Source organism: Calliphora vicina, chromosome 5 (genome assembly GCF_958450345.1).
Source record: "Calliphora vicina chromosome 5, idCalVici1.1, whole genome shotgun sequence".
Lineage (NCBI taxonomy): Eukaryota > Metazoa > Arthropoda > Insecta > Diptera > Calliphoridae > Calliphora > Calliphora vicina.
The window spans coordinates 102,531,475-102,586,051 of NC_088784.1; the positions used below are offsets into that span (position 1 = coordinate 102,531,475).

The 54,577-nt window shown below is 30.6% G+C and overlaps 2 protein-coding genes across 2 annotated transcripts; one reads left to right on the forward strand and one right to left on the reverse strand.

The window, feature by feature from the left end:
* Positions 1-29,734: 29,734 nt before the first annotated feature.
* LOC135961069 (F-box/LRR-repeat protein 20) lies at positions 29,735-53,286 on the reverse strand. Its single transcript, XM_065512538.1, has 9 exons — positions 52,468-53,286; positions 47,242-47,358; positions 47,094-47,177; positions 46,929-47,023; positions 46,693-46,870; positions 33,569-33,757; positions 33,202-33,495; positions 32,922-33,134; positions 29,735-30,494 (listed from the first exon to the last, which is right to left on the reverse strand). Exons 1-9 carry the CDS (start codon positions 53,269-53,271, stop codon positions 30,387-30,389), a joined length of 2,082 nt encoding a protein of 693 aa, XP_065368610.1. The 5' UTR covers positions 53,272-53,286; the 3' UTR covers positions 29,735-30,386.
* On the forward strand, positions 35,667-38,050 carry LOC135961624 (uncharacterized). Its single transcript, XM_065513151.1, has 2 exons — positions 35,667-37,814; positions 37,879-38,050. The coding sequence occupies exon 1, from the start codon at positions 36,154-36,156 to the stop codon at positions 37,672-37,674; it is 1,521 nt and encodes a 506-aa protein (XP_065369223.1). The 5' UTR covers positions 35,667-36,153; the 3' UTR covers positions 37,675-37,814; positions 37,879-38,050.
* Positions 53,287-54,577: the final 1,291 nt, after the last annotated feature.

A 54,577-nucleotide genomic window follows, 5' to 3' on the forward strand; every position in this document is an offset into this window, starting at 1 on the left:
GTCATAAATGTTTAATTTATATATGTATCTCCACAAATTCAGCTCCAAATAAGTTTTATATATACAAAATTCATGTCACCAAATTTTGTTACGATCGGTCCATAATTAGTCATAGCTCCCATATAGACCCGCTTTCGAAAATCACATTAACGTGCATAAATCGCTTAAAAATGTTGGTATACACACAAAATTCAACATAGTTAACTTTCATATAGACATAAAACACGACCTAATTTCATGGTGATCGGACCATAATTGGTCATAGCTCCCATATAAGGCCCACTTCCGAAAATCACTCAAAAATATAAATTATTGAAATTTTAAAAGAAACATATTTTTGCTCTTTTACTTAATGTAGGGTATTATATGTTCGGGCATGACCGCCCATACTTTCTTACTTTTTTTCTTCTAATTTTCTTAATAATGTATTCATTATTTTAAAGCTCAAGCAACATTTCACTGCATTGTATTTTTTTAGTTTTTTTGCGTGTTTAAAAACAATCTTTTGGATATTGTTTTTTGCTGCTACGTTTCTTTTTTAAGATACTAAATACAAAACCAACAAATACAAGACAAATATACAAATAAATATGTTTATTTGTATGGACATTAAGGTACCTAACAACTTTTAACTTCTTTCTTGTCAAAAATCTTTGTCTATATGAAGGTACATACATACTATGTATCTGTTGGATATAGTTTGTTGTTGTAAATAATACGCAATATTGTAGTGGATACATTTCTACATAGTATGGTTGTTTTATATAAATAATAAAAGTTACAACGAAACAAAATGAAAAGAAAAGCAAGAAATACAAGAAAAAAATTAAAACCGTTTATTTCTTTTATTTTGAGGGTTTCGAGCGAGAATGTAAACAAACTTTCAAAGTTAATACGTAGTTGTTATTATTGTAGCAACGAGTATTGTTGTTGCTGTTGTTGTTACAGTATTTAATCGCAAAAGTCAATGTCTTACCAACAATGAACGAGCTGAAAAGACCAGCAGCAAGTTCATAAACCCAACTGCTGTTTATTTTTTTTCTTTAAATTTTCTATTCTTTTTGTTTACATTTATGTACTCAATAAAAGTTAGTTGACACCACTCGCACCACTTTATTATTGCTATAAATTATGAGTATTTCTCCGTATGTTGTCAATTATTTTAATAATTAAATTGAATTTTAAATTTAGACATTTAAATGCTCAAGAATAAACAAAATTTCAGTGACAGACAGTACTAAAAGCAGGAAGATGAAATTGCATATCTGTCGTCTAGATTATTGAGGTGTTTTAATACATAGTTTGTCTTAATAGTTATTAAAATCATAATATAAAAGTTTGAAATACATCAAATGCAACGTATGGGTTATAAAGTAGAATTTGGAGGCAAGTACTTTCCTGAAAGTATAACAACTCATTGATTGTAAGGACTTATCGAACGGAAGCGGGAAATACTCCCTATTCTTTGGAAAAAATAAAATACGTAAAATATTTTTAACTAAATGAGAATTATATTGATTCTGTGTTGGATTCTATAAGTCGATTGTTCGAACAATCGATTACGTTATCTCGAAAATGTGGAAAAGTCGATTAACTAAAAAAAAGTCGAATAGTTGATAAAAGTCGAAAAAATATTTAACTTTAACAGTATACTAAATAACAGAAATATTGGGGGTATGACTTAAAACTGGGGATTTTTTCAAATGTGTAGCCTTTATTATGAAACATTTGTACAATATAAATTTATTAAAAGTATTGGTCCCATCTTTCTGGCAACATATGGATTTCGAGTCAAAAGAACAGCTCATATTTTTAGGCCAAGAACGAATCAAACCAATATTGGATACTCTGTCCCAGAGAGACCGTTCTACATCGATCGAAACAAATATTAGTCGGACGGGGCACGGTCTGGACTATAAGGCGGGAGAGGCAAAACTTTCAATTACTTATTTATAAATAGTTTTTAACAGGCATTGCAATATGTGGCTGAGCGTTGTCATGATGGAATATTACGGTTTCAGGTCTGAGAGTTTTTCGATCAATGCTGGCTTCAAACGAATCAGTTGCGCTCGTTACAGGTTTCCTCTGATGGTCTGGTCAGATTTCATCAGCTCATAATAGATAGGAACCTTTTGGTCCCACCAAATACAGCCAGCGCATTAACTTAGAGCCATGGATATATGACATTGGTATCGATTCCGCGGGTTGATCCATTTTTCATCCCAAGTAATGATTCAGTGCAAAAATGATTTTCTTTTATAGCGTTCAAACATCATTTCGGACATGCAAAATCGTCTTTCAATTTCCTTGCTTTTGAATGAATCCTGTTGCTTGCAAACGTTTTACAATTTCAGCTTGAATTGCTCCCAATGGTTTTGCTAGCTCTTGTTGAGTTTGACAACAATCTTCATGGAGTAATGCTTCCAATTCTAGGTATTCAAACTGGCCTGGGCGATATTTGTCTTTTGTGTCAAAACCACCACTTCTGAAGCATCATTTCGTGCATTCAAAATCGTCTTTCAAGGTCTCACGGTTTCAATTCGTATGGTACCCAATTTATCAGCTTTTTAATGAATCCTGCTTCTCCCAAACATTTCGAAATTGCTGCTCGTGTAGCTCCCAATGGTTTTGCAAGCTCTTGTTGAATTTGACAACAATCTTCATGGAGTAATGACTTCAATTCTTGATCTTCAAAGTTTTTTGGCTGGCCTGGGCGATCTTCTGAACCTAACACACCATTTTTTGAACGTTGAAAGCATTGGTGAGCAATCGGTACCTTTTTCAAATTAAAGAAGTAACGAAAAACTTTCTGCATACGGACTGGGCGATCTTTGTTTTTCTTGTCAATATCACCACTTCTAAACCGCATGGAACACATTCACCATAAGCTTTGGTGAGCAGTCAGTCGGTGTGTTTCAGCGCCACTTTTTTTTCAAATTAAAGAAGTAAAGCGAAACTTCCCGCATATGACGAAGCAATGTTGTTTACACTATAATGTCCAATATCTAAGTGAGAATAAATGATAGATATGTACTCTTCAAAATCACATACATATATGTAAGTTATTAAAAACAAAAACCGCCTTTAAAAGACATCCAATATAACATTCTACTTATTACAATTCGCTGTCGCTTTAATTGTAATTTACATTGCCTTTGCTCTCATTATTACTTATCTTTCTGTTGGCTCTACTGTTTGCATATTAAATTCGTTATAATGATCAATTATTGTAACAAAATGATTTGTTAAAAGAAATATTCGAGTCGACTCGACTTGACTGCTTTTCATATTCATAGACTGACTCTGTAATCTGTTATATTGTAAATTAGGGTTGGTTGTGTTCGATTACTTAGTTGTAGTAGTAGTTGTATTTGTTGTTGTCTGTCTTTGTTGTTATTATCACTGTTATTTTAATGTTATTGTTTTTTATTGTTGTTGGTGGATATACAAAACAGCTGATTGCGTTGTTTGAAAATAATAATAATATTGTTGTAGTTGCTGCTGTTGCTGTATGACTGACGTACCATATATGGGATGGTTGATTTTCCTTAGTTGTGTACATATGTTTTTTTTTTCTTCTTAGTATAAATTAGGATAGACCCACAAAAACAATAACCATACAAGAGATTATCTTATTCATCTTATTCATTGCTAATGCCTTTTCCCATCGTTCTGGCAACATATGGATTCTGAGCCATCTGCTCATCTTTTGAGGCCAAGAACGAATCAAGCCAATTTCGGATACTCTGTTCTAAAGTGAAGCATCCCTGGTCTAAACTAATAGTAGTCGGACGGTGCAAGGTCTGGACTATAAGGTGGGTAAGGCAAAACTTTCCAATCACTTATTTATAAATAGTTTTTAACAAGTATTGCAACGTGTGACCGAGCGTTGACATGATGGAATATTACGGTTTCATGTCTGGCAGCATATTCTGTATGTTTTTCGGCCAATGATCGCTTTAAATGAATCAGTTGTGTTCGGCACAGGTTCCCTGTGATGGTCTGGCCCTTTTGCTCCCACCAAATACAGAGAATTACCTTAGAGCCTTGATATTTGGCTTTGGTGTCGATTCGGCTGGTTAGCCGGGCTTCACATACGTTCTCTTACACTTTTTGTTATCGTAATGGATCCATTTTCCATCGCAAGTAATGATTCGGTGTAAAAATTATTATAGCCCTCAAACAGCATTTGAGACATACAAAAACGTCTTTCAAGGTTTTTCAGCTTTAATTCGTATGGTACCCAATTTCCCTGATTTTGAATGAATCGTAAACGTTTTGAAATTGCTGATTGAGTAGCACCCAATGATTTTGCAAACTCATGTTGACTTTTACAACAATCTTTAGGCTGGCATGGGCGATCTTTGTCCACCGTGTAAAAATCACCACTTCTGAACCGCATAAACAATTTCACGCACATTGAAACCGATGGAATACATCCACCATAAGATTTGGTTAGCAAACGTTGTGCCTCAGCGGCAATTTCCTTCAATTTTTTTTTTGCTTGGACCAGCCCTCTGGGGATGACTCCTACTCATGCAATACATTGTGTTGGAACTAGGAAAATAGGTTATGGGAAGGAGGATAGAAGGAGTAGTGTTGTTTCCTATATTGAAAGGGACAGGAAATACTTCGAGAGGAAGCTTATTATATAAACGTACGTTACGGCTAAAGAACGAATTTCCTCTGTAGTGTGTTGTGTGATGCACTGACCAATCGACCACAATGATGAACGCGTATTTCGTAAGAAACTACGGGTATCGGGAACAAGTTCCCTAATTTCATCAGAACACATTCCATTGTAGTGTCGATAGAACAGTGAAACACAATCCACATTGCGGCGATGCTCCAGAGAATCAATAGCTCTGGATACCCTACTGTCACCAATAATCAACTTCGACCTCTCCACGGTCGAGAAGCTCCAAAATAGACTTTGAAGCAGACTTTGGTCGGATATAGGTGGTGTAAATAGTGAGGGGATCAGATGGAGTGAAGTAATTCCTACACCGAGTCAGAAATCCGAGACACTTGAATGCCTCTTTCGACACATAAAAAATTCATGTTCTATTTTCATGCCCAGAACAGCAAGAGCGTCTGATTCCACAATATTTACACCATCCATAAATACAGATGAAGCGACATGGTCTGTTGTTCGTTTATGTGTCAACATAAACGAAGCTTTCAACTGAGTCTTGCGAGCGTTGAAAGCGACCCTATTCGCACGACCCATTCAAAGATTGTCAGAAGGTCCCGATTAAATGAATAATTCAATGGCAAATGTTGCTGTCGTCTGCAAAAAAAATGGTTGGAAGTTTGACGTAGAAGGTCATTTAGAAAATTAAGGAATAGAGTAGGAGAAAGAACGGAACCTTGCATTTTTAAGTCACACACCTAAAAATTTCGTTAGAATTATGGTTCCACAAAAGTGGTGCCTGCCTATTATACATACCTTCAAATACAGAAGAGTGCAAATATATGTATTTCGATGTTAGTATATCTGTCTAAAACTATTTCTGCTAAGTTACACACTGTCATACATACAGACACATGTAAGTCTTTGTAATATTTTGATAATTTTTTTTTCTTCTGTTTTTTTTTGCCTTGGAGAATCGAATCGAATAGAGTAGAGTGAGTATAGAACTGCGCAATATGAACAAACGTGTGTTTCTTCGGGGTGTATCTATGTTTGGGTAAATGTGTGTGGGTCTGTCTAAACGTGTATGTTTACATTATCAATATAGTTTTGGTTAGTTTTTGTTATTTATTTATTATTATATCATGTTAGAATACGTAGTTTTAACCCATTATTACAAGTAGTAATTTGATCACTTAGAAACGAATTTAATGTTGAACTGGATTTAGCTTTTGAATTTTATTAGATCAAGGCTAGATTTTTAATTAGACAGAACAAAAAAGCAGCTGATTGTAACATTAATTAATCTTTGCTATATATTTAGACTTACAATATTGATCGAAATCCAAGCAACTTTGGCTTATGAAATAATCAATGTCGTATGTATTAGATTTAAATCGATTTATTAAATATAAAACATTTAATTTACTTACATTCTAATAATAAGTAATAACAAAAGTTTAATTCCATTTCAAGGAAAGCAATATTAAACAAAAACTAAATTAACTCAATATATTACTGTTCGAAACTTAAGCAACTTTCAGTACCCTTTGGTTCTTATGACCTCAGCACATCGTTTTGGCTTAGATTCTATAAGATTTGTTAGTACTGTGGTTGTTATTGATTCCCACTCTGATTTTAAGCAATTAATAAGCCCCTGCTTATTACTAAAACGACAAGTTCCGATTATGCGCTTTAAGTCTGGCGATTGACCTGGCTAATCCAAGACTTTAATCTCAGTAGCTGATAACCAATCTTTGGCCAACTTTGACGAGTGTTTGGGGTCATTATCATGCTGAAAAAGCCATCGAAGTGGCATTTCCCATTCACCATATTGAAGCATGTGGTTCACTCGACGAAAAGCAAGTCCATACCATTACATTTCTGCCCCCCATGCTTTATTGAGCCTTTACAATAACGTGATTGTAATTGCTTTACCTTCGGTCTACGGACGTGGCTTACTCCATCTGTTTTCAATTTCGCCACAGTCCCATTTGCGTAAGGTTTTGCAAAATCCAACATAAACTTTCATAAAAGTAATGAAAATGAACGAATATGTTGCAATCATTTAGACAAACATGTTTTTTTTTGTCAGCATGGTTTTCTTAGACGACATGAAGCTTCTCAAGTTATTTTCCAATTATCGTTTTCTCACAGTGAAATTTTTTCAATTAATCGGACCATTTTCCTATCTGTTCGCAGTGAAGTTTTTTGAGGACGACCGTCGGTATTGGCTCTATTGTTCCAGTAGATTTATAGTTTTTATTGGAAGAATCCAATACAAACTATAAGAACATTTGTAAGATGACCGAGCGTTGTCATGATCTGTCACCAAATATAGAGCATTACCGTAGCGCCATGGATATTTGGCTTTGGTGTCGATTCGGCTGATTGGCCGTGCTTCACGTACTACCTCTTTCGCTTCGGGTTATTGTAATACATCCATTTTTCATCGCAATTAGTGTTTCGATACAAAAATTATTTTCTTTTATAGCGTACAAGCATCATTTCCGACATGCAAAATATTCTTTCAATGGATATCGGCTTCAATTCGTATGGTACACAATTTTAATGCTTTTGGATTAATCCTGCTGCGCGTAAACGTTTTGAAATTACTGCTTGAGTAGCTCCCAATGATTTTGCAAGGTCTTGTTGAGGTTTACAACAATCTTAATGGAGTAATTCCTCCAATTCTTGTTCTTCAAACTTCTTTGGCTGGCCTGGGAGAAATTAGATCACCATAAGTAGTATTTCTACTACTATTTTAAAAAAAGGTATTATGTATTTCTAAAAAATTTAACCTTTTTAAAAAAGTAGTATTCTACTACTATTTTAAAAAGGTAGTATTTCTACTACTATTTTAAAACAAATAGTATTTCTACTCCTTTTTCAAAAAAGGTAGTATTTATACTACTTTTTAAAAATGATAGTATTTATTTTTTATAAAAAGATACCTCTTCTACTACTATTTAAAAAAAGTAGAATTTCTTTTTTAAAATAGAAAAAGTAGTATTTCTACTACATACTATTTTAAAAAAGGTAGTATTTCTAAAAAAAGTAGTAGAAATACTACTTTTTATAAAAGTAGTATTTCTACTACTATTTTAAAAAATGTATTATTTCTACTAGTATTTTAAAATAGAAAATGTAGTATTTCTACTACTTTCTTAAAAAAAGGTAGTATTTCTATTTTAAAAAAAAACTAGTATATACTACCTTTTTTAAAATACTACTTTTTTTTAAATAGTAGTAGAAATTCTACTTTTTAAAAAGTAGTATTTCTACTACTTTTTTTAGAAATACTACCTTTTTTAAAATAGTAGTAGAAATACTACTTTTTCTATTTTAAAAAAGATGTAGAAAACCACCGTTTTTTAAAATAGTAGAAGAAATTCTACTTTTTTTAAATAGTAGTAGGAAAAGTATATTTTTATAAAAAATAAATATTATCATTTTTAAAAAAGTAGTATAAATACTACCTTTTTAAAAAAAGGAGTAGAAATACTATTTTTTTAAAATAGTTGTAGAAATAGAACTTTTTTTTAAAAAAAAGTAGTAGAAATACTACCTTTTTTCAAATTAAAGAAGTAAAGCTAGCTTTTTTGGTACAAAATTCAACATTTTCGAAGCAAAAAAACTTTGTTATTTACACTATAATGTTCAATAACTAAGTGAGAATAAATGACAGATATGTACCCTTCAAAATGACATATACGTTATTAAAACCTTAAACCGCGTTCAGAAGATACGCCAGCTATTTGGAAATGTTTCCATAATATACTGCAAAGATAACACAGATATGAATCAGCTGGTTGGTTCCAAGGCGAATTTATACAAGGTGCTATCAGTTCTACAAATACAACAATTGGTCTTAACAAATGTCAAAAAACAAAAATGAAAAAATAAACAAATATGTATTAAAACTTAATGTAGTGTAGATAATTGTATAGTGAGGGCTTTACTTATTTATGTAAAAAATAAATATTTTGTTAATACGATTAGAATATGTAGATATTTAAATATAAAAACAAGCTTTGACAACTGTTAAAACCAAAAAGCGAAAAAAAAATTATCAGCTGTTTGACTGACTCCACCTTGTATAAATTCGCCTTGGTTGGTTCCAGTAATATGGCAATAGAAAACAAACAAAAGAAAATGTCAAAATGGTTGTGGTTTGGAAAGAGGAGCAATTATAGATCACACTCGTTGCCTATTGACAAATGTATTTTTTCTCTCGCTCTGCAAAACACAACCATTGAAAAGTGGTTGTAGAATGTCAAAAGAACTGTCATTTTTTTCATCTCTAATAATCTGTGATATAATATAGGTTTCTTCTTATTCATATTTGTTTTATCAATATTATTAATTTATTTAATGCTGCTTTACGAGTATTTTATTTATTTATTGTTTTATTATTTAGCATTTGGTTGATAAGTGAGTGACTAAATAGTTTTTTTGTGTTGTATTTTAGGTTGCCGTTGATTTATTTAATTTTATCATATTTTGTATTTTTATTTCAAGTAATAAATGTAAATCACAAAGTAGAATTTATAGAATAAAATAGTAGGAACTGATAACTCAATTTAATAACCTTTACCGCAAGTGATAAGCGTTAAATTATTATAAATAACTCAAATACTCAATTTTGGAACTATTTTCAAACAAGTGGTAGGCATTCATAGCCACCGGGGCCGAACGCAATCGTCTATTCAGTTGCACACAACACAAAGCTGAGCAAAACTCGTCAAGATTATTAAAAGGGAAACAAATTAGTTTGATTGTGATGAAAAACTCAATCAAAAAAGTTGTCGGTTGGCATTCATAGTCACCAGGGGCCGAACGCAATCGTCTATTGGGTTGCACCCAACACAAATGTGAGCAAAACTAGTTAAGATTATTAAGAGTGAAACAAATTGATTGGATTGTGATGAAAACCCCAATTTGAATTTTTTTTAAGCAACATTACAATATATTTCCCAAATGTGGCCTGTTCTGTTGGTGCCGACCACTGCTCTAATCATTATAATTTCAAAAAAGAATTTTTTTTTCATAGCATCCCAACAGTGCTAGGAGTCTGTCCAGAACTAATGATTTTAACTATAATTTAGGGTGAAAACTAGTTACATAACTAGTTACGTGACTAGCCCACGTGCATGTCCTAAGCAGGGGGTCAATTAACCCCTTTTTGATTACAATGAGACTGTCAGATAGCTGGTCCAAAGTAGTCAATGCATTGGATTCTCATACTAGTTAAATATATCATGTTACCTTTGCTTGTAAACAAACCATCCTCTAGGTTACTTAGAGACACTAAAGTGGCAATTGACTTTTCGCTAGATTACATGGGATGTCAGTATACTTAAACGGAAATAAATTGTATGAGAATGTATTCAACACAATTTGTATAAAACCATATTGTACGAATTACTCACAAAAGTTGCAGAACTACACTCTAGATTACTTAGAGACACTTAAGGGACAAATGACTTCATGCTAGACTACCTGGGATGTATAAAGTAACCACTACAAAGAGCACATACGTGTTAAATCATCCAAAATATATCAATTGGACTTAGCCAAGTGATCATACAATATTTAGTTTGTTTTCAAAATGAGGATATGAAGGCAAAACTAGGATTAATATCTTGTAACAAACACCTTTACGTTTTAGGGATTAGAAAACAAGACACATTAAGGATTTCTAATTCAATTTGCACAAGAATGATAAGTACGTCATAGGTTTTGGAAGATTATACATTGAAAAGTATTTAATATTTGATTTAAAAGTAAACCTCATGTTTTTTCCTTTAGCTATTGTATGGCCACAACATATGGATGGATGTTATGGATGTTTGGAAGCAGGGAAGGAAGTATATATTTATTTATTTTTACCCTGCCTTTTAGCGCAGTATGTGTATGTATGTATTTTTGAATTTAGTCTATATTTGCACATTTTTTGTTGTTCAATTTTGTTAATGTTTTACTTTTTTTACTCTCGCTTATCATCCGCCGTAGTCTGTCTACACGTTGCAATACCCAGTTATTGGTTGGTCCATTGGTTCATTGTACTCAAGTTCATTATTTAGTAGAGACTCTTTTAGATCGTCTTTATTTTTTGTTATTCATCGATCAGTGTGTGTGTGTCTGTGCCTGAATGCGCGCTCTGTTTTAGGAGTAGAACGAAACGAAAACATGATGAACATGTTGCATTCTTTTGCACGAAATTGCGTTCTATTCTTTTATTTTTTTGAGTTGAGTTCAGCGTAAATTGTTTTGTTTTTTGTTTTATGTATGAAAGTTTATCGTCAGTTGTAGTCGTCTTTTTCTGGATTCTTTCTTTAGCTTTATACATACGTGGTGAAATGTTGCTGAGATCATTGGGCTGGCTGGTTGGTTGGAAGGCTGCCTTGGGCATAAATTTATGTGCAGCTAAAAAGATTTGTTTTCATTTAATTTTTGTTTTTGTGCGAATCTCTTAAACAACTTCAAAACGAGGCACTCACTACGATATCTGCTTTAAAATTGTGTTGTATTTCAATTTATTTTTATGTCGTTCTGCCTTTTTTGCCTGAGTGGCTGGCTGTCTGTATGAGTTTTTCATTTTATTTTTATGGTTCATATTTGATTTTTTGTTTGGTTTTTTTCTGTGCCATTTTGTAAATGTGTGGTTGTTTGGTTGACTGACATACATATACATGGAATTAATTTTATTACTTTTTTTTGTAAAAAAAAAACTATAAAAATTCGTCTAAATATTAAAATATTGTTTAGATTTCTTAAATAATAAAGTTGAATGACTTGATTATTGTAAGATCACAACAACTTTTTTGTTAATTTACAATTTAAAGTTTCAAATTTTCTATAAATAGGAATAGGCCTAATTCAGAGTCATTCCTCCTGTTCTCACTTTCATTTTATTTCCATGGTTTTTGAAGGGTTATTACAACAAATTACCAAAAATAAATTTAAACCCCCGCTCACCACCGAAATATTGTCCAGGATCAGTGCCTGGTTTGAAGTGACTACACTCTAGATTACTTAGAGACACTTAAGTGACAAATGACTTCATGCTAGATTACCTGGGATGTATAATGAAACCAATTGACTTTAATCTCTTTAAAATGGGGGATTTACAATAGATGGTGTATCTTTTGAACGCGGAGGTTGTTTTTAATAACTTATATGTCATTTTGAAGGGTACATATCTGTCATTTTTTCTCATTTAGTTATTGAACAGTGTAAACTATTTTTTTTACTTCGAAAATGTCGAATTCTGTACCAACAAAGCGTCATATGCGAGAAGTTTTGCTTTACAAAGCATATGGTGAATGTGTTCCATAGATTTCAATGTGCTTGAGATGGTTTGTGCGGTTTACAAATGGTGATTTTGACACGGAAGACAAAGATTGCCCATGAAGATTGTTGTCAAACTCAACAAGAGGTTACAAAATCATTGGGAGCTATTCAATCAGCAATTTTAAAATGTTTCCAAAAACAGGAAAATTGGGTACCATACGAATTGAAGCCAAGAGACCTTGAAAGACGATTTTGTATATCTGAAATGCTGCTTGAACGCTATGAAGGAAAATCATTTTTGCACCGAATCATTACTTGCGATAAAAATTTAATCATTACGACAATTCGAAGCATAAGAGATCGTAAGTGAAGCCCAGCCAACCAGCCGAATCGACACCAAAGCCAAATATTCATGATGCTAAGGTAGTGCTCTGTATTTGGTGGGCGCAATAGTGTCCTATCAATTATGAGCTGCTGAAATCTGGCCAGATCATCACAGGGAACCTGTACCGAACGCAACTGATTTGTTTGAAGCGATGTTTGGCCAAAAAACGCCCAGAATATGCGGCCAGACATGAAACTAAAAACTAGTTAGAATAAAGTGGTTGGGAAGTCTAGACATTGCCCCGTCCGACTACTATTTGTTTCGGACGCACTCTCTGGGATACGCTTCACTTGATTCCTTTTTGGCCTCAAAAGATGAGCAGTTCTTTGGCTCGGAATCCATATGTTGCCAGAGAGTTGGGAAAAGCTCATAGCTAACAATACTTTCAAAATAAAAGCTAAAAATTAAAAAAAAAAATCCCGCATTTTTTAATAATACACCCAATAACATCTGTCACAGCTTTGCTGGGTGACGCGCATCCGAAATGGCGACTTAAAAAGAGTCCACGATCTCGGTGGCCAGTTCAAATTACATCCAATTACCATCCAATTCACTCCAAAATAAATTGGCCTGGCCAACGTCGTTCTCAAAGAAATAAGGACGATAACTCAGCCAGCCCAAAATCCACTCCAAACAGTGAATTTTTGGGGATGCGTAGGATCTGATTCGGATTGGTATTGTCCCAAATTCGACAAAATTGTTAAAAATTAAATTGGCGAAGCGTTGCGCAAACAGAACACCCATTTTGATAAAACAATTTTATCATTTGCAAGTGTTGTCGAACGCTACATCCAACCATGGTGATTTGGCAAAACAAACTGAATAAATGACAGCCTATTCGATAGATGTAGCTTTAACAAAGTCCCTATTGGAAGGCCTTATAATATTTACATATTTTAAAGCATTAAAAAATTAATACTAACATAAACATGAGTGGCCTTCATTTAACATTAACATAATGTTAAGTGATTTATGTTATATGGAGATGGCATGAACAATTTTATAGAGCTTTGCATTATTGCTTGATATTATAGAATAATGTAAATTAATTAAGAAGGGACGAATTTAATTTTATTTAATTTATTTACACACAGAAAACCATTCTTTTACGGATATGTCTGCGAAATTTTAGAAATGGTAACAAAAGTTTGGTTGCTTCAAACGCAATTCTTCTTTATCAACTGATAGAACCGAAATTCTCTTTAGTATTTATTGTTTACATACATATTTATATCATCTTATAAAATGGTTCAAATTATTTTTAAGAAAAAAAAGAGCCCATCAAAGCTCGATTAATGATAATTTTTTTTATTTAATTTTTGTTCCAATGTCGCGTTCCGGTATCAATATCAATATCAAAAATTCGAGATCGTTTATTTTTATTCAAATCAAAATTAAAAAACACCTTACTGCCTGCATATTTTGTTGATTTTCAAAGTATGTCACGTTCGGGATCGTAAGTATATCTGACATAAAACAAATATTTTAATATTTGTTGTTTGGTTTTAATAGCTCCCATAATTAAAAGCTTAATTAAATACGTTAAAATGTTTGTCTGCTCTCTCTTAGTTTTGGAGTTAAAATCATAGAGAAACATAGAGCGGAAACTAGAAAAAAACTCAAACAAAAAAATTACGCAAAATAATCACACATACGAGTATTGTTTTTGTTTTCACATAGTTTTTTCTACTAATACATTCTCACCACTTAGGTTTCTGACAACTGAGTTAGGTCTTGGACAGCAGAGTTTCCGCTCTATGTCTATTCTCTATGGTTAAAGTCATTATATGTATATGTATATTAATAAACAATTAACAAATCATTTGAATTATTTTATATATTCGGTTGCTGCTACTAATCTATTTTCTCTGTGTAATAAAATTTAATCTATACAAAATTATCTATCTATAGATAAAATTAGTTAGAAAATGTTCGAGTTATTAAAAGATTTCAACATCAATAGAAAATATTTTTGGATTTAAAATTTTTCTACTTGATAATTGCAAGAGATAATTACTTATTATTATTTGTTTATATTTTCCTTTAATGTGTTAACTTTGAATACAAATACTGGTGACCTTATTTTGTTTAAATGTTGAAAACAAATCTCATTTAAAAATTCCAATTTCAAAGTTGTTTTTTTTAATTATTTAACAAACAAGAGCTGTCATGAATTTGTACAATTTTTGTATGTACTTTTTAAAGCATTTGCGTATAAACCTTTCAATTTATTTGAAATACAAATTGTAAACACAATAGGCAAACTACGAGTATAGATAGGTACTACATGATATTTTTTTGTATTTATTTGCCAACAACCCATAAAACTCAAACATGCATTTAAAAAATACAATAATCAACACAAAAAAAATATAAATAAATAAAATACGTTTTGAATTAAAGAAAAAAATTTGGTTTGATTGATCAGGGTCAATAACATTGTTAAACAAAATAAAAAAGAAGACATTAAACATCAAAATATTATAATAGATAACCCATTATCATTAAGTTAAATTGAATAGGATCATAGTGTTTTAAAGAATTGAAAAAAAAATAAAAAATAGCTTTATATACCTGTATGTTGGCTTGTAATAATTTAAATTAGCTAGACAATTTAAAATTTTCACTTTTATTTTCTTTTCTATCGATGAAGCAAGACAATTTCAAAGAAATACTAGTTTGGGGAAAATTTTATAACGTAGTAAACATTAAAATAGATTAGCAGGGGTAATCACAGTTTCTTTATAGTCAAACATAAATATTCAAATAAAATACTTCATATAAATAAGAAAATAACTTTGAGAAATGATAGATTATTTCATTATTAAATAATATTTTGAAATCAAATTCCTTTTTGAAATGTTAATTATGCAGTTCTTTTTAGCTGTCAAATTGCTTTGAATTTGCCAAATTATTGTTGCTGTATTTCTTCATTCATTATTGCTATTAATTCGCTGTAATATATATTAAAATACATTTAAAAGATTTAAAGAAAAATCTCTTGTATGAAAATCTTTGAAATTTGTAATTTGTTCAATGTCTTGTTTATGACGTCAATGAAAAATAAAGATAAATTCTCAACGCTTGTTCAAATACATATGTATGTATATAAACAAAATAATAGGGCCCAATATATTTAAAATGCCATAAAAATATTTAAATTTTTGATCATTTCAAGGATAAATACCATAAAATTCGTTACAAAATTACAAGAATTTTATACAAGTTTAGTAGAATTTCATTAATACATACTTTGATTAATGTTCCAAAGTCGCGTTCCGGTACCTAAATCATCTTTAGTTATCACTACTCCCAGATTGTTCTAATAAAGTGGCTCACAATTTTATTTCAAATCATAATTTAGTGACTAACTAAAAAATTGCGTTACTGCTTTACATTTTATTTTGATTTTCAAAGTGTGTCACGTTCTGGATTTGTAAGTGTATCTGACATAAATCAAGAACATGAAAATAGCTTGTATTTGTGTTAATAGATCCCACAATTATGTATAAGCAAAACAAGTAAGAGATAGCCTTCGGCTGTGCCGAATTTTATATACCCTTCACCAAAATATACTTTAAAATAAAAATTTTAAATATTTTTAGGTAAACAAAATTTAATTTTTTTCCAGTTGTTTTTTCGAAATTGTTTTTTAAAATTTTTTAATTTTTTTTTTAAATTTTTTAATTTTTTTTTTAAATTTAATAATTTTTAATTTAATCTAAAAAATTTTTTTTTTTAATATTTAGTGAAAAAAAAAATTCGGGTTAAAAAATATTTTTTTCGGTTTTGACTCATTGTAGGTCTTATATACGTCGTTGCACAGGTCTTTGAAATATCTATCATTAGATATCCATATAGTCTATATTAATGATTTAGTAATCCAGATATCGGTCAAAAATAGGTAAAAAATCGAGGTTGTCCTGGTTTTTTCCTTATATCTCAGCCATTTCTCGATTTTAAATAGCAACCGAGCCGGAAGAATTTCGGAGATATTGATGTATCATTCGTGTATGTAAGTTATTTGGGGGTTTCAACACACAGACGGACATGGCTATATCGACTCCGCTATCTATAACGATCCAGAATATACATATATACTTTGTGGGGTCGCAACTGAAAAATGTAGAAATTACAAACGGAATGACAAACTTGCCACTCATGGTGAAGGGTATAAAAAGGTTAAAATTTGTGTCTGCTTTCTCTTAGTTTAGGAGTTATATACATGTAATAGTAAATATATCCTATAATTAATAAATTAATAATCTGAATTATAAACTAATATTAAAAATAAGAATTGTTGAATTAACTTGACTTATAGGTATTACAAACATGACGGAAAAATATGTCACGTTACGAATGTTGCGTGACTAATAATACTAAAATCATTGTAAAAGAAAAACCAATTCAAATATTTCAAAAATTCAACTTCCTTCATTATTCCATTTTAATTTAAACCAAATTTCTTTAATAAATTATGTTCCAAATTTGCTGATTTTTGCATTTTTCTAGAGGTGCTTTTTGTCACGTTCGGCATAGCAGATTTATTTCTAAAGATAAGATATACATACATATCATATATCAAAGTGTAGGAAATTGTGTCTTCTTTTCTAAAATATATAGAAGACTTTTTGCAAAAATATGGCAATCAAAAATGTTGGCTGATATTTTTGGAAAATTTTAATTTTAAAGTTTTGTTTATAAATCGTTTTTAATAAAATTTTACAGTTTGTGACCAAAATGAAAAAGTGAAAAAGAAATTCGTGATTTGTTATTGAGAATCCTACCTACATTTCCCAAAAAAAACTTTTCACAAAAATGGTATTTTGTAGATTTTTGACTCTGTTGACTATAGCAAGGCCCGGGCTATAAATTCCCTTTTCAAAGTATTTAAGAACTGATTGGGTCATACGAAAGAGGTTTCAATTATTTGAAAGCAGCTATGCGATTATAGAAAATTTGGCATAAAGTTGCAATTTATACAAAAAATAAGTGTAATTCGGAAGGCTCTGGAAGTCGCAGTTATATAAATTTGGAAATTATTTTTCTTTTATAGTACTTCCCTAAATGTTGCCTTTGAGAAAAATATAAACTCATCATTTATTTTAATTTTGTTTTCTGTATAACTACACAGAAAATAGATTCATAATAACTGTCAACAGAAAGTCAGTTGATAAATAAGAATTTCGGTTGAAGCAACCAACCATGAGTTACATCAACTGTTAAATTCGGTCAATAATGCAGAATCATTCGATTGCCAACAAATTCGGTTGCTACAACGAATCTGTTTTCTCTGTGTAAACATAACTAAAACTACCCACTTTTTAAAATTTGTTTAATTTAAATGCTCACAACTTTTGACTTAATATCGATTTTGAAATAATTATTTTTCCTAATACTAATAGATTTGTTGTTTTAATTAAAATATATATATTTGGACAAAATCGGGAAAGATTTGGATCCACTATTAGCAAAAATTCAGACTAAGGTAGGCAAACAACTTGAAATTTTAATTTTCAAATGTGAATATCTTGTTAACTATAAGAGGCAAAATATAGTTACAGCTATTTTTTATACCCTTCACCTTCGTGAGAAGGGTATATATAAGTTTGTCATTCCGTTTGTAATTTCTACATTTTTCATTTCCAACCCTATAAAGTATATTCTGGATCCTTATAGATAGCGGTGGCTGTCTGTCTGAAGACCCCAGATATCATCGGGATCCAAATCTTCAATAATTCTGTCAGACATGCTTTCGAGAAGTTTGCTATTTAAAATCTGCAAAATCGGTCCACAAATGCCTGAGATATAAGGAAAAAACCAGGACAACTTCGATTTTTGACCTATTTTTTTACGTAGTATATCTGGATTACTAAGTCATTAATGTAGACAATATGGATATCTAATGATAGATATTTCAAAGACCTTTACAATGACGTATATAAAACCATAGTAAGTTGGACCTACAATGGGTCAAAATCGGAAAAATATTTTTTAACCCAAATTTTTTTTTTACCAAGATTTTTTTTCGCTAAATATTAAAAAAAAATTTAACAAACAAAAAAAAAAATTTTTAAATTTAAAAAAAAAACAATTCAAAAAATTTTTTTTACAAAAAATTAAAAAACTGCAAAAAAAATAAATTTAGTTTACCTAAAAATATTTAAAATTTTTATTTTGAAGTATAATTTGGTGAAGGGTATATAAGATTTGGCACAGCAGAATATAGCTCTCTTACTTGTAGATTCTTCACAAAAATTTGCCCACTTTGGGGCGTTGGGCGAAACCTCAACCTTAGCTTTTAAAGTTCAAATTTAAAACTTAAACTCAGCTACACCTCCTCTATAGTCATCGATTTAGAAGTTACATATTTATTTAGACTTTGTTCATTTCCCCCACTGTGCGACAGTCCCTTTCGACATAATGGAATTGCCCATATATTTGGTAAAAGGTCATGTTTTTGAAAAAAGAATGAAAAGGTTTCAATTGTATTGTCAGCCACTGTATATTAGGGAGACATTGTAAATTAATTTTATGAAGAATCCCTAAATTACTTCAAATTTCTATTAATTTAAACATTTTACAGAAGTTGTAAGGAAAGTTATAAGATTTCCAGAAAAGTTAACATTTCCCATTAACATAAACCTCAGCATTGCAAATTATTTTTATTAAATATTATCAATTATAAACTCAAGTATGTATTTATTAATTCATACAACATTTTAAAAATTTTATTAATACTCAATAATTAAATTGTAAATTTCTATACATGTATTTTCTTTTTATCACTTACCCCAAGTATTTGTACGCCATATTTCTTTCATTTTTCCAAGGTTTCTTTATATTTTTTCAAGTTCTTTTCCTTTTACTTTATATGCTATTGATTTTTTTTTAGGTTTCGTTTCTTGTTATAGTCTGTATTTTTGTTAAATATTTTTTATTATTTGCTTTTAAGTTAAACAATTAAAATTAATGCATATTAAACAGTTATATGTTCAAGTTTACAGTGAGAAAAAAACTAAAGACATTTAATTATGCAAAATTAAATTATACAAAAAAAAGTAAAAACATACAGCAATCAATAACAACAATGAAAAAAACTATGCACTTTATCACCTCGATTGCACGAACAACCGTATATGGGGAAAAGGAAATTTCAAATTTTGAAATAGTTTCGAAAAGCTCTAAAAAAAATGTTAAAATAATTTCATTTTCAACAAATACGGTAGATTTGTTATTGTTGTTATTATTATTCTGTGTTTATCAAGATTATGGCTCTCATTTAATAAAAGAATAAAAAATTACACTCTTGTTTAGCTGTAAATAACAGAGAGAGAGCATAAAATAATGCACTTTTAATTTTGTTGTATTGCTAAATAAAAAAAAATAAAAACAAAATCAAAACACACGCTCCCTCACTCACACACTCATTTATGTAAACAAACTGTCATACACTCAGCTGTCGTCACAGCTGTTTTCCCGTTTTGCTGCTAGTACAACAACAACGACATTAAATAAATTGTACATACAACAACATAACATCGATTTTTTGCCAACACACTTTTTCATCTATTATTTATATTATATTTTCTTTGTTCTTTTAGTTTTTTTCATTTCTTCTTTTTACACTTTTTGCATTCATACACTCGCACACACACCCCCACCCATACAAAATTTAGCTAAATATGCATTAATTTGTTTTCAAGGTAGTTTTTCTATGGCAAATAATAATAATTAAGTTGTTAATGATAAATTAAATAATGATGTTGTTGGTGATGTATGCATTGAAAAATGTTGCCAACAATAGCAACAATAATAGAATGTCAATAATAGACTTCTTTGCATAATTTCACACAAAATACATACACAAACATACGCCAACACAACACCATCAAATTATGTATGTGTGTAATATTTGCAAACAATTTCTAGTTTTTCTTGTAATTTTTCACTTCTATTTCATAAGTTTTCCATAAACACACATAATTAACTAAAGTTTTCATTGTTTTTAGCAATTATTTTCCACTTTTTCCTCAATTTTATTAGACAAAATTGCACACAACATACTACGCGAGTATAAATTTGTTTTTCAACTACAATTACAGTGATGTCAACTTTTTTAGAGACTTTTTCTTTTATCAGTATCAGTTAAAAAAGAAACGTTAAAACAGACAGAGAGAGAGAATATAAATAGAATTTGAACTTAGTAGCAGTTAACAGTGTAAGAGCTTAATGAAATGCACTTTATTTGCTGTGTAAACAGTGTTACCATTTACGCATTATTTTGAAAAATCTACAGTTATGAATAAATTAGAATTGGCACATACAGTGAGTGACAGTAGAATGAAACAGTTTTTAAAGCTACATGAAATTTTATTAATTAAACAGGGCAACAAAATCGAACAAATTTTAGAGGCTTTTTAAACTACTACACAATTATGATGTATTGTGGTTCCAGTAGTACAAATATGGCCCAAATTTTAAGTAAAATTGTAAATTTTTTAGAGGTTTCTCCACATAATTAATGATTACTCAAAAACGGTTAGTCCGATATTATTGTACCCTTCACCATGAGTGGCAAGGGTATATGTATGTAAGTTTGTCATTCCGTTTGTAATTTCTACATTTTTCATTTGCGACCCCACAAAGTACATATATTCTGGATCGTTATAGATAGCGCAGTCGATATAGCCATGTCCGTCTGTGTGTTTAAATCAACTTTCCGAAGCCCCCAAATAACTCATATACACTATTCATACATCAATATCTCCGAAATTCTTCCGGTTAGGTTGCTATTTAAAATCGAGAAAATCGGTCCACAAATGGCTGATATATAAAGAAAAAAACCAGGACAACCTCAATTTTTTACATTTTTTAACCTATATCTGGATTAATAAGTCATTAATATGGATATCTAATGGTAGATATTTCAAAGACCTTTGCAACGACGTATGTAAGACCATAGTAAGTTGGACCTACAATGGGTTCACCAAAAAATTTGTTTTCACTAAATAATAAAAAATTTTATTTTTAAATTTAAAAAAAAAATTAGAAAAACAATTCGAAAAATCTTTTTTTTCCAAAAAAATAAAAAAACAACTTTGGAAAAAAAAAATTTTGTTTACCTAAAACTATTTAAAATTTTTATTTTAAAGTATAATTTGGTGAAGGGTATATAAGATTCGGCATAGCCGAATATGCTCTATTACTTGTTTTTTGCTTTTTTATTATCAGGCCTGTTACAGAATCCGTATCTAGCTTCTTTAGAAAAAGTAAAACGACAAATTCTTTCGGTTTTCAAAGTGGAATTGATATTTCTTTGTAATTATTTGTTTTTATAACATTTTTAATAAATTTCTGTACCAAAAACTTTATTGTTGTTTTAATATAAAAAAACGCTGTTAAATTAAAATCAGAAATACAGAATTATTTAATATTTTTGGAATTAATAAATTACACGGTATCTGAAGAACTTAAGACGAAATCGATCGGAATTAAAACCATTCCGAACAAAATGTGTGACAGGCCAGTATAACTCCGAAACTACTGATCCGATTAAAACGCAATATAAAAACGAATTAAAGGTTATGTAAATTTAAATTTTTCTAAGTTTATTTTAATAATGTCGGACTAACCGTTTTCGAGTTAACATTAATTATATGGAGAAATGTTTAAACAAATTTAAAATTTTTAAAAATTCATTTCATCTTTTATAGTTCACATTTGAAATTCAAATTTCAAGTTTTTTACCTACCTTAGTCAGAATTTTCGCTAATAGCGGATCCAAATCTCTCTCGATTTTGTTGAAATATATTTTTTTTTTAATTACCAACAAATCTATTAGTAAAAGAATTATTACAAAGGTAACATTTTGGGAAGTACTAAAAAAAAATAATTTCAAAATTTGTATAACTGCGAGTTCCAGATCCTTCCGAATTAGATCTATTTTTTTGGTGTAAATTGCACGTAGTTTTTGTGTAAACTTTATCCCAGATTTTCTCTAATCGCATACCTGCTTTCAAATAATTGAAAACTCTTTTATATGACCAATATATTCCTAAATATTTTGCATATGAAGTTTATAGCCCCGGTTTTCATAAAAGTTTTATTGCATTTGAAAAATTAAAATTTTCCAAAAAAATCAGCAATATATCTTATCTCTAGCAATAAACATGCTATTCCGAACGTGACAAAAAGTAGAACTCGTTTTCGTCAGTCTCTAGAAAAATGCAAAAATTATATTGGAATAATGTGGCGATCAATTGAGAGTTGTCTTGTTGAAGAATTTAAATTGGTTTTTGTTTTACAAGCTTTGGTATAGTTTGGGATAGCGATTGATCAATTCAAGATATTTAGTTGGGATCCAGTTACAATTTAAATTTTTATGAAAAAATTTCAGAATTTGTAAATCAAAAAATACTTCTAATTGGACGTATGGTAAATGCTATTCTTTAAAATGTATTATCTAGAACCAGAAGTTATATTGCTCCTAAAATATATAGATTATACAACTTTAATTTGTAATGTTTATCTAAATCTCATATTTTAACTTAAATAGTTTCAAAACTAACCAACTTAATCAAGAAGCTATTAAAATTATTTTCTAAATTACTAAAAATATAATTTTTGAACTTAAGCAACTTTAAAACAAGTCTAAAGTAACTAATTTTGAACTCAATTATATCATTAATTTTACTTAGGTCATAAATTTCGTTATTTAACTTAAAATAAATTCTAAACTTTAAAAACATATTGCTAATACGGTTGATGTTAACTTAAACAGTGCTTACGATATACTCACTCGCACACGACTAGCTATTACTATTTATATACACAGCGCCATTTTCTAGAAGTCTCATGAATAATCTAACGGAAAAACTCGAATGTTCCATATCCGCAATGATCACTTCTAGACCCCTTTCACATTAGGCAATTAGTTACTAATTTAAAACACATACTCATATTTATTACCATTATTTTTTTGTTATAGATCGACCCTTAATCAAATAAAACACTTTTATTAAATGAATTTTATTTTAGTAGCACATTTTCCTTGTTTTTATTAAAAGTCCCTATTTTGTTTGAGACTCCTTTTATTCATTAATATTTTTATAGTAGTTTTTATTTTGTTTTGTTTTATTTTTTTTTTGTATTTTTAAACATATAAGTTTTCGGTTTTTCATTTCGTAATTTAAATATATAATATAATATAGGGTTTTGTTTTTGTTTGTTTGTTTGTTGGTTTTCGGTTTGAATGCATTTAAAAAAGAAGAGAACTTTCTTTTTATATATATTTTCACCTATATCGTATATACATATAGTAATCACACACACACACATATGCATAATTTGTATTTGTTGCTGCCATCATTATTAGACTGACCACCATTTTGTTTTGTAAAATAATTACAGCAGGGATTTGTATTTGAGAGATATAAAGAGAACAAATTAATTGAACAGAAAGTTATGGTATTTAACGATTTGTTTAATAATTCAAGGGTTTACTGTAAGAACCTGATAAGTTACAGGGTTTCGAAACTGAATTCACTTTATATTTTGGCTATATACAATAAAGAAATTTGCAATAACTTCTAGTCGTAAAAATATAAAGCTACTTTCATAGTAAACATAATTTTCTGTAAAGTTATTTTTTGTAATGTTGTATTTGAGGAATAATTTACGCCATAAAAACGTTTATTTTTAAGAAATATTTAAAAATTGTAAAAATTTAAATTTTAAATTTTTATTGAAAATAATATCCACAAATAAATTAATGGTATGTGAAAATTGGACCTCCAGTTCACGATAGCCGACGAGGCCATAGATCCGAAATCATATTTAAACATTAATTAATTAATAAAGCCAATTGGATGGATATTAAAAACGTTTTTGGTTCGTCGCCTATATCAAAACCCCTTTAATATATCTTATGATGTTTTATTGAGGGAAATTTCACAATATTCGAAAATTCGAACTTAATTTCGATTTTTTTTCAAAATTTTAGAAAATGCTATATGTATTTGTTTCATTTGACTCTTAAACACTTTTAAAAAATTCAAAATTGTATAATTTTCGAAATTGAAAATTTTTTTATAGAAAATTATTTTTTTTATAGATTATGTTCTATTTTTGAGGGAATCTTGCATAAATCTAGTTTTCCACAATTTAAATAATTTCGATTTTTTTTCAAATGTTCCAAAATATAATATTTGATCAATTTACGCTGTTAATAAAATAACACTTTTATTTTTAGAGTAATTTTTACAATGATTTTAAAATGTTTCAATTTCGAAATTGAAAATTTATATAGAAAATCATTATATTGTTTATTTTAAGATTTAATTTCGATCGATATTGAAAAAAATCTAGTTTTTCACAATTTTCGAAAATTCGAACTTAATTTTGATTTTTTTTAAAATGTTATATTTCATCAATTTACACTATTATTTTTAAGAAATATTTCAAAATTGTGTAATTTTAATTGATTTTTGAAATTTCTATTTTTCGAAATTGTAAATTTATGTTCAAAATAATATTTTATGATGTATTTTTGAATGAATCTTGCATAACTCTATTTTTCCACAATTTTCGAAAATTCGAACTTAATTTCGAAAATTCGAACTTAATTTCGATTTATTTTTAAATGTTCAAAAATGTAATATTTGATCCATTTATGACGTTTTTATTTTATTCAATTTCGAAATTGTAAATTTATTATATTTTATTTAAAGATTTAATTAATATCGATCAAAATTTGAAAAAATCTAGTTTTTAAAAATTTTCGAAAATTCGAACTTAATTTCGAATTTTTTTTTAATGATAGAAAATTTTATATTCGATCAATTTACGCTGTAGACACTATTAATTTTAAGAAATATTTCAAAATTGTGTAATTTTAATTGATTTTTGAAATTTTTATTTTTCGAAATTGATAATTTATATAGAAAATTATTACATATATGTATTTTTTTAATTTTAAGATTTAATTTCGATCAAAATTTAAAAAATCTAGTTTTTCAAAATTTTCGAAAATTCGAACTTAATTTTGATTTTTTTTTTAAAATTTTACAAAATGTTATATTCCATCAATTTACGCTGTAGACACTATTAATTTTAAGAAATATTTCAAAATTGTGTAATTTTAATTGATTTTTGAAAATTTATATTTTTCGAAATTGTAAATTTATACTCAAAATAATATTTTATGATTTATTTTTGAAAGAATCTTGAAAAAACAATTTTTCCACAACTTTCGGACATTTGAACATAATTTCCAAAATTCGAACTTAATTTCGAATTTATTTTTTAAACGTTCAAAAATGTAATATTTGATCCATTGAGTAGTTTTTAAAATTTTTCATTTTCGAAATTGAAAATTTATTTAGGAAATTATTATATTTTTTATTTTAAGATTATATTTTGATCGAAATTAAAAAAATTAAATTTTTCAGAATTTTCGAAAATTCGATTTTTTTTAAAAATTTTAATCATTTACTCGTTTATTTTTAATATGTATTGAAAAATATATGTAATTTTCTTTGATTTTAATTTTTTTTTCAATTTCGAAATTGTAAATTTATTTTGAAATATAATATTTTCCTGTTTCTAAGCGAAATCTCATTTTTTTTGAATGTTCGAAAATTATATTTGATTAATTTACATTATTTTTTAAGAAAAATTTTTTAATTTTCATTCATTTTATCATATTTATTTTTCGAAATAAAATTTTTGTATCTTTCATTTTTAATTCGAAAATTCGATCATAATTCTACTTTTGTAAAATGTATACAAATTCTATATTTGATCAAATTATATTATAATTAATGTATGAAAATTGAACATTTTATACAGAAAATAAAAGTTTCGAAACCCAGTTTTTGTTCTCTCTAAATAAGAATTGTTCTTATTTTCTCTTTATATCTCTGGACGAAACCCTATTCTTTCTTGGATCCTTCATTTTTCATTTAAAATTTTATTGATTTGTTTATAGTTGAAATATATATATAGATATTTTTGTTTGTTTGTTTGTATTTATTTCTCTTAAATTTTAAAAAATATACGTTTTATTTCATTTCATTTTGCTTTTATTATTTATAGTTTCCAAATAATTTACAATGCTACGCATAAAATATTACATTTATTGGGGGTTTTCTTTAATCTTTTCTTTAAACAGATTTTTACCAGTTTGTATGGTTTTTGTGTTTGTTTTTCTTTTCATTTTCTTTAAGGACTAAAATATATTAAAGATTTTTGTTTTTTTCTCTGAATAAAATACGAAATTAAATTTTATATTTAGTTTCCTGTTGAATCAGTTTATTTGTGTATTTTTTTTCAAAATGTATTTTTGTTTTTTTTTTTTGTAGTTTAAAAATGAGTTTTTGTTGTATTTTTGTTTGTTTTAAAAGCATTAATCTTTCATTTGTTTTAATGTAAGTATTTTTGTTTTATAATTTTTTATTTTTTTTTTGTATCACACATTCTACAACTAAGTTATAATAATCGTGTTGAATCATTATAATCGTTAGTTATTGTTTTATCATTGTTATTTGTTGTTTTTATTATTTATTTATTATTAATTTTTGTATTCAGTTAACTCTAGGTCCAAATATATATTATTATATATAGTATAGTATATATAAGATTTAAAAATATATTTTTCATTTAAGGTTTATCAATGTTGGGGATTTCTTTCTTGCTTAAACGAACAAAATTCTATTGTAAATGAGAAAAAACTTAATTATTTATATATTTTGTTTAATGCATCCATTATTAACTTTTAAAATTAATAAAAATTTTATAAATCTGTTAAGGTTAAAAGGAAAAACTTAAATATTGAATTTCATATCGAACATACTGGACAAATTCTTTAATGGAAATTTTCTTTAATTTCAGTGAAGATTGCTAAAACACTAAATTTTCTAAACTTTAAAAAATTAGAACTTAATTGCAAATTATAAAAATAAAATTTGAAAATAATTTTTTAAATTTGTTGTTTTTGAAATTGAAATTTTTTTGTTGAAAATTAAAATCTACCACATTTTATGATTTATTTTCAGTGAAAATTGTAAAAAATCAAATTTTTAAAAATTTCGAAAATTCGAACATAATTTCGAATTTTTGTAAAGTAACTGAAAATACTATATTTTGATAAGTTATGGCATAAACAAGTTCATTTCTAAGAAAGAAATGAAAAAATCATATAATTTTCATTAATTTTTAAACTTCTTAGTTATCGAAAATTCGAAAATAATTTCGATTTCTTGTAAAATATTAGAAAAATCTATGTTCATCCAATATATGAAATAAACACGTTTATGGCTTTCTAAAAAAGAAATAAAAGAATACATATTATGTATATAAATATAATTAATTTGTAAACATTTTAGAAACAAAATTCATAATTTTCGAAAATTCGAAAAAAAATTTAATTTTCGAAATTGAAAATTTTCTACATTTTATGATTTACTTTTAAAGGAAATTGTTAAAATTACATTTTTATTAACTTCGAAAATTCGAACATAATTTCGAATTTTTGTAAAATAACTGAAAATACTATATTTTGATAAATTATGGCATAAACACATTTATTTCTAAGAAAGAAATACAAAAATCATATAATTTTCAAAAATTTTGTTTTCGAAAATTCAATTTCAATTCGGTTTTTTATTTAATGTTACAAAATATGAAATTCCCTCAATTTTTAGAACAAACATGAAATAAATAACAAAAATTTTAAATTTCATCAAATCGTATTTTTTTTAATTTTCAAAAATTCGAATTTAATTTCGAAATTGGAAATTTATATTTAAAAATTATGTTTTGTAGAAACATATAGATATAGAAAAATCTATTTTTTCAATATTTTCGAAAATTCGAAATTAATTTCGAATTTTTTTGTTCCATTTTCACACTAAAAATTTATTATTTTTAAGAAATATTGCAAAATAGTATAATTTTCATTAATTTCTGAAATTTTAAATTTTTGAAATTGTAAATTTATATTGAAATTTTTTTTTTTTTTATTTTATGATTTAATTTCGATCGAAATTGAAAAAAAAAATTTTCAAATTTTCCGAAAATTCGAAATTAGTTTCGATTTTTTTTTAATGTTAGAAAATGTTATATTTGATGAATTTACATCCTAACCACTTTTATTTTTAAGAAATATTCCAAAATAGCTTGATTTCTAAAATTTTTAATTTTCGAAATTTATATTGAAATTTTTTTAATTTCGATCAAAATAGAAAAAATCAAATTTTCCACAATTTTCAAAAATTTGAATTTAATTTCGAATTTTTTTAAATGTTAAATTTAATTCCAAAATAGTGTAATTTTCATTTATATTGAAAATTATTTTTTTATTATTGAAATTGCAAAAATGTAATTTTCACAATTTTTGAAAAAAATAGAACTTAATTTCGCAAACAAATCCTATTTTCGCTAATTTCGAATTTAGTTTTTGCCAAATAAATTTTAAATTTTTTTTGCAATCCTTTTTGAAATAGGTTTTTCTGTTTAAAGCAAGTTTTCTTCTATTATTTAAGAAATTTAAGGATGATTTTTAAACAATTAAAAGTTTGAAGTTGCGAGCAGGATGAAATAGCAAATTTTCGGAAACCGCCACGTTTCACTCCTCAGCATCCATGCAACTTCAATATATTGTTAAATTACATATCTTCAGCTAAAATGCAAAATAACGTAACATCATTTCAACAAAGTTAAAAGTGATGGACAAAAAACCATTGAAGAATTAAAAGTATCTTAATTTCTTCCATTTGATCATTAAATAGAATGACAAACACATTTCCAAATTAAAATTTCATCATTATCTCTTAAACATTCGATTTTAGTATTTTTGTTGTTACGTTATTTTGCATTTTAGGTGAAGATATAAAGAAATATATCAAGAACTTTTTTTCTAAAAGAACTATACTGCAGATAGCTCTTATTAGACATTAAATTCTTGATATTTCAAATAAAAATTTGAAATATTATTTTCTGAAACCACTAAGTGTAAAGTGAAACTATTAAAATAGTCACAAGAACCATATGAAATTCTTTTAAAAATCATAGCTAATCCTTTAAAAATATTATTTATTATTTTATAAAATTATGTATTATTTTAACTAAAAACACAATTTAATTCGTTGTTAGGGTTAGGAAAAACAACTACAAATAACTAAATTATTAAACAAATAAAGTAGTAATACGTACATACATATTATTATTTTAGTTAAAGAAAATTCATTTTCCATAATCAGTTCCTTTAAAATTGAAATCAAGCAAAAAGGTTTGCTAAACTAAAAAAAATGATAAAATAATGGTTAGAAAATTAAAAACCTTTTGAAAATTTATATACTAATTAATATTAATATAATAAAACATACGTTTACAAGTCGTGGTTAATTGAATAATATAAATTTGTTTTTTGTTTTTCTTTTTATAAATAATGAAATGATTTTGTTTATTTAGTTTTCGGTTTATAAATTGTTTTTATAATTAAATTTAAATTGCTAAAATAATAATAATAAAAAAAAACTAAAATTAAAATGTTAAACATTTTCGTATCGTTAATAAAATAAAGTAAAACATACAATAAAATAAATTAAACTAAAAGGGAGAGTTTGTTTCTTTCTGGTTGCAACAAAATTTAAATTTGTTTGATTTTGATTTTCACTATTTCTTTTGAGTTTTTTTCTTTTGAGTCAAAATTAAATTTAGAAGAATTTTTTAAAGGTTCGTATAAGTAAATATATCATCTATTTTGGGGTTGTTGTGGTTGTTGTTATTCATATAAGTGTTATTGTTGTAAGTGTAGTTTGATTTTTAACAAAAAAAAACAATAAAATTATGAAATGAAAATTATAATTGTGGTGATGGTGAAAGTGAAGATGAAAGAGATAGAAATTAAACTCAAATTGTAAATTTATAGATTGCCGTAAAAACATAAAGTAACATTAGCGATGCGATGACAATCGTCAAGATAATCAGTATAATGCTCGCGAATATATGCAAACATCAGTCAGTGGGGCCTTTGCACAGTAATTTCCGGGCAAAGCCAATGGCCGAATCTCACAAAATCTCACAACATCGACAATAACGTGGTCGTTGTCCAGTGGTAACTGGAGGCGGTGTAACTGGGGCAAAGTACGCATGAACTTTTATATTTGGTAAATGTTGCTGGTAGAATTTGAAAAGAGACAAATAAAAAATACAATCAAAATTAAAATAAATTTATGCAAAACTATTCTCTGGAGGTATTTTTTAAAGAAAACAATAAAATCTTCTCCAAGGAATGGAATAAAAAGTAAAGTTTCTCTAAGAAAATACATAGTGATGTTTCGATAACAAGCTAATTTTCTATTGGTGTATGACTTAAAAATGAGGGATTTTTTCAAATTTTTAGCTTTAATTTTGAAACATTTGTACAATATAAACTTATTTAAAGTATTGGCCATTGTTAGCTATGACCTTTTCCCATCTTTGTGGTAACATATGGATTCCGAGCCAAAAGAACTGCTTATCTTTTGAGGCCAAGAACGAATCAAGCCAATATGGGATACTCTGTTCAAAAGTGAAGCGTATCCCAGAGAGAGCGTTCTGCATCAATCGAAACAAATATTAGTAGGACAGGGCAAGGTCTGGTCTATAAAGCGGGTGAAGCAAAACTTCTCAACAACTTCATTCTAAATACTTTTAAACAGGTATTACAACATGTGTACTATCGTTGATGTCATGATGGAATATGGCGGTTTCATGTCTGGCCGCATATTCTGGGCGTTTTTAGGCCAATGATCGCTTCAGTTGTGATCGTTACATGTTCCCTGTGATGGTCCACCCAGATTTCAGTAGCTCATAATAGATAGGACCCTTTTGCTCCCACAAAACACAGAGAATTTTCTTCACGCCAAGGATATTTGGCTTTGGTATCGATTCGGCTTCATCTCTTACGCATCTGGTTATCATAATGGATTAATTTTTCATCGCAAGAAATAATTCGGTGCAAAAATAACTTGCTTTTATTACAATCAAGCAAAATTTCAGACACACAAAATCGTCTATCAAAGACTCTCGGCTTCAATTCGTATGGCACCCAATTTCTATGCCTTTGGATGAATCCTGCTGCTTGCAAACGTTTTGAAATTGCTGCTTGAGTAGCTCCCAATGATTTGTCAGGCTCTTGTTGGGTTTTACAACAATCTTGATGGAGTAATGCTTTCAATTCTTGATCTTCAAACTTTTTTGGCTGGTATGGGCGATCTTTGTTTTATTCTTTGCATATTCTGGGTGTTTTTCGGCAAATGCTCGCTTCAAACGAATCAGTTGCGTTCGGTATAGGTTCCCAGTGATGGTCTAGCCAAATTTCAGCAGCTCATAATAGATAGGACCCTTTTGCTCCCACCAAATACAGAGCATTACCTTAGCACCATGGATATTTGGCTTTGGTATCAAGTCGGCTGGTTGGCCGTGCTTCATATACGATCTCTTACGCTTCGGGTTATCATAATGGATCCAATCTTCATCGCAAGTAATGAATTGCGAAAAAAAATGATTTTCTTTCACAGCGTTCATGCAGTATTTCAGACATGCATAATCGTCTTTCAAGGTCTCTCGGCTTCAATTCGTATGGTACCCAATTTCTCTGCTTTTGGATGAATCCTGCTGCTCGCAAATATTTTGAAATTGCTGCTTGGGTAGCTCCTAATAATTATGCAAGCTCTTGTTGAGTTTAACAACAATTTTCATGGAGTAATGCCTGGGCGATCTTTGTCTTATTCTGGGAGTTTTTCGGCCAATGCTAGCTTCAAACGTATCAGTTGTGTTCAGTACAAGTTTCCTATGATGGTTTAGTCAAATTTCAGCAGCTCATAATAGATAGGAACCTTTTGCTCCCACCAAACACAGAGCATTACTTTAGCCCCATGGATATTTTACTTTGGTGTCGATTTGGCTGGTTTGCCGGGCTTCACATACGATCTCTTAAGCTTCGGGTTATCATAATGGATCCATTCTTCATCGCAAGTAGTGATTTGCTGCAAAAATGATTTTCTTTCACAGCGTTCATGCAGTATTTCAGACATGCAAAATTATCATTCAAGGTCTCTCGGCTTCCATTCGTATGATACATTTCCCAGCTTTTGGATGAATCCTGCTGCATGCAAACTTTATAAAATTGATGTTTAAGTGGCTTCCAATGATTTTGCAAAGCTCTTGTTGAGTTTGAAAACAATCTTCATGAAGTAATGCCTCCAATTCTTGGTCTTCAAACTTTTTTGGCTGGCCTGGGCGATATTTGTCTTCCGTGTCAAAATCACCACTTCTGAACCGCTAAAACCATCTATCGCACGTTGAAACTGATAGAACACATTCACCATAAACTTTGGTGAGCAATCAGCGACTCTTTTTTCAAATTAAATAAGTAAAGCAAAACTTCCCGCATATGACAGTTCGTTAATACAAAATTCGACATTTCCAAAGCAAAAAAAAAAATTGTTGTTTACACTATAATGCTCAATAACTAAGTGAGAATAAATGAAAGATACACATTTTTAAGTCATACATCCAATAGCTTAAAGTTTTAGTAACAAAAAATCTCTGGAAATTTACCTTTAGTTTGCGTATTGCTGCTCTTGTTATCAATTGGCAGTCAAATAGCTCAATTCTTTGTAAATTATGACAAGATACTAAATGCTCTAATGTACGATCAGTGATTAAAGGACAATTATCCAATTCGAGGACGGATAAACTTTCGGCGGCACAACTACCAGCGGCTAGTTGGCGTATACCATCATCCGTTATCAGTTCACAGTGCGATAAAAACTGAAAGCAAAAAGAACAAGATTTTCAATATTATAAAATAGCAAAAGGAAATTTATTTTTTTGTTACCAATTTTTCTAAACTTGGACAGCCAGTGGCCAAGTGGGCTAATGTTAAATCAGTTATTTGATTGCACTCCTCCAAGTCCATGCGCTCCAGGTATTTACAATTTTTACCCAGGGCCTGGAAACCCAAATCGGTAAAATTACGGCAACCTGATACTTCTAAAGTATTTAAATAGGGATTATTTTGCGAGAGTGCCATCAATGAGAGATCGGTCAGTTCGGCACATTTGGATACACACAGTTTTTGTAAATTGTGACAATTACTTGCGATTTGTCTAATCGATGAATCGGTTACAGACTGTTAAATAAACAATAAATAATTAAATAATTAAAATTGATAAAAATGTATTTGTATAAAATAGAAAACCTACCTCACAGCTGTGTAAATTGAGCACCATTAAATTTGGACAATATTTAGCCAAACATGAGATGGCATTGTCGTTCACCTGCTTACAACCTTTGCTGCAGAATTTTCGCAAATAAACACAACCACGTGCTAAAGCTTCAACACCATTTTCTGTTATTAAATGACACCATGATATATTGATTTCTAATAGATTCTGTAACAAGACATTAAATAAACAAACAAGTAAGTAATTAAACATTTAATATCATTTTATAAAGGGGCGTTTAAATGATAAACAAAACAACTAACTACATTTATATACATTAAAAATCAATAATTATATTAAAAAATAACAATTGTAACTTTAAGTCAGATGATGTGAGGTCTTTTAAATAATGTTACGAAATTCTATTTGAATTCAAATATAACGGTTTCTCACAGCTGGTTTTAAGTTGCATGATGTTTCTCAACATTTCTATTTCTGGAGACTTATTATTGTTGACAATGTTGTTTACCAGCCGCTTAACCTTCGCTTTACCAATACCCAGCCGGGTGACCACTTCGTTTTTATTGGTTCAATATTTTTTTCATTTTGTTTCGATTTAAATGAAATTTATAATCACTGAACAAATTTTAGAGTTCTATAGAATTTAATAGAAACATTTTAAACTTTGTATAAGGTTTTTTCGATTTTTTTAAATTTCGTTCGTCGCATATATTTATAGAAGTGCTGTACCAACCGGGTGGGTATTGTACATAAAAAATCCTTTGTTAAAGCGAAGGTTAACAGTAGTTAACATAACTGTTAACATTATTAACATAGCTGCGGATATTGTTAACATTGCAGGGGCAGAATCAAAATCTTTTGGAAATAAATCTGGCATTTCTAAACGGCTGGTCCGATCGCGATAAAATTTGACGCGGGCGTTGCCAAGGAGTATTCGAGTTTAAGTTATTAAAATAGGCCCTACAAATGCTCTAGGGGCGGTGTTATGGGGGCTCCAAGTAGGGTACCTTTGACATGTAAAATTTGTTAACCACGTGCCAATTTTTTGGAAAGCGCTCGGCTAGGTCTTGAAAAACTATGCTAGCGTGTGCTATTTATCTCCTATAATTTCCAAGTTATAGGAATTTCAAAATTGAAATTTTAAAATTTTGCATTCCTTGGTCAGCTTTTTTAAAAATATAGGTCGTACTTTTGGACCGAATGGACTTAATTTTTTTTGTTAGTTAGACAACTAAATTACCAATAATATACAAAAGATTTCAGAGCAATATCTATTATGGATCTAAAAATAAACGATTTTCAATTAAAAAATTAAAAAAATTGTAGATTTTTGCTGTTTTTTGGGCGACTTAAAAAAAACTTTTTTGAAGAACATATAACAATTTTATGTTTTTCTGTAATGTATCTTTACGGAAAACGTTTTGGTATAAAAACATGTCCTATTTTTCAAATATGTCGCCCCTATCCCCTTCGGAATTTGATCTATTTTTATCAAAATTTCAATTTTGTGCCACATGTTCTAAAATCACAAAGCTGGGATCAGAAAACGGAAAGTAGCTTTGGAAACCTTGATGTGTTGCCTATTTATCCCCAAAGTATTGTTACGTTTTAACCTTTTCAAAACGCTAGTTTATTTCCTTTAAATAAACCGGATACTTTTGATTGCAAATAAAAAATGGTAACAACTCTTTATTTATTCAAATGTACAACAACAACAGAATTAAATAGTCACTCAATGTTTTTTATACACGTTTATAAATTCGCAGAAATACAGACACAATTTATAATGTACACGAATTTACTTGAAAAACACAACACACTTTAAGGCACTCAGTTGATGTTTATTCGAAAAGCGTCTCTGATAAATTCACTCACGACTGCAACCTCTGCCACTAACAGCGTTGCCAACATACGATCAATGGTCAACTGAAAGCTTTTATTTAATAATGAACACAGTTATGTTACAGTTTGCTATTACAGCACTGTTATTTGAAAGCATTATCCTACTTTTAAATCAGCCCTTAAAATCGTTATATTTGAATTCAAGTACAATTACGTAACAGTATTTTCTTCGTGTGGAGTTCTCAGTCTCCCATCGGACGCGTCCCAGGTGGCGGATAGGGGGAGCAACTGCCTAGTCTAGTGATACTGTTTTGACAACAGGTCACTAGCCTTGACAAATGCTCAAGCGATGTCAATATCTTAAGATGCATTTTTAACAAATGGTCTGAACTTCTTGACATAGCTAGGTCGGTAAACGGAAATGTGTCAGCCGGCTATCATAATACTGTGATGCATTTTATAACAAATGGTCACAGTAGGATGTAATTGGTGTTAGGATACTGTTATTACTGGTGATACATTTTTGACAAATGGTTACCTAGTGCTAACACATTCTCTCTCTCTTCTAGTGTTACTACCCGCGGACCAAAACTGTTCTTTCTCTCTCTACTCTTTCTTTCCCCCCCACTTGTAAGGTCAAGGTGATGGTAGCAGTGCCGAAGACCTGAATGGCTAGTAAGTGGTTAAAGATAACTAGTCGCTAACAGCTCCCCTCCGACGCCAGGGCACGGGTCGGTTGTAATACAGTTTTCGCCTAATCCATGTACGCCGTCCCTGCATGGAGTGTCCATCCCCTTACGCGCTCACTCGTGGGAACAAAAATGAATAACACAATACAAAACAATAACAATAACAAAAAACAAACAGCAAAAGGCCAGCAGGGGAAACCTATGCTGGCTGATTGCAAACAGTCGACTGTCCAACCTTCTGGTGACAGTTTGACTAAAAGCAGCGAGGTAGCCTTGGACTTTAAGCCAAGCACCTCAAAAGCTGCATTAGCCCTCGCTGGTAATATACCAGCAACAGCCCCTGCATTGGACACTGTCGAGAAGACAGTTGTCCCTGCGAAAATGCTACAGGTTGGATCGTCGAACCAGAAGTCGGGTCCAACCACCGTAGCCCCACCCGCCACTACGGCAGAACCGAACGCCCCCATTCGCAAAGAACCATCCAGGAGGGCTTTCGTGCAAAGGCGTGCCGCCATGCGCATTATCGACCGGCTTGGATCCAAGTCGGCCGATGCGCTTAACATCGACGAATTGTCGAAACTAAGTTGGGCTAAGGCTCAACTGGCTGAGCTGGACAGCTCAAACACTCCTCCAAGCGCAGATGCAGCGAACCAAGGCGCATCTGCTGGGCCCAAACGGCAACGCTCAGAGGAGGAGCTGCTCCAACAGCAAAACACACAGCCGAAGACTAAACGTCCGAAGCAAGAGGCTCGTGTGATAAGAAGGCCTTACAGTGAAGTTGCTCGCAATCCACTTGTAAGGGCTATTATCGACAGGAGTGTTGATGACGGAGCTATCTCCCAGGAGAAATGGCTGAAAATCCGTCAGGGTATGCTGGGGGTATACTGGAAGATTCTCAAGGAGAATCCCGGTCCATCCCCGCAAAACGACGATGCTGGCTGGTATCAAGGCCATGTAAAACTGCTAGCGTGTACCAATGACCGCTCAGCTCTACTGCTAAAATTAGCAATTGCGTCCCTAGGGGAATTGTGGCCTGGCGCGAAACTGGACGTGATCCCGGTAAACGAGATACCTCGTAGACCGAGATCAGTCACAGTTATTCCGGCGGAGCCACATGAACCTGAGGAGATTCTGGCATACATTCAGAGCGGTAATCCCGATCTACCAACCCATAACTGGAAGGTGGTTAAGGTTTCCGCTCCTGAAGGTGCGCATAGAAAGGTGGTCGTAGTCCTTAACAAGGAATCCTTGGCGCCACTACGTGAGAGGCAAAGCAAGATTTACTATGGTTTCGATAGTATCAAGCTGCGCATCTACCGTGGTGACGACAAGCTCGACCCCGAAACTTCTGGTGTTAAACTGGAAGCTCCGCAGGATATGGACTGCAAAATTAAACTGGACGACCCCGCAAGCTCTGAGGACAAAATGGAGACCCAATCACACTCCAGTATGGTTGGGGACCTATTCTGCGCTCTGGGTGATGTGGAGGATGAAGATGTTCTTCTGGAATCAGACCCAGAAGACATCGACGTTACGGTCATATATGATCCAGACCATGGTGAAGGCGATCCAAGTGAACCTTCACCACTCTAAGGCAGCTTCGGCTGCCCTGCTCCTCCACATTGCTAAATATGGGGAGGACATTGCGTTGGTCCAGGAGCCGTGGATACACAATGGCGAAATTCGTGGACTCAACGCCAAAAAGTACAAACTTTTGTACATAAGACGCACAGGTAAAATAAGATCTTGCATTTTGGTTAAGAACCATCTTAATATCTTCATTCTTCCTGATTACAGCGATGAAGATACAGTAGCTGCTGCTTGGGAGACAGGTGCAGGTAAGGTGTGGCTGCTCTCGAGCTATATGGCGCACGACCAGGTTGAACCACCACCGAATAACCTGGTATCTAATATGATGCGTGCCGCAAATAGGGCCAGAACTCCTGTAATTATCGGAGCTGATGCAAATGCTCACCACACAATCTGGGGTAGCTCAGATAAAAACGAACGAGGTGAGTACATTTTAGACTTCATATTAGACTTTAATCTGGTAGTTGTCAATCGAGGTTCAGAACCTACTTTTGTGGTAGCAAATAGGCAAGAAGTTCTGGACATTACGCTTGTCAGTGCAAGCCACTCGCAACTCATAAGGAATTGGAAGGTTTCAGATGATTGCTCTCTGTCTGATCACAGGTATCTGACATTCTTAATAGAATTGGAAGTTGAGAAGGAAAAGCCTTTTCTAAATAGGAGGAAAACCAATTGGGATGATCACAGGCGGATCCTTGATGGTTTACTTCCCTCACCCCCTCTCATAGGTGACACTAGGGACATTGAAAGCGCTGTGGAAAAGCTCACACTTTCTCTCAGTGAGGCCACAAGACGTACATGCACTCCCTCTGCTCGCAGAGGAAAGGTAAGACCTCCATGGTGGTCTTTAGACATAGCGAACACTAGGCGTAATTGTCGTAAACTATTCAACGAGGCGAAAAGATCAGGCAACTGGTCAATGTATAAGTCTATGTTGAACAAATTTAAGAATATGGTCAGGAGCGCGAAACGTAAGTCCTGGAGGAATTTCTGCAGCGGCGTCGAAAGTTCCTCTGAGACAAATCGTCTGCGCAAGATCTTATCGAAAACACCAACTGTTCAAGGTTATATTCAGAAACAGGATGGTAGGTGGACTACTGATGGACGTGAGACACTAGAAGTACTCATGGACACTCATTTTCCGGGGAACTTGCCTCCGGATATTGCTAGTGCATCCCAACCGAACAATCGGACAACTTCGTCAATTATACTTGACGAACATTTGATAAAATGGGCCATACGGAGTTTTGACTCTTACAAGTCTCCGGGCCCAGATGGTATAATACCCGCTGATCTACAGAATAATATAGATCTAGTCACTCCTTGGCTGATAACTATCTATCATGCCTGTCTTGCATGGTCCTACATACCAAAACGGTGGACCGAATGCACTGTGACATTCATTCCGAAAGGGGGGAAAGCGTCACACACCAAAGCAAAAGATTTCAGACCGATAAGTCTATCATCATTCTTGCTGAAAACCCTTGAAAGAATCATCGACATCCACATACGAGTGTCTTTGAAACAAGGATCAGTATCTCCCTCTCAACACGCCTACATGAAAGGCAAATCCGTTGAGACAGCACTTCACTCCTTAGTGGGATATATTGAGAAATCCCTTGAATTTGGTAATTTCTCGTTAGTGGCCTTTCTGGATATAGAAGGAGCCTTCAATAACGTAGAATCTGCAACTATCGTTTCAGCTCTACAGGATCTTGGTTTAGACCAATCAACTGTAAGGTTCATCACAAACCTTCTACGATACAGGATCATTCGCTCCGAAAAGGGAACGGCAGTGATCACGAGAATGGCCACTAGGGGTACACCTCAGGGAGGTGTCTTATCGCCACTTCTGTGGAATTTGGCCATAAATTGTCTGCTCAGGAAATTGGATCTCTTAGGCTATAAAACTGTCGCCTACGCGGATGACGTCGCGGTGGCAGTCTCTGGGATCCACTTGGACACGATATCACAACGCCTGGAACATGCACTCAGTATACTGAGTCGGTGGAGTACGGACAGTGGATTGAGTGTAAACCCAGGCAAAACTGAACTTGTACTGTTCACAAGGAGGTACAAGATTCCTCATTTCTCGCTTCCCCGATTAAATGGTGTTGAACTAACACTATCGGACAGTGCGAAATACTTAGGAGTTATTCTGGATAGTAAACTATCCTGGAAACCCAATACCCTTTTAAGGACGTCAAAAGCCTTGACGGCTATGTATGTCTGTAAGAGGGCGATAGGTACGCAATGGGGTATTAGACCCCAGTTTGTCAACTGGCTATGTGATGCGGTCATTAAGCCGACACTATTTTATGGAGTTTCTGTCTGGTGGAAGGCACTAGACAGTGGCTCGACGTGTATGCTATTCGAGAGAGTGTTAAGGAGAATGGCAATCCTGATAACAGGAGCTTTAAGAACGACCGCAACAAAGTCGCTCTTTACTATATTGAACTGGATCCCTGTGGATCTTATGGCAAGAAAAATGGCATTTACTTCTGCCTTTAGGCTAAACGCGATTGGTGCGTGGAAACACGCTCCATATGGTCACGCCAGCATAATAGGTAGTATTCAGACTCTTCCGGAGAATATCGATTACTGCATTTCTAGGCCCTTCTTAGCGAGGAATTTCGATTTCTCAATTCCGTGTGGTACGGAAGCAATGAACGGGCCCTTACATGACACAATGGGTCTCTCAGTCTATACGGACGGTTCTGTGAAGGGAGATCGAGTTGGCGTAGGTGTCTACATTCGGGAACTTGATATTAGGTTATCTTTCAGACTTCCGAATGAATGTAGCATTATTCAGGCTGAATTATCGGCCATCAAAAGGGCGGCTAACTGGCTTAGTTATAACAAGATATCTGACAGGGATATTTGTATATATACTGACAGTCAGGCAGCTATAAAATCCCTGACAGGTGTATACACAACATCTAACTTAGTCCAGGAATGCCGGGCATCCTTAAACAGGATGGCGAGACATTCAATAGTCGTACTCAAGTGGGTACGGGGACACGGGGATATTACTATTACGGGCAACTGTGTTGCCGATGATCTGGCGAGAAAAGGCGCCATGTTACCTGACGGAGACATAGATTTCCTATGTGGGATTCCGTTATCCAAATGCAAGCTACAAATTAGTAACTTCTACTATGAGCTCGCTCAGGCAAGATGGGACTGTGAACCCACATGCACTATGACCAGGACGATATGGCCCCGACTAAATCGGGGACGGACAATTCATCTTCTTGGCTTTACACGCTCACAATTGAGTGGTGTAGTGGCGGTCATAACTGGACACTGCACCTTTGGTAACCACGCTAGGAGACTTGGTTTGCCGTACCACGACTTCTGCAGAAGTTGTCAAAATGAGGAGGAGGATGAAACTATTTTTCATCTTCTTTGTCATTGTCCGGCATTAGGAGATCTACGCCTAAGGTTTCTGGGGCATCGTTCCCTTGATAGTCTCTCTGAGCTCTCGAATATGAGGCTTGAGGGCATTAGTGCCTTTATAGGTAGAAGTAATTGGTTGAAAAGACCAGACACGGGGATCACTTTAGAGTGACCCAATGATCGCCGACTCATTGGCACGTAAATTCTCCAAGATCTCCTTCCTCCTCCCTCTCTTTTTCTTCTTACATCTCCTCCTTAACTTCTTCAATCTTCTTCTTCTCCCTTTTCACTTATATCTGTCCCTCTTTCTTCTTCTTTCTTCTACTTTCAGGTAACACAAAAGGACCATTGATGGACCCATGTGAGCTGCTCTTTCTATCTTCCTTATTTCGTGGCTGCCTGGAAAACCTAACCTAACCTAACCTAACAGTATTTTCCCAACCCCGAAGGAAATGTGGACCCTATGGGTAAAATTGTAAAAAATAAAATTTTTGGTATTTTCGCTCCAATATTTAGGAATTGCGCAATTCCCTTTGACCTTTTTTTTATTTAGATTGACAAATTTAAAAAAAACGTTGAAAATTTCTGTTAATAAATAAAGATATATTACATATTTATTGAGTTTCTAAAACTAAAATTTGTTTATTGCGAATATTAGGAACAATTTGATGCACATTTATTCCCAACTATTTTTTTGTCAATATCTCAATTAGACTCAAACTCCGTCCTTGAAAAATTTGCACTTTGTAGGGACCATTTTTATAAATAAAACTCGAATACTCCTTGGCTACGGCCATGTCAAATTTTATACCGATCGGACCAGCTATTTAGAAATGCCAGATTTATTTCCAAAACATAAAAATAACATTTGAGTTGATCATTGTAGAAATAGAACATTCAAGAACCATCGATAGATGGTGCTGGAAAGATCTGTACAGCATCTGCTTTGCAGCAGGTGATCTATTGTTCATGTGATTTGACACCTCTCGATTATGTCATGTGGGACCACGTCACTGGTTTATGCAATTCTACAGCAAAATCTTTGATTCGGATAGATCTCAAGAAATGATTTTGAATACCCTTCTCTATTTGTTTAAAGCTTGAATTAAACTTAAATTGTGAACAACTATTAATTTCTCATTTCTTAATGTAAATTCATAAAAAAAAACTCTTTATTGCGAATTAATTAAAAAATATGAAGGTTTTAGTATTCATTTGACACTTGCTTCCTTTTGAAATCTTATCTCTCTCTAACCAAAAAAAAAATATGAAACAACTTAAGGCTCTTGTTAAAGACAAAACAAAAACAACTAAATTTACATTTCATTGATAAAAAAATATGTGAGGTATTTAAAAAAGAAGGAAAGAAAAATATTAAAGCTTAAAGCGAAAAAATACAACATGTAAGTGCATTTCCGAGAAAAATGCCTTCAACAGCTGAGCTCTTTAGTGAAACGGAAACCTTCTTGTGTTGACTGTTTTAAGGACAAAGTTATCGGACGACAACAACAACACCAAAAACAACAATGTCACATTAGATAGACGAAAATATTTGTGCGGTATAGTAACAGGACAACAGCTAAATACATACAGCTACATATGTACACAAAAAGGATGACATTAAAACACACACATACACTAAGTACTTGTACATAAAATTGACAAAAAAAATTGTACAAAGTGGGCCAATGCAAAAAGTCCAACAACAACAATATATAAACATTAAAAACACATTCATACATACGCATTAGTATGTGTAAATTAAGAGACAATATTGAGTTGGAAACTAAATGCAAAAGTTTTTGCATACAACAAAAATAAACAGTAAACTGTAAATAAAAGCTCTCTGTTTATATTGCAAAACAACATGTTATAAAAATAGACATTAACCCTAAGAGAGCGAGGGACATTTTGGTATATAATGAAAGAAAAAGCAATTAGCAGTTAAAAATTTTAAGAATATTTGTATTTAACCCTTTCGTTACGTATGGAACACATATGAATAACAATTTTTTAAACGCTCCTAAAAGTTGAAATTGTTACTTTTCCCTATTTAATTTTCTCAAGGATTATTTTTGTAATTTAACGGTATTTGGTAAGATATCATTGTAAAATGCGAGCTCATTTTTCCACACTCTTCGCAGTAAATCAAACTGAATTTAGGCTATAATGAGTCGAATATTTGCTTTCAAGTGTTTGATCGTTTCTGGTTTATCTGCATAGACCTAGGACTTTACATATCGCTAGAGATAATAATCTAACGGCGTCAAATCACATGAACGAGGTGGACGTGAACACATACATTTCTTGAAATTATTCGTTCGCCAAAAGTTTTTCTCCGGAAACAGATTGTATCGCGCGCGGTGTGACATTTGGTATCATCCTGCTGAAACCACATATTTGCCTTCCACAATAATAGTATACCGCTAACCGTTGACTGTAACGTTCTGAACATCGTTATTTGTGGAGATATATGGATCAATGATTCCACCGGCATAAAAAGCACACCAAACAGTGAATTTTTCTGGATGTAATGATCGCTCCAAATGCTGCAATTCTATTTCAAATTAAATTGTGGGTGAATAGCGATGTTTCATTCGGTCCATTCACCAATTGTACGGCCCGAACGATGATTGTCCGGCTTTAATTCCTGTACGAGTTCAATCTGGTAAGCAAGCCGACCAAGATCCTTGATACAATCTTAATTGTTGAGCATGATGACGAATTGACACATTTGGATCATCATCAACACACCATCAATCAAATGTTATATGCGCACTGCTCTGTACGGCGTCTTTCGGGATTTCATAGCTCCTTGTCTTTTGAGGATATATTCGTGCTGTCTTCATTCCGAAAGCGAAATAGAGCTCGACGAAGGACTTTAGATTCAATCTATCTATTGAAAATGATTGAATACTATAAGCCCCATTTTACCAATCTCTGGTTATTTTTTATCGTGACGATAAACTGACAGTTCTCATACAAAAAAAAAAATGTTAATTGGAGGTTTATCGTTACGAAAAACGATAACCAGATATTGAGAAAATGGGGGTAAGACTATATCTTTGATTCAATCAACTGATCAAATCTCTATCTTTAGGTGAGTATATCATCTTCTCAATCATCGATAGGATGTTCGAAAACATAACTTAAGGTGAGGTTATTAGAAAGGCTGGATCTGCACAAAATATCCTACGGGTCACAGTTCATTTGACCCATAGGATATTTTGTCAACCCCTAAACTTCATCATAACAGGATCATAATTCGTACGAAGTCAATTATCCAACAAAGCACCTGCTGTGAGGTCTCTTCGTGCAAAATCTTCACTATTTTTACCCAACATTACCTAAATTAAAATGGTGGAATCTAAGACTACAATGTCCGGTAATTATTATCCGAGCGAAAATACTTTCCGAGCGATAGCAATTATTGAGATATACGATTCGACAGAGTATCGTTGGGCCTGTCTGAGCCCAAATAAGTTAAACCAATGTTAGACAAATTCCGCTTTAACCCAAGAACGAATTCTTTCCGTAGCGTATGCCTTCGGGATACCAATGGAAGGTTTGGGTCTTATGAAAGTGATAAATATGACTAATTCTCGCATTCGAGCGGATATTTGTTCGAACGTGCGAGTTTTTTAAATTCCCTTATTTGATACTGAATAAATTCAGCGAGTTCGTTTCCATGACAGTTGGATCTTCGCTACGGAACGTCTCGAGTCTTTGTGGGGCAATGATTTTCAATTCAGTGACAGCTGTATCAACCGGAAGTTATTTCACCGGGGAACTCGCAGCATTCAAAATTTATTTCTTTTAAGAAAGCGAAAATTTCGGCATTATCGTATATGTGTCTATAGAGAAAATTTGCTGGCATGAGTCTATTTATGATAAATATCCAAACCAAACTAACCTCAAAACAAACGAGAACTGTCAAATCTGCTGTCACAGAAAGCAGTGCTGCCAGTTTAAAATGGCCAATATGCCAAAAGAAAATTATAACTGCCAGTTCATATCTGCAATACAATTTTGGAAACTGACAACACAACTTTAGAGACAAATGACTTCAAGCTAGATTATCTCGCTTATATAAGGTAACCAATTGACTTCTCTTTGCTTTACAAAGAGCACATTCATATCAAATGATACAAAAATATATGCACCCTTATCGTGGTTGGCGTAAACGTCATATGCCTATGACAGTTTCGTACTAGATTAAAGAAACAGTTTGCATTTTATATTTAATCTAGTACGAAACGGAGGTTGATTAATTGGAGTCAGACAAGTAACTAGACATTAGAGAAAATTACTAAAATATATACATTGACTTCTTTGGTAGTTTTCTAAAGTGCAGCCTTAGATGAGCCAGATTTATTCCTTGGATTTACTAAAGTGGCTACACTCTAGACTACTTAGAGCCACTAAAGTGACAGCTGACTTCAGGCTAGATTATCTGGGATATATAAAGTAACCAATTGACTTCTCTTTGTATTAACATGTTTATATCAATTGGAGTCAGCCAAGTTTCTAGACATTCGTGAAAATTACTAAAATGTATACATTGAATTCTTTGGTAGTTTTCAAAAGTACAGCCTTGGATGGGCCAGATTTACTCCTAAATCTATTGCCTCTGGATTTATTAGGAAAGCAGATGGCGATGAACCTGACAATTCTTCTACACTATATGTACTATGCAATTAAGGTCAAACATCAGTCCTCATTGTAAGAATGGATATGGGTCATTCATACTCTGTAGTGAGACCATCCTAGTAGAAGAAATGACTTTATTAGGAAAGGTGTTTTTCAGGCAGCCGTAATTTGTAGATTAGTATCACATTACTAGGTAATGCATCATAATAAAGTTTATTAAAGTTAGATTTAAAGATATTTAAAGGCAAAACCAGACAATTTAAAATGTTTACGAGCTTAAATATAGTTTAAGCTGTTAATTGCCTTTAGAGGGCAAAAGTACCAGCCTTATGAACATGTTCCTAAAGCCAATGCAACGTCCCTGACACTCAAACTTATAATGGATGTATGCACTTTCAAACATAAGAAAATCAAAAAAAAAACAATGAAAAACCAACCTACATGTTTGACAAACTAGGCCAGCAAATAAAAAGAGAACGAAGCAAGGATATTTTGTTGAGTTTTCTAAAGCTTTTTTTTAGATTTTCTTGCAAAAACATTAACTTTGAGTACATGGCAATGCCAGTAATGTATCATTTAATATATAGAACAGCAAACATATAAAAAGGACACAAATGAGAACAGAGAGAAACAGAGAGAGAGAGAGTGCATAAAATTGCGCTCTTTTAGGCCTCATTTTTTGGTATATTTTCTACACTTTATTTTGGTTTCGTTACGGATGTTATTGTTGTGTCAAGTTTTCTTTCAACAAGGTTTGTTTATATTGTGAAACAGTTTAAAGTGAAAAAGGATTTGAAAAAATATATATAATATATAGAATACTTTAAACTAAATGTAGATATGGTTAGTTACAATGTAAGCAGGGTAATATAATGAGAAAGTATATAAAAAAAAAATCAATGATAATTATATGGCATACAAATGACAATTTAATTTGTATTTAAATTGTTTTTTTTTTTTTGGAGAACTTACCGGACAACCATCCGAAATATATTTTAAACTATTATCGGTAATATTAGAACATGATTCTAAATTAATGGAGGCTAATTTTGAACAATGGCGACTTATCGATTCGGTCGATATATCGGTAATTTTATTACATTCAGATAAATCCAACTGTTCTATGTTGTGGCAGTGGTTGGCTAAAGTTCTGTAAAAGAAAACAAACATTAAATTGATATTATAAAAACCATAATTTAAACAAATACCGTATTGATTGATCTCCCACAGATTTGCAACCTCGTAGGGAAAGAAATTTTAAAAATCCTCCACAACGTTGGGATATATTTTCTATGACAGGACCCTTAAAATAAACAAAAATAAAATGTTTGTTATAATTTTAAATAATTTAATTTAAAATTTTCTATACTAACCTCAATATCACGTTGAAAATCAAATAAATTGACTTTCTGCCAGCAGGATCCATCTAAAGCTAAGATATTCCAATATTTGGAGACCTTTAAAACAAAATTGATCCAATAAATTGAAATGAATTTTAAAATTTTCTATAAATGTTCATACTTGTGCACATCTGCATAATGAAACCACATCCAAATATGAGAATATACGTAATAGTATTTCCTTTGGCAGTTGTTTAATAAGTTCATCATCATTATCGTTTGTATTGAGGAATGTTTGCTGCAATTAACACACATGAAAAAAAAAGAAAAACACCATAAAATTATTAAAAATATAACAAGTAAAACGAATTAAATAAATATATTGATTAAATAAGTTTTTGCATTTTACTTTTTGTTTTTTTGGTTTTTGCTTTATTCGTTTGTAATAATGTTATAATGAAAGAAAATATGTGTGAGAAATAAAAGTAAAAGTGAATTGAAATTGTTAAATAAAATTAATGACATGATATGAAATCAACGAAATAACGCAAATGAAAATGACAATAAATTTTTTTTTTGGTGGGGCGAAAAAAGAAAACTATTTCTAAAATATTCCTTAAAAATTCAATTTACCTAACGAATATTCTTCATATTCCAATATTAAGTTAAAATATTTTGAGAGAATATACTCGCCAAGTGAATTGGTGTAGCTAGTAGGCCTGGATCACCACAATTTTTAAATATTTATTAAATTATATTCCCCAAATCTGTTGTATCCCAGCAGATATGACAAAGTGTCTCGAACTAGTGACTTTACCTATCTTTGGGGTCTCCTCCAAAAGTTACAGAATTAGCTATGTTACCAGTTATTTTAATATGAACACTTATTGGCAATTGACTCTCCAATATATTGCTTCTGCTGGGTAAATTAACTACTTTCAAAATAGAAGTACAAAAAGTCTAAATTGGCTACACCCTAGACTACTTAGAGACACTAAAGTGGCAACTGACTTCACGCTAGATTACCTGGGATGTATAAAGTAACCAATTGACTTTTCTCTGCTTTACAAAGAGCATATACAAGTCAAATGAGCCAAAAATATACAAATTGGAGTCAGCCATCAGTGAAAATGACTAGCTAAAAGGGATACATTGACAGCCTAGGATGAGCCAGATTTACTCCTAAATCTATTGCCTCTGGATTTGTTAGGAAAGCAGATTGCGATGAACCTGACAATTCCTTTACGCCTTACTTTGCATGAAGGTCAAACATCTATCCTCAATGTAAGAATGGATATGGGTCATACCTGCCCTGTAGGAGAAATGACTTTATCACGAAAGGTTCCGAGGTTTTTCAGGCGGCCATAATTTGTAAATTAGTATCACATTACTAGGTAATGCATCATAATAAAGTTTAATAATGTTAGATTTAAAGATATTTAAAGTTTAAACTAAATTTAAATCCAAAACCAGACAATTTTAAGCTGTTAATTATCGGAAGATTACTCAGAAACTACTGCTTCTACAACAACAACTCTAAAATTTGGGGGTATTTTTTCCATATTTCAAAGTTATGGGGATGAGGTCCTCACCTATACTTAGTCACTTAGCAAGTATTTTCTCTATGTAGCGTATTGTTATTATTTAATTAAAATTTTATTTAATACAACTTTTGCTTATCTAATTTAATAAATTTCCAAAAAAAAAAGTCGTTTAAAAAATTTATAATGAAAATAGTTAAAACACTCGTTATTTTCAATACAAATTTTTGAAACTAATTTATTTAAAATTTTATAAAAACAAGTTGTAAGTATTGTAAATAAAACAATAATTTGAACACGTTAATAGTTTTGAAGAAGATAATTTAGAATTTTCGAAAATAATCTGGGTCGTTATTGTGTAATTCGATTTGAATGAAAACATTTTCGAATTTCCATATATAAAATATACAAATTCTACTGATTTTCTTCGAATTGCACAATAATAAGTCCCCAAATGTTTTAGAAAATAAATTATAGTCAAATGTAATTAAGTTGAAACGAAAAATTAAAATTTTTTTGCTTTGAAACCAAATAAATCTTTGAATTTTTGATTTAGAAAACAAATTATTGCAAATTTTTTCGAAATTTAACAAAAGATTAAACTAATTTCTATGTTTTCGAATAGAATCTGAATATTTTACTTAAGAATATACCTTTTTCCAATATAAATCAAAAATAGCTAAAATTTGTAAATTTTCGAAATTATGAATTAAAATAGTTTTTATATGTTTTCGAATTTTCGAACAAATGTTAAATATAAGAAAAATAAACAGAATTTCATATAAAACAATATTATTTAATTTTTTTGTTTAATTTCGAATTTTCGAACATGTGTTTTTACTAAATCAAAAATAAATTTTAATGGTGAATTACATATAAAATGCTTTTAAGGCATAAAAATCTATAAATTGAGCTATTTATCAAATGTACGAATTTTCGAACATGAATTCAAATCAAAAAAAATGAAAATTTTTTGTACATTAACCTTTTGAAATATAATTGTTAAAAAAAACTGATTTTATTGATGAAATCAATTAAATTAATAAATAATTTCAATTTGTTGGTTTAATTTCGAATTTTCGAACATGTGTTTTTATTAAATAAAAAAGAGATTTTAATTTTAATTAATAAATAATTTCAATTTGTTGGTTTAATTTCGAATTTTCGAACATGTGTTTTTATTAAATAAAAAAGAGATTTTAATGATTTATTTAAAATTTAACATGTTTTCATAACATAAAATCCATACATTGAAGCTATTTATCAATGTTCGAATTTTCGAACATGAATTCAAATCAAAAAACATGTCAATTTCCATTGAAATAATGGTTTAAAAAACTGATTTATTGATGAAATCAATAAAATTAATAATTTTAATTTGTTTAATTTCGAATTTTCGAACGTGTTTCCATTAAATAAAAAAAAGATTTTAAAGATTTATTACGTTTAAAATGTTTTCATAACATAAAATCCATAAATTGAAGCTATTTATCAATGTTCGAATTTTCGAACATGAATTCAAATCAAAAAATATGACAATTTGCGGTTCCTGAACCTTTTGAAATATTTTTAATTGTCATAAAAAACTGATTTTATTAATGAAATCAATTAAATTAATAAATAATTTAAAGTTATTTGTTTAATTTCGAATTTTCGAACATGTGTTTCCATTAAATAAAAAAGAGATTTTAATGATTTGTTACGTTTAAAATGTTTTTATAACATGAAAATCTATAAATTTAAGCTATTTATCAAATTTTCGAACATGAATTCAAATTAAAAAAAAATATGTCAATTTCCAGTACATTAACCTTTTGAAATATTTATAATGGTTTAAAAAAACTGATTTTATTGATGAAATCAAAAAAAATTAATAAATAATTTTAAATTGTTTAATTTCGAATTTTCGAACATGTGTTTTTATTAAATAAAAAAGAGATTTTAATGATTTATTACGTTTAAAATGTTTTCATAACATAAAATCCATAAATTGAAGCTATGTATCAATGTTCGAATTTTCGAACATGAATTCAAATCAAAAACTATGTCAATTTCTAGTACATTAACCTTTTGAAATATAATTGTTAAAAAAACTGATTTTATTGATGAAATCAATTAAATTAATAAATAATTTCAATTTGTTTGTTTAATTTCGAATTTTCGAACATGAGTTTTTATTAAATAAAAAAAAAGATTTTAATGATTTATTACGTTTAAAATGTTTTCATAACAAAAAATCCATAAATTGAAGCTATTTATCAATGTTCGAATTTTCGAACAAGAATTCAAATCAAAAAATATGTCAATTTCCAGTACATTAACCTTTTGAAATATTTATAATGGTTTAAAAAACAGATTTTATTGATGAAATCAATAAAATTAATAAATAATTTTAATTTGTTTAATTTCGAATTTTCGAACATGTGTTTCCATTAAATAAAAAAGAGATTTTAATGAATTATTACGTTTGAAATGTTTTCATAACATCAAATCCATAAATTGAAAATATTATCAATTTTTCGAATTTTCGAACAAGAATTCAAATCAAAAACTATGTCAATTTCTATAGAAATTGACATAGTACTATAGTACATTAACATTTTGAAATATAATTGTTAAAAAAATTGATTTTATTGATGAATTCAATTAAATTAATAAATAATTTAAATTTGTTTGTTTAATTTCGAATTTTCGAACATGTTTTTTTATTAAATAAAAAAGAGATTTTAATGATTTATTACGTTTAAAATGTTTTCATAACATAAAATCCATAAATTGAAGCTATTACCAATATTCGAATTTTCGAACATGAATTCAAATCAAAAAATATGTAAATTTCTTTTGAAATATAATTGTTAATAATTGTTCAAGCTATTTATCAAATGTTCGAATTTTCATTAAAAAACTGATTTTAATGATGCTATTATGATTTCAAATTTTCGAACATGAGTTCATATCCAAAAAAATATAACAATTTCAGGTAATTAACCTTTTGAAATATAATTGTTATAAAAACAACAGGTTAAAAATTAATAAAATTATGATTTCGAAATTTCGAACATCAATTGAAATCATAAAATTGTTATAAAAAAACTTGATTTTTTTAATGAAATTATGTTTTCGAACATGAATTCAAATAAAAAAGTTAACAATTTGTGGTAATTAACCTTTTGTAATATAATTATTATAAGAAAACTTGATTTTTTAAAAAAAAAATATGATTTCGAATTTTCGAACATGAGTTAAAATCAAAAAAATGAACAATTTTTGGTAATTAACCGTTTGAAATATAATTATTATAAAAACAATTGATTTAATTAATGAAATTTTGATTTCGAATTTTCGAACATCAATTCAAATAATAAAATATGTCAAGTTTTGGTAACATAATTGTTGTAAATGAAACCAGAATTTTATAATGAAATTATAATTTCGAATTTTCGAACATGAATTCCAATAAAAAATTTAACAATTTGTGGTAATTTATAATTTCGAATTTTCGAACATGAGTCCGAAATAGAAAAGAGAAGGAGAATTAATTTCAGAATAATTAAGTAAGTGATTTTGAATTTAAACGATGAAAAAAACTAATATTTAAATGTCTTCAAAGCATGTTCAACTTGTCATATTTGAATTAAATTAAAGTATTTACAATTTTGAGCCAACATTTTCTTCAGAATTTATAACTATTTGTCTTTCCTTTGTTCGATTAAAATGGCAATTGAAAATGATGATGATTCATTTGATTATTATAAATATAAAGCGAATTTTTGTTTTTTATATGTTGGATTGAATACTTATTTAAAAGTTTTTTAATAAAATTATGTAAGTATTTGTTAAGAAAAAAAAAAACAATTCATATTTACAGGTCCATTTTCATCAGATGAATCCACATCCATTTTGTAAGCGTGAGTTTTGTTATTGCGTTCGGCAATATTTAATATATTATTACCCGAAGTAATGATGTTTGAACTTGTACTGGGGCCAGTTGCTAAAATTAATTCAGTTTTATTTTTGGGTTTTGTATTAATGAATACGCGTTGAACCACACCCGGACCACAGCCACTACCACTACCCAATGCACTGACACCAACGCCAACACCACTACTAACATCCGATGACAAGGTCGAGGATGAGGCTAAAGCCGATGGTGAAGCCGATGTTATGGACGATGAGGACGACGAAGAGGAGGACGATGAGGCCGAAACATTCGAAGCTACCGAACTCCAAAATGATTGGGCTGTACTAACGCATCCACTAATGGCGCCACCTGCCACACCTATGCCACCGGCCACACCTCCCACACTCAACAGTTTGCGATTGTTGTTGTTGCTGAAGCTGAGATTTAAATTGAATGATCTTTTCGTGTTTGCATTGTTATTGTTCTCACGCAGCGGTAGCTGGACATCACTGTTTCTTTGGTGGCGTGGCGATCGCAAAGGAAATATCAGTTCTTGACTACCGGCTCCCTCACTACCGGTTGTGCTTAAACTGCTGTCACCCACACTAATTGCTTCGACATTGCCGGCACCAACAACATCAAGACTACCACCACCTCCTCCTCCGCCTCCCATACCACTTATGCTACCACCACCATCATTAATACCACCCGCACTAGCATCGCCAACGCCACCACTATTATCGAAATTGGAATTATTTTGTATAAACATTTAAAATCGTTACTTTTACTACGATTTTCAATACTTTTTTGTGTTCAAAAATCGTTTGTTGTATTTGAGAATTTTTCAGTTCAAAGTTGGAAATTTTTGAGTTGTAATTGTTTTTAGATTTGTTTGGTTTTCTTTTTAAATTATTAATTAAAGTTTATTTATTTTTACTAGAATTCATTTAATTATTATTTATTATTTAGAAATTATAATTAAAAAACAACGATTTGGAAATACATTAATGTAATGTACAATGCTAGAATATTTATGAAATATTTGTTAAACATATGTATGTATTATGTATTTATGGAAGTTTACAAGTAGCAAGCAACCAAAATCAATTTGTTTGAAAATTAAACAATAACTCAAAAATGGAAAATTTTATTTGAACTTTAATTTCGATATTCTAATGAATATTGGAATTTTTTGGTTAACTAAATAACCTTTTAATTTCAGTTGAAACCAATTAATAAAAATAACTCAACAACAAAATAATTAATTAATTAATAAGTATTAATGAATTTTGTTTAGAAGTGAATCCTTACTAGAACGAAAATATAACATGTAATATGTTGTAAATGAAAATGTCACAAGTTAATTGATTGTAATTATAGATAATGATGAATATTTAGGAGGAAGTAGAGCATAAGAAAACAAAAATTCAAAGGGTTTCTTAATTAAATATATACAAACGAGGGGAGTATAGACATAGATGTTATGTAGACATAAAGTTATTATAACAAAACTTAAGATTTTATTAAGAAAAAATCGTAAATACATAAACAATTTTCTGATATAGAGGTTGTATGGGGGCTAGGGTCAATTATGGGCCGATCCTCAAGTTGGTAAAATGATTTAGCATCATATAAAACAATATCATCACGATATTGATTATTATAAGACAATTGAATCGATTATTACAAAAACCAGTTAAACAACAAAAAATCCAAAATTTAGTTTTTGATCGATTACTATTTTGTAAAGGTAAATGCATTGTTTATTGCAAACAAAAATTAAATACTGCCCCCATTATAGTGAGGCAAAGCTGAGAAATCCGTGTTTAGCGAGAAAAGAAGTCAAGTGACAGGATTTGACTGGCCCTAATATATTTTTTCTTTCAAAAATACTGTAGTTCTCAATAAATATAAACAAATAAAAGATCTAAGGTTCATATAAAACTTGTTTATGTCCAATTTCATCAAGATATTGATTATTATAAGACATTTGAATCGTTTATTTCAAAAACCAGTTAAGAAACAAAAAAATACAAAATTAAGTTTTTGATCGATTACTATTTTGTAAAGGTAAA

What these genes read in the sequence shown, in the direction of transcription:
- LOC135961624 (XM_065513151.1), top strand. Translation starts at nt 36,154, where the DNA reads ATGTACGCCGTCCCTGCATGGAGTGTCCATCCCCTTACGCGCTCACTC.
- LOC135961069 (XM_065512538.1), bottom strand. Translation starts at nt 53,271, where the DNA reads ATGTTTATACAAAATAATTCCAATTTCGATAATAGTGGTGGCGTTGGC. An exon ending in CATCTGATGAAAATGGACCT is followed by an intron (nt 47,359 to 52,467) that starts GTAAATATGAAT and finishes TGTTAATTGCAG; the next exon opens with CAAACATTCCTCAATACAAA. An exon ending in CAGCAATACGCAAACTAAAG is followed by an intron (nt 30,495 to 32,921) that starts GTAAATTTCCAG and finishes AAATTCTACCAG; the next exon opens with CAACATTTACCAAATATAAA.